This window comes from Agelaius tricolor, unplaced genomic scaffold (genome assembly GCF_023055355.1).
Source record: "Agelaius tricolor isolate 1412-34295 unplaced genomic scaffold, bAgeTri1.0.p SCAF_2, whole genome shotgun sequence".
In the NCBI taxonomy this organism is placed as follows: Eukaryota; Metazoa; Chordata; class Aves; order Passeriformes; family Icteridae; genus Agelaius; species Agelaius tricolor.
In genome coordinates this window covers 72,236,317-72,300,877 of record NW_027269262.1, presented here as the reverse complement: position 1 = coordinate 72,300,877, position 64,561 = coordinate 72,236,317, and the positions used below count along the sequence as shown (strand labels likewise).

The following is a 64,561-nucleotide window of genomic DNA, read 5'->3' as shown; positions in this document are numbered from 1 at the left end:
CTGAACAGCTCAAACAAGGGCACCAGTCTTAAAAACTGAAGGGGCACTGGAGGGCATTTGGGGGGGCAGGGGCTGCAGAATGGAATGTCTTTGGGTGGATTTCACCGTTTGTTTGACAGGTAAGGGCTGCCTAAGTCAGTTCCTCTTGCCTTAGTTTGGGAAACTGGGGGAGGAATTTCAGCAGCCCCCAGCAGCTGCAGCTGAAGAGCAGAGGTGGGGTCACCTGTCACAATGTCCTTGGCCAGGTGAGGCCGAGTGGCCTCTGCACAGAGGCTGCTGCAGCACCCCAGGTGTGGCACAGGAGCAGCTGCAGGCCAAAAGCAGCTCCTTGCTCACCATGGGACCTGCTGCAAAATGTGTTTTGTGTCCCATGTGTGTAATGGCCAGCAGAAGCCACAGAGCTGAATTACTGCTTTCCTCACTGCTGGGCTGGGAGCTCCTCTCCCTGGACAGTCCCTGTCTCCTGGTCTAATTATCCCCTATTTTTGTACACTCCCATATTTTAAATCATGTTTCTGCTCTGTGCTTGGCCTTTATTTATGCTGGTTTTTCTGTTTCCCTCTGCCCTCCATAATCTCTTCTGCAGCTTTGGCAGCTCTGCCAGGCAAAGGTAGGACTGTAGCTGCCACCTCAGCACTGCAGTCAATGGCCTCACTGGGCACAGCACCTAGAAACAACTGAGTGGGCAAAAGCGGGGAACAAGAGCACCCCAAATGTCTTACCTGGCTTTGTGGCAGGGAGACCCCCATCCCAGCATGGTGTTGTGCTCTTGGCTTGTCACTCACCCCCTCAGTGTCACCTTCCACCTCTGTAAAAACAACCAAACCCAACAGCAGGGCAAAGGCAGGAGAGCACTGGTTCTGCAGGTGATGGGAGCAGGGGAGTGAATGTGACCCTGCAGTGGCAGTAATGCAGCCAGTCACAAGCACAGAGGATGTGTGTCCCAGGCCTACACACACCCAGCTGCTCCTGGACAGATCCCTGCTTTTCACACAAGAGGTGACAGCAGGATCCTTTCTGTAGCCACTGAAAATGCAGTCAGTGGCCAGGGAATAGTACAGGAATGGGGTGGGTCACACTGTTGTTATTTTGCTCCTTTCAAAGTATTTTTGATGTTTTTTTGAGAAGCCAGCTCCAGGCTGGCAGGTGCTGCCAGGGCTGAGTGTCAGCATGGCAGGGTTGGACCACAGGGCCACCACTTCCCACTCTCCCTGCCCAGAGGTGCAGGTAGGTGGTGGTGAGAGCTCAGAACTGGCAAACCACACTCCTTGCCCTTATGTGGGATGTATTTCCACTCATCAGAACCTGCCCTGCTTTACATAATCCAGTTGCACAAATAAAGGGCTACTCCTGTGACTGCCAGGCCTTTCAGAAGACTTGTTTGTTACAGTAAACAACATAACATAGTTTTGAACAGCAGGGAACAAAGCTTCTTCCGTGCTGTAATCAAGATTTATGACCCAGGTCAGTGTAACTCTGCTCAGTGCCTGTGAGCTGCAGCTCCCCAAGGGACAAAGGGCAGGAGCTGGAGCAGGGGCTCAGCCTGGCTGGCTGAGGGGATGAATTATCACCAACCGAGTCCTTGTGCCTTCCTGGGCCCTCCCCGAGGGCATGTAACACACTGCAGTGCAGACAAAGCCACCAGCTGTGGCAGTGCCATTTCCTTACAAGCCTGTGCCACTTCCCGGCTGCTCCTTGCTAAATACCACCCGCACAAACACAGTCAGCAACATGGGAGTGGTTTTCCTCATAAACAAGAGGGATTATAAGGGGATAAAGTGCACAGAATGCCGTGCTTGAGAATGCAGCCTGTGAGCAAAGGGAAGCTCGAGCCCACACAACCCCACAGCAGCACAGCTCTGATGCCTAAACACAAGCACTCCAGTTGAGGCTGTTGGGAATTTGAATGTCCTTATTGTTGAGATGGAATCAACAATAAAGGCAGCTTTTGTAAAGCCAGCTCACCAGGATCTGGTGCAAGGAGAGCTGTACCTGGCAGCTGGCTGGGTCTGTCCCCCAAATGCTTCCTGCTGGTCCCTGTGTGCAGGCAGGTGCTGAGGCAGTCACACCTCAAAGCCACTCAGTTCCCTGGCCTGGCACAGAGCGAGGTGCCACAGCAGATTCATCCTCAGAGCCACCTGCCAGGACTGGGGCTGTGTTCAGCACAAACTTCAGTGTCAGCCCTAAGGCTGTGGATCCTACTCCTCCTTTTCCTCCAGACCAGCTTTGATTACCAAGTACCTCACAGCCACTTTTCTCTCTATCCTACCCTTTGAGACCAAAGGCAACAAAATCTTCGTCACCAGTCTGGGATTGTGCTTCTCACCACGACTGGGCCTGGGGGTTCTTCAGTCCTCACAGGAAAACCATTTTGCTCCCACAGCAAAACCAGATTATTCCATCTGGGAAGATCCATGTGTCACCTTTGGGACTGGCAGGAGCAGTCAAGGTGGTAACTGTGCTCCTCAGATCTTTGTCATTTCAGGAAGTGATTCTAAATAAATCTCAACATCATTCCAAAGTTTCTGTTCAAGACTGCCACAATTTCACCTGAATTAGAATATTCATGAGTTTTAAGCTCATTAATTCTAGTATTTTTCAACCTTCTGCTTGATTATCTTTAAAATGCATTATTATCCATCAGAGTGGTGGTATTACTAAGCAGGCAACTATTTAAAAATCGATCTGAATGACTGAAAGTGATGTAAGTCAGTCAAAAAATCTTTATGCAACAGTAAAAAGTAATTAGCTCATACATGCAAAACTTTGTGACACTGACTGAATGAAAGGATGGGTGTACAAGGCTGGATGCTTCACTACAACAAAGACATGCAAACAGCACGAGGAAAGCTTTTATGATGGTTTTTACCTAATATTCTAACTATCTCAAATAGTCTCAGATACAGCAGGTATTAAAATACATTTCCTCAAGATCCACAACCTGACATGAATTAGTCAAATTAGCCAGGAATCATGAAAAAAATTTCTGAAAAAAACCCACCATGTGGGTGTACTGAAATAAATTACAGGAAAGATCAAGTTTACATCTGATGTCCCATGAGGGACATCCCTGTAATTTATTTCAGTGCAAAAAAAGTTAGTGAATTTTACAGTAGATCTGTAAATAAGAGAAGCCTCTTCTACATTAGTGTATTAATAGAAGTGTATATTTTTCTTTTTTACAGACTCAAAATTCAGTGCTGCATTAAATTTACTGGTGCTGTTAAGACTGCCTCATGTATGAAGTATTACCTCTGAATTAAAAAATATTACAAAATTAATCAGCAAAATGGTTTGCTGCTAGAAACTTATCTCCAGAAAAAACTTAGCTGCATTTTAACATAACCTCTTCAAGTGATGTATAAAATTATCAGATGATTTCCGAGTGAGTGAAAATAATGCTATTATTTGATAAAATTTATTTACAAGAGTAAACCATATTTCCAATTACTTGAACAGCAAAACTGAGGTCCTGAGAAATTAAGAGGTAGGTTTAAACTTGCTGAAATAACTTTTCCATCTGACAGAAGTATAACTTGCATATGGGTTTGGGGTGAGGCAACTGAGCTTGGGCTTCTGCAATGCATCCCTCCATCGGTTTTAGTTTCTCACTTCCTTGGCCTCTCATGATGCAGGTGAGAAAATGAGCCAAAGGAACAGGCAGTTCAGCTCAGCAAAAAACACCAGGTGTTACCCAGAAACTCTGACCAGTCTGTGGTGTTCCAGAAAGAACTCTGTGCAGGCCATGTGAACTGAGAAGAGCATCACTTTAGATGGAGAAAACAGATTTTGAGTTCAGTCAGCCATTTGACTTGTGCCAAGATAGTGCAGTTTTGTTTAAAGAGCTCCTGCCAGAACTGCATCCCTCTCTCAAAACTATTTACTGTTCTGCCTGCCAAAGAAGCAGATCAGATTTCTTTTTATCTTAGAGAAGGCTGAAATCTTGTACAAAACGCAACTGACTTTACATCTTACCCTTCCAGGAATGAGAACATTCGACTTCCAAAGCACACCTAATCAAATAAAAGTATTTAAAGGCAGCACGAGATAGGAGCAGTCAGGAAAAAAGGCTCCCTGGGAACATACACATTTTCATATGTGTAAATGCTGATCAGCACATTAAACAACAGGCCACTAGAAGTCAGTATTTAGACATTTATTTCAGATATGCAGTTTACACGCATATTATTGAGCAAAACCGAATTGCAAATATACAAATACTGTAACAAGCATTACCAAATAACGTAACTGGCACTAGTGTTATAAGCTATTACTGAAACTGGTGAGGATAAGTCATGGAAGAGGACTGTAGCTCATGGCATTCTGTTCATCCAATCAAACCTCCAGTAGCACCATAATGGCAATACATGAAACACAAGACAGAACATTGTTAACTGTTATTCTGAGATTCACAACTTTTTTCATTTTAGTGAATTACTTAGCCAAAAATGTTAACAGTGCGGGCGCTTTGGCCAACTTCAACTTGTGTTCAGCTGTACATCCTCCATTTGCAAAAAAAAAAAGAAAAAAGCCAGCATATTTGGAACCCATCTTTGCATTTGGGCAGTCATTGCACTGCACTTAAGATTCTGGGACTGAAGACAAGCATGTCTTGCAAAGAGATGTCAAGTCCACTAAAGCCTGAGTGAGTCTTTGGTAGGCCAATACCTCATTATTATATCTATGACAGTCATTTATTCACTAGGATTTTCTTTTGTGATCCAAGGTGGCCAAAGAGGACATTCTGGAAAACATTACAGTAAAATCCTCAGGCGACCAGGCACTTCAAACCCAGTCTTTTCCAAAGGCACCAAGAATGGACGGGGCACCAATTTTCCCCCTAAGGAAAGGTGACTGCATCTGCTTTTCTACAATGCTTAGAAATCACTGGATTGTTATTTTACACTTTTTATACACTATATAGTAGCCTTACCTGCTGCATGATTGGTTGCATGAATAAATAGGTAACCCCACTGTTCTACACAGGTGATGTCTCCATTCCACCATATATTAAGTACCAATTTCTTATGTTTTGAAATTATGTAAAAGCCATAACCCTGCTCAAAGTGTACACACATACAAACACTTCTGACACAGGCCACATCCATCTGAAGATATGCAGTTCATTCTACATGCATTCTAAATACAGTGTGTCCAGTTATGAAACAAAATTGTCGTTCTGAATATTCACTGTTGAAGTATGTTTGTATAGGTCTCTGCAGGTCTTTGCTTCCCTTAAATTTAAGAGTTCACACAAGAATGGTTTTAAGTCACTAATGCTCAGCTAACACCCTTTATCCCAAACCCCATATTTTCCAAGTGAACAGTGCAGGACATATTATTCATCTCAGCATTTAACATATTAAGAATTTACCAATTTTTATCTAAATACACCAAGTATACGCTTTCAAGCAAAGTCGTGGCAAAAATACAAAACATGGACATATTTGTACTGCTGTAATGCACTTGGTTAAAGCCTTCATGTCTCTTCATATAGGTCGAAGATCCATAGGAAGTATTTTGCCTTATCAGATAAGTATATAGAAAATGCAGTTGTATCAAAACCTTGCTTCTGCTGGTCACCCGAAACTTATGGAAGTCACATGTGATTCAACCAGCTCTGACAGGGTTCTTTAGTGGCAAATAGATTTTTGCAGCACTTACAGATTTACATTTCAGTCTGAATAGCAGTGCTTAATTCCACAGCCTGTTGTGAATGGTTGTTGTTTGTTTCTTTCAGTGTTTCACCAACCCCTAAATCTACATCCGTCGAAGATCCGTTATTAATGCTTTCCTCAGCAATGTAACTCAGCTGTGGAACATCAGTGCTTGGGGCAGCTGGAACAGGCACAGGGATTCCACTGGGCTGTGGAGAGTTTTCCAAGCGATCGTTTTCCACCTCTGGGAGAACACTGACTGTGGTAAAGCGAGTGTGATAGTCGCTGGAGCCATGGCTACAGGAAGTTTTCATACTTTCCATATCTGAGCAGCTGAACTCAGAGAAATGGCTGGAGTGCGAATCTGCTACAGATGGAATACTATCGCTCAGAGAGGGAGAGTCAAATTCACTGGAGTTTGTGCTTTGCTGCTCCAACAGCTGAGCATCCATGTCCTCTCTCGTCTCATTAATCTTCATGCTACTCTTCTTTCTCAGCTTACCTTTGCACTTCTTCCCCGCCGTGCTGTCCTTGGACCACTTGGTGGCGCCGGCCTTGCCCTCGGGCGGGCCGCAGCAGCCGCGCCCGGCAGCGCCGCCGTCCTCCACGCTGCTGCTCCCGCTGTGGTGCCGGAACTTGGCTGGCTTGGATTCGATATCCACCTGCACTTCCAGGCTGTTACCTTCCCTAGAACAGGGGAGAATCCGTCAGTGTAAGAGGCCGTCGGAGGGTGGAACAAACTCTTGCTGCTTTCCCTCATACATCCCTCTCACTTTCACTCTGTATCTTGTAAGGGGAAATGTTTAACCAAATAAACAGCCCAAAGGAAAACACAAAGTCTGAACCACCAAATGCTTCACTGAGCTACAGCAATAGTGTTCCTCTTTGGAAATAACCCTGGCAAAATGCAGAAAACAGTCACACCTAGTTCCATTTGTAACAAAATCTACTGTTTCAAAGTGTATTCTCGAATGCAGAATAGCTGAGGCATGCTTAAAATATCCTTTAATAAGCAAGGCTTATAAATATTCTGTTTTCACCACATTTCCCTTACCTGTCCAAAGGGATGTAGGAGTTCAGAATGGATCCTGCCATTGCTTTGGTGCTGGCATTGTCACTAACTGTTCCCAAGCTAACTGTGCCAGATTCTCCACTCAGACTGTATCGTTCTTTCTGCACATCTGCTTGTACTTCCAGTCTTTGAAAGAGAAAGAGAAAGTTACATATACTACCACAACAGTTAAAGCACACTTTGTAGATGGCAGTGAGTAAATAAGTCAGTAATTATGAAATAAGAGTTCTTGAGTCACTCCAGTACAGATAGACTTATTTACCCTACTGACACACATTCTCCATTCCCACTGTCAAAATTACTATTTTTTTATTAAAACAAAGCAAACAAAAACACCTCAAAGCAAAAACAGAGTAATTTCCTAAAGGTGTTAACCGAAAGTTCTGGATTCTTTCCCTCCTGAGATTCACAAGGACAGCTTCCAGGTTCAGCTACAGCTCTTCTGCAGATAGTACACTGTACTCTAAAAATGGTGAAAACAATCAGAAGGGTACATAAATTCAAGACATTATAGTACCCATTAATCCCCTGCTGCAAATTACTGCTAATCAAAAAAGAGGCACAGAACTGTGTTCTGTACTCTGCTTTACATTGTATTGCTATCAACTACAACAGGAATAATAGAAACCTGAGCAATTTTAAGCTGGGCTCAGCAGATATGCCAGAAATCAAATTACAAGCTTTTTTCCAAATGTCTTGTTTATCTGTGCACTGACATTGAAATTGGGGTTTGGGTTTTTTTTGTGTGTGTTTGTGTTTGTTGTTGTTTTGTTTTTTTAACTCTCAGCTCTTTAAAGAAGAGGGTATGTATATCTCACTCAGCAGTCACAGCCTGGTACACCTGTCCTAGCGAGGGGAATTCTTGATACTATCCCACTCTCTTTATTCTATATACCTTGGAATGCCAAATTACTCAAAATGAGCAGTGCTGGCAGCTGATTTAAGGAGCATATTCCACATGCTAACAATCCTTTCTACACAGTCCCTTTCTCTTCAGGGTGCAGGAGAGCCAACTCCCAGAAAGGTCCAAATTCACAAAAGGCACTGAGCATGTGACAAGAAGCTGGCACCTTGGCAAGGCCAGGTGTTCATCTGCTTCCCCTCCTGCCTGATGTCCATTTGGAGTCCATACTCCACCCAGGTGTTCTGAAGGCACAGCTTGGTGCCTGCAGACCAAACAAGTCAGCAGTTCTGAATTTTGGGTGAGGTGCACCAGAGAACCCAGATGCATTAGAGATGAGCTGCCCCCCTCTGACTCCTGGCTACAGGCAGCTCCCCTGGGGAAGCAGGAGAACAAGATCTCAGGCCCCACTCAGCCTAAACAAAAGCAAAGTCTTGAGGATTGTGGTCAGACAGGATCTCTTGAAAAACAGTAAGTTTGTCAGGGATGAACTGTTTATCTCCCAGAGACACTTCTGTTAAATAGGAACTGATACTGAAAAGCAAAAACTGGGAAGCTAAGGAGGTGCAGTGGCTGTGGCTGCAGGTGGAGCAGGGCTGGCAGCAGGTCCCTCACCTGTTAAAGCAGCTCACCATGGCACTCTCCATGGCACAGAAAAACTGGGAAGCTAAGGAGGTGCAGTGGCTGTGGCTGCAGGTGGAGCAGGGCTGGCAGCAGGTCCCTCACCTGTTAAAGCAGCTCACCATGGCACTCTCCATGGCACACAAAAACTGGGAAGCCAAGGAGGTGCAGTGGCTGTGGCTGCAGGGGAGCAGGGCTGGCAGCAGCCCCTCACCTGTTAAAGCAGTTGACCATGGCACTCCCTGAGAGGCTGCCCGTGATGCTGGCCCCAGCCAGGGCCATGGTGCTGGCTGTCTCGCTCAGGTTGTCCCGGATGGCGCCGATCCTGTCCATGTGGCTGCCGCTGGCGCTCAGGCTGCCCGTCAGGCCCCCCACGCTGCCCTCCCCTATGCTGGGGTTGTGCCGCGCCTCCGCCACCGACGTCGTATCTGCAGAAACACACAAGGCTCCTCAGCTATGGAAGCAGCACTTAGCTGTTTCTGGAATGTGACCGTGAAAGCTGTTTCTGAAATTATGCTGAGAAGAAGGATTTATAAAACACATGGTCACAAAAAGAGAACTTTGTAAAATTAAAAAAAAAAAAATCCCCAAAACCAGAAATAATTTTAAAAGACACCTTTCTTGGCGCTGCTATAATGGCTATGCCTGACATCACATACTTAAGACAGCAAAACATTAACCATGGGTAGGATAGGAAACATGGATTAAAGGAATGCAGAGAGACCCCATCACACAGCATAGTGCCATGTAATCAAAAAATTGAAGCATCAGACCAGTCTTTAGTTGGCCCTATCAAAAAATAAAAAATCTAACCAGCTTCCACAAACCAGGATTCTGAAAGAGCAACATTAATGGTATGTTAAAACTCTTACCTATGGAGAAGACTTGAGTTTGGCTTTGATTAAAATGGGCAATAACTTTGTAATACAGCCCAGCACAAAATGACACAGAGAAGCAATTATCATCTGAGAGGTGCAATTTCAGCAATGAGCAGAAGCAGCCTCAAATGCAAGTAGCTACTCTAGTATCCAAGATAGAAAATACAAGTCACAAAGCCCACATATTTATAGAAAACACAACACTGAATTTTCTTACCTACAGCTGCATTTGTTCCACCAACATTTATATCATTTTCATCATCAAATTCTATCCTGACACCTTTTCCATTGCCAGCTGACACACCACAGCCTCCACTTCGGCAGAGAGAAATTGGAACAACTCCATACACATAAGCCAGCATAATAGGAACACCAATACCTACAGAGGGAAGTAGAGTATTTCATTAAATTGACTTTTATTTTGGAGCCTTTCATAAAGGCAACTTCATTTTCCAAGATAACTTAATAGTTGATTAATATTACACTTGAAAGAGATCAAGAGGGAGCAAAATTAAGAAATATTGGTAAATCACAAAGGTAAAATGACAGGAAAGTACTTTTAGCAGGCAGAATGTCCTCTGTCAGCCTTGGCAGGAAGAGAAACTTAATGATTGATGAATTAATACTTTCCATATGTCCATAACATAATTTACAAACAAAATTAAAGTCCTCTAAAGATTCAGAAAGGCTCCACTGAGGACTCTGCTGTTCCACCTGAGAGGCAGAAATAGCAGACTTCTATTTCAAATGTTGCTCAACTGAAAAAATTAGCACCTCTACTACTTTAATAATGGGCTTCAATTTACATCCACTTAAGGGAGACAAGGCTTTGCTATCAATTTAATAGACTTAACATTATTATTACTCTGGGATTTTTCAATGTAAGCTTTCCTTTAAAAGTAAACAATTCAATGGAGGACGGTGGCAGGAATTAAGGAGAACCAGCTGAAGGAACTGTAGACTAAAGCACAGACAGATACACATCCATCCCACCACTTCGAGTGGAAGATGGAAGCTAATCCTTTGGCATATGAATTAAATCATCCTATGGCTTTGCTGATGGAACTATATAGAAGGTACAAAAACCAGCAGATTGAAAAATGTCAAGTTGGCATATTCTGAAAATATCAGGAGGGAAGCAGACCTAATAGAAAGGCTACTCAGTCTAATCTAAATTAAGGGTTCCAAAGTCTCCTTCAATAGAAATTGCTCACATTCAAGGAGGCACTCCATATTCTTATGGTCATTCTTTTGAAAACCACACAATGCCTTGAGACTGGAGGCCATTTGTTAATGGCAATGGGGCAAGAGCAAAACTCCACAACATAAAACCCAAGTGCTTTCCTTGAAAAGCCACATTTCATCTCTGTTCAGGAATAAGAAACAGCTTAAGAGAAATGAAGTAAGGCAGACCTATAAATACAACTGTGAGACTCTGTGTCCCACCACCTGTTTAGCAGGGATCTGACACCACAGCCACACGAGAACAATGCAATGCAGACTGACAGCAGTTTCATGGCTGGCATATCCTCATTTGCACAGTGGTCCACCATTGGTAACAAGCAGTTTAAAGCCACAGATTCATGGCCAAATTGAATCATCACTGGCTAAAAGTGGCCTCATCTTCTGGACGTTACTCATTACTCTCTGAGCATTGCTTCTGGCACAAGGGGGAACACTGCAGACAAAATGTGTGTACAGGGGGCTGATCCAACTTGAAACTAAATGGTGTGTCCTAGTGTGAGTTAGCTATCCACAGCAGCTTACTGAGCAACTGTGAAGATACCTGTGCTGCAACAAAGAAGAAGGCAGCGCCAGGCAAGTCCCCTCCTTTCAAAAACAATCTGGGTTTACAGTGATCTTGAAATTACCTGGGAAGATGAGACAACTATTTTGTAAGGAACAGCAAGATTCTCCTTAAATGCTATACTCAACAATCACCATGATAAAAAGTGTGATGTAATTTGAACTGACTCCCAGAGCAAAACAAGTGGTTTGTCAACTACTGCAAAGTTAAGTGTAAGAGAATTTTTTTGTTTTTGTTCTGCATGGAGAAAATTTTGATATGAAGTTATTAAAATATGAATAGACACTGTGGCAACAGTTTTCTTCTTGGTCATTTAAAAAACCTTTAAATATTTCAGTCTTAAAAGCCTGAAGTGACAATGTAGAAACTTCAATTTTCAAGATAAAAATTAGTCTTAATTCTTCAGGAAATGCTACATTAAAATCAAGTTGACTCTGCCCCAATAAATGTATAACCTCTTCCTTGTCTTGGTTCCTTCACCTATAAAAGGAAACTGCAGCACTTAGTTGTGTTATTCATGAGTGTTTATAGAGCTCTGGTTGCAAGGTGCTACCAAGACACAAAATAGTAGTATTTGCTTACCTACAGTTACTGCAGCTACAACTGGAGAAACAATTACAGATAAGGTTACACCACCTGCTATAGCCAAGTTTCGCTTGTGCTTTGAAATGTCTTTGCCTTCGTATCGATTGTGAATCTTGAAAGAAGAAAAGAAAGGGGGTTTAGAGTATTATCAACATCAATAATACATTGCTGCAAGGATGGAAGAAGTGCAATCATCACTTCTATGCAACAATTTATTTCTTATCTCAAAGAAAATAAAATTTATACATATCCTAATTTTACTCTCCAAGTAAGAAGTCCTCCCACCCAGCAATTAAGCATTTATTCTCAGCCTCAAGTTTGAAGAGCTAAGTCATTGAAGAGCCTTGTTTAATCATTACTCCAGATTACATGGCTGGGAAAAGCAGATAAAATTCAGGATAAAGGAATTGCCACATATGATCAAATTGACACATCTTATTCCCAGTTGTCTTTTCCCTGAACAGTATGGAGTTGAAACTTTCACAGATTACTAGATCTATAGAAACAGGCTGACATAACAGAGCCACAAGAGAGCCTTCACCAAACACAGCCTGGAGGGAGGGGAAAGCAAGAATTCCTCTTCTCCAGTACCCCCTCATGACAAGCTGTTGAGACAAGAAATGTTTCTGCAAGCCTGGGTCTTAGCTGTGCTTCTGTTTACTGAGGAACCTGTGGCCCAAACCTCTTACTGATTATTCAAGTCTGCAATAACTCTGAAATGTGACTGCCTTAAACTCACCTGCCACAACCCCCACAAGAACCTGAGAGGCCTTTAAAGATCACTGAGCTACAGAGACTTCCCACATTTGTGTGTTTCATTTACTCTCCCTAGGAACATGGCTTCTCAGAGGTATGCACTACATCTAAGATATAATTACAAAGGAACAACAGGTATCTTAATGGCTGTCACAAAGCCAAGTTAATCCTCACTCCATCTAAGGAAGAACACAAAAGATGAGTACACAAGAAGACAATGACAAAAAACGAGTTGCATGCCATGCTTTCTAAATAGCATGTTGTTGAATGCTGTGCTTTCTAAAATATAATTTCAATTAGAGATTTGGTAAGGCTGTTTTCATTCTGGAATAAACAAAGTCTTTGTTCAGGCAAGGAAAGGGCAGAGAAGGCACTGTGCTTTGTGCAACGAGAATGCATTTACTTGCTCTGAGGTACAATACAGAGTGAGGGAGCACTTGAATATTGAACATGCCTATGGATGAAAAAGGAAAAACTGAACATGAACACTCTCACAGTGGGAGTATGTAAGAATTATAAACCCAGAAAGATTAGGTTTCTGATCAATTAGCAGGATCACCTAAGATGCTCAATTTCACTGTAACAGACAATTTTAACTCCCGAAACAAAAGGCATAATACAACAAACAGACATCCATAAAGGTTACTGGAGTCCTTAAACACAAATCAAAAAAGAAAGGAATGGAAATTGATTTAAAACATCAAGATAGAAGGTCACATTGGTAGAAACTACTATGAAAAAAGAAACTTCTGGATATTGACTAAATAATAAAGAATAACCAAACAAAAATACTAAGCCAGAAGAGAGATTTCAATAAACACAGAAACTTATCAGGTTTCAAGACTTATATCTATAAAACCAGAACACTAGCACTTCCTCAAGGAAACTCTATCAAAGCACAAGCATAAACTCTTCCAATGCAAAGGACAGACAGAAAGTTGAAAAAGAACAATGAAGCTTCCTTTACCAAAGCAGCAGCAGCATTAAGCAAAGAGAAAGTAGGTCAAATTACTATGAATGGGTATAGAAGAACAGCATGAGGGTGTTAGGCCAAAATCAGAAAGGTTAACCTAGGGGAGACAAAAAGCAAGGGATATCAAAGTCAAGAAGAAATTATTCTATGAGTACAGTGCTAGTAAGAGGAAGACCAAATTGGATCAATTTGCTGTTTAACAAAAATGAAAGACAGCCAGCAGATGAAACTGGAGACCTGTTCCTATTTTCTTTTCCCTTCAGTTGCCATTAAAGATCAACTGTGAGCCAGACAACTGGTGACAAAGAAGTAAAATCTGTATAAATACAGCAGATTGGAGTGTACTTACATGAGTTGATCTGAGAAATATCTCAGCAGGCCAAATTTCAGAGTCATTAATAGTAATTTTTGAAAATTATTATTAGTAGGTGTCTGGAAAAAAAAATCCAGGAAAACTGGAAATGGTTAAATGGCAATGATAATCTTAAAAAGGGTACAAACCAAGAAGCTGAGGAAGACTAATGAATGAACTTTCATTTCCTGAAAATTGAGTCCTTGTAAACATCAAAGCAAAGGTAGGAAACAAAAAGGTCACACTGAGGGTTTTTTTTTCAAGTAGAAATCATGCCAATTTAATTTTCTCCAGTAACAAGATAAGTCAGCCTTGAGGATGGGGAGAAACAGATGTCACACACTGACTAATTAAATTCTTACATTCTCGCATGACACTCAAGTAGTTATAATAGTCCAGATTGAAAAAAAAGGATGAGAGAAATCTACTAAGCTTCATGTTAAACTACAGAAAACATGTGAATAGTCATTTTTTGTAACTCCCCAAATTGAGACTCTTCACTCTGTACTTCTGAGAGATGTGCCTTGGATCCAAGGGTATTGAACATTTTCATTAATGTGGAAGATGGAAGGAGAGGAACGTGTGTGTTGAAATTCAGGCCAGTACAATCTGGCATGGTTACAAGAATGCCAGAATTCACTCCAGTCATGAGAAGCTGAAAAAATGGCCTGAAATGACCAGATGCAGCTGAAATGGTCTGAAACGACCAGATGCAGCTGAATGGCAATGAGTTCAAGACTACCTGTAGGAAGAAGCCAATTGCCTGAATTACCAGTGTGTGGGAAAGAGTTTGTGTTTTAGAGCACACAAAATGAAGACAGCATGTTGTTGAAGAGGAGGTAACTGGTAGTTACTGGCACAGAATCACCCCTTCATTTAACTCAGCAGTAGTAATGCTGCAGCTTCACTGCTGTATTCAAACTGGACAAAAAGGTGGCATGAACGACTACAAGGAAATCCAGAAGAGGAGAATCAGAAACCTAAACCAGTGTTTTCTTGACAGTTCATCAAGAAAAGCTGGAAGTGCTAGGTTTGTTAAGAATGGACCTGAAGTATCATTAAATATGTAACAGCATATTGCAAAACAAAAGGATTCTCTGCATCAGCTGAAGAATAGAGCAGTAGGAATCTAATGTAAATTCTCTTCCTATACCCATGTTAAAAACACCAAGCTTTTCTAAGAAAACCAAGCTTGAAGGGCCTGTGGGATCTCCATTGTCAGATGTTTCGAAGCGCAAATATTTGACAAGGGTCACAGAGAAATGACCACTAAGCACTGGGGTACCACAGAAATTCTCACCAGGCTGCCCTCACAGACTAATGCTCTGAGACTTTAGTACATGAAAGGTGCTCTGTGATAGGGCCCTATTCCAAAATATAATGAGAAAAGTTAATAGTGCAATTTGAAACAGGTAACTGCTGCCCTCTTCCTCTCCTCACTTACAAGGTTCCCGTGACTGTATGGGATTAAGCTGTAACAGAATAAAAAGGTCAAAACCCAACTCTAGCAGAAAGTAGGGTACTTGTTAGAAAGAAAAAGATTAGACAAATACAGTGGAAAAGCTGTACCCCTGAACATTTTGTCTAGCAGACACACTCCCCCTTCCCTCCCCAACAAATGCAGAATTATGAGTCTGTGCCAGTCACTGTGAGAATCCATGCTGATAAAAGCAGATAAACAAATCTTCCAAGCCATCATTTCAAAAAGCCTATTTCCTAAAGATCTAGATAACTTATTACTATATCTTAAATTACATATAAGAATTTGTTGATTACTTTATAGTAAAAGGTATTATATTTTTAAGAGGAAATATATCAACTGCCCTCTGATTAACATGATCATGTTTAGCTCCTTCCTAGAAGAAGTAAAATGAATGCAAGCTAGCTAGCACTGAAGACTGTTCCACATTGGTGGACTGGCCCAAGGCAACTAACAAGCTGCTGAGTATAAATGCTTAAATATGTGTATACAAAAACCTGAATAAGTATAATTTTATACTAAAATTCTGCTAACTAGCTGCTTTTCAGAAAAAAAAAAAAATCCTTTTTGTCTTCCTTGTGCGCTAAAAATTGTTTCATTTTAAGGGACAGAAGGGAAGCCACAGATTAAAACCAGAGCAATTCTGAAAAAGCATGCTGGAACTTTCATGGCAGGATGTAGAAATTGGAAATTGTTCAGTGTTTTGCTCTGCAAGTTTTAAGAGAACCTAGATTCTTAAAAACACTGCTTTTCGTTCCTCTACAACTGACACAAATATCCTTAAACACAGCAGGGGTTGGCTGCTTTGGTATTTTGGAGATTGTTTGGGGTTTTGTTTTCTCTTTTTCTTTTAGAGGCCAGTTAAGATACCCAACTGAACATAGTATCACCCAAGCCATACAACAGAAGGTAAAACCTGAAGCGTGTTGGGAGTTGAAGCACTTTTTACCTTACGTCCCACATAGACAGGAATTCCAATAATCATAGCAGGAATAGCAATGCCAGCTATCAGGGCAATTCCTACAGGAGCTCCAACAAGTGTCCCGAGCTGCCACAGGATTTTCTTCTTACGGCTCCATGGTTTCTTTCCCCAAAATGTGCAACCTGATGGGCTAATAGAGAGAAATAAGAATGCTGTAAAGAAGCAGTAAGTAAATCAAGGTAGCTATACACTACTGAACATTTCTCTAGTTACACAATTATTGTCCCTAGGTTCAAGTTACAGATGTAACACATCACCAGTTATTTAATCAGATTTTTTTTGCCTTGAGAACATATTTTGCAATGTTACAAGAAGCATATTGCTACACACCAATCTATGGTTCACAGTAACCTGTATAATCAGAACTTCTATATTGCCTAATACAAGGACAATATAAATGTATCAGGACATCAGTAAAAAGAGGGTGTGTTAATCCAAAATACTTGATTTGTACTAAGAACATGTTGCATGCATAAAATTTACAAAATATTTTAAAATAAAAATAATAAAACACTAATTTAAATACATATATTGAAAAGTGACTTAATGCTCTAATATGAACACTTCAACTGTGATTCTCTACTCCAAGAAGAAGAAAGTCAGACTTACAGCACTTGGGAATCTCCTTCTAAATACTTTAGAAAACAAATCACCAACCACATAGAATTTTTTTTTCTTAAATGTACCTTAAATAATGTAAATCTGAGATCTCTTTCATACATAGCCAACAGAATTCACAGCCACAGACGGCACAAGTCATGTGATTGCAGCTTCCATCATTCATTTTTATTATATAAGCAGCACAGCGTGGGCATGGCTTTATGTCATCAGCTGTTTAAAGACAAATATTAGAATCGTATCAGTTCTTTAGACAATCAAATATAATCACAATACAGACATACATTTGGGAAAACTGATTGAACTGTTATCTGAAAAACTGAAGTTTTTTATAAGGTTGCTTTACAAATCTTCATTTGGCCATGACTTGGTATCAAATCTGTTTTTACAAACCTTGGACTGAGCAAAACTAATGAAAACAAGGTGTAGTAGACCACATTCAAGTAATTGAATAGTTAATGCGTACTCTCTGTTCAAGGATTTTCTAAGCTTAATGAAATATATATTAGAGTCTGACATTAAATATGTATGCTAACACAGGACTGATAATAAGGTCTCTTTAAATATAATCCTCTTTTACCTTTCATGCTGTTATGAATCTTGTACTTTAATATTCAGTCTCCACTCTGTTAACATATCTTAAATCCATCTCCTCATTCACATTAATGTGCTTCTTTGGTACTGCCAACCTCCTCTTGAGTCCTTTTCACAGCCCTACTTTATACTTACTAACGCCCCCAAAAAATATAGTGGAGGAGAAGAAAACTCTGGAAAATCTCCATGTTCCCAAGTCAAATGTGGAAAAATGAGGTTAAGTGATCAGCTCTGTCAAACAAGGGGTCATTGAGCAACAGTGAAACACACACACACCCCCCACAGTTGTGATCTTCACTCCCGTTTAGCACCTGCACTCCAGGACAAGCTATTTATTCACAGCAGCAGAAATACCTTGCAGCTCCTAACACAGAATTCCAAGTTTACTGCCTCGGTGCTACTAGGTAAGACAAAGGGAAAGGAGAGCTCGTACTTGATAGAAAGAATACCTAAAGGGGTGCAGAACCAGCAGAAAAAAGTACCTCTACCAAGCTCAGTGCACAAGGAGTAAGCAGCTGAAAGGATTCATTAGCTACTCCCACATGAGAGCACATGCACAGCCTACAGGGCAGAAAGTACACAGAGCAAATTCTTCAGCACAGAAAAGGCAGAGCTACCGCTCTTCAGGCTGAGAGGAACTGAAAGGGTAAGGAAAGGAGCTGGTGTGCTAATTTATTTAGCTTATTTTCAGTTTTATTTGAAAGCTAAAGCAGGATGCTAATTTTTAGGGCAAGATGGGATGCATTGTTAAAATAAGCCAGTGCAAGCTACAAATTTAGAGACTCTTGAGTCAGGGGCTGGATTGGAGAAAAATAGCTCTAACTACAAGGTGCAAGTGGGACTCTTTATCCCAAATATCTATCTACCTTGCTTGTTCAGGCAGAGACAAAAGCTGCCAAATAAATCAGAGCTTGGTGTAATTCAGAGCCAATTCTTATCAACAGCAAACTGGAATTTTGATGTGCTAAACACTACTCTGAATAGTTTATCTGCTTTTTTTGGGAGTTATAAACAAGCTCAGCTTTAAGAGATGGAATTGTTTGCCTTCTGGTAGACAAGACAGATGAGCATTTCCTGGAAAACCAGAAATTAGTACTAACAAAGATATCAAACATCAAAGCTGGCATCAGAGTAATGGTCTTTTTGAAAACAGAAAATCAGTGGTTACAAGTTTTAATTTTAACAGCTGGGGAACTTCACCTACAGTAGAGAAAGCAAGTGTACAAAGTGATACAACTAAAAATTTCAATGTGCAAGACGTAGGATGCCTAGCAGCAAGTTTGATTTCCCATTTTTCAACTACAAAGAACTTAAAATAGTGACAAGCTTTTAAGACTTAAGTCAGATGTTCTGGTCACAGAGTACTTCAAAGCATAACACAACATTTTAATCCAAATTTAGAATTATTATTTTATGTTTCTGAAAGACAAAGCATCTAATATCTATCTACCATGTAACTATTCCATTCTTTCCTTATCTAGGGCTAATTGTGCAAATGTACAGAAAAGATGTTTTACAGACACAGCACCCCAGTGATAAATACCTGCTGCTCCAGATTCCTGGCTGTAACTGATGGATGAAGAACGAATAGTTCTCAGGCGCAGGCTCTGGGCTCTCTCCTGGCGAGCAGCATCGCAGGTCTGGTTGGGATGCCAGATCTGCTTGCAGTGGTAGCAGAACTCGGTCCCGCAGCCCTCCCGCCCGCACGTCAGCTTGGGGCAGCTGGCACATCCAAACGCGATCACTGCGTACCTTTAACAACGGGGCGAGAGAGAGTTCTGTTCATAAAACCAGCTCCAAGTATAGAACAAAGCTGACTACACAGCTGGCAGGGCAGCTGGAGCAGGTACAAAGGCAGTGGACATCAGAAGCTGACTACTTTCTTCAGGAGATGGCCAGCACCAGCTCCTAAACTCCTCTTTCCACAACTCTATTGCCATTGCATTGGATTAAGATTGTACAGAAATACTGTAATCATCACTGCAACACTCACTCATCCTTACTCCATGCAGTATTCAAATATACTGTATTTGAAGCTGAATGCAATACTGTAAGGTTTACAGTCACCAAGAAACACCACAGTTTAGAAGAGTGGGACAATAAACCCAAAAAAGGTGTTGAAGCAATTAGGAAAAGTTATAGTTTCAGAAGTGACCCAGTCACTCTGGGCATGTCTCAGACTGACCCTGTCCATTGCAATGTAACCTACAGCTGTAACGACATCTGGTTGGACACTGCAAGACATTTTAGGATTTTACTAATTGCCTTTTATCATGAATACTACTACTTACTTTAAATAGATGTTTGTTAACTCTTTGTATTTTAAAATGTCAAAACAATGAACCAAGTATTTTATAAATAGGATTTTGGTTTCTCAATAATTAAGGCATTTTTAAAAATACATTTCTAATGCAAAGGTAAAAATTGGTAAGAGTTTGGGCCTCAATGCCACTTTTACTCTGACAATACTACAGAGCAAAAAACCTCCAAGAATGTTGACACTTACAAAACTGTGTCACGCTGCTTTGTAATCAGACACTACATGAACAGTTCTATACAATGAGAGCTGAAGTGACAAAACTGTTCCTTCATTAGACCTGCATTTCAAAGTTCACGTGGTAAAAACACGTGTTCACATTAACAGTAAATACAAACATATGTATATATGTTTATTGATTCATATCCATTGTAGCTTTTTTCAATAGTTTTATGTCATAGCTTTCTTTTAAATATATAATACTAAGTCCACTGGTATGAACATTTAAAACAGATGTATGCTTTTATTCACATGAACAGGGTCCCTGAGTAGAACTTCAACAGATTTATAAATGCAACAAGACTTAAGTTTCTGTCTGTTCAAATTAAGGAAATTTTATTTTTAAAGACTGTTTATTTTTACCCCCTGTCCATTTTATAGCAGTTGCATAAGTTAACTCAAAATATATTCTTTATTAGTAATGATACTTTAAAAATATTCCCACTTATAAGCCTATCTTAAAATTCAGCTATTTTTATTGAAGTAGCTAGATCTGAAATGCGGCAAAGCTAATGCAAATCCTGTCCCTTCCACTATTGTTTTAAAACAGCATATTTGATGTTCCTCCCTAGGAAATCTTGCAAACAAATAGGGCTTTCAACATTTAACTTACAGATGATGCAGTTACAAATGAGATACATGCTTGTCTGTTTACAAATATTTCTTGCTTTCCAAGTAGAGATTTATTTCAATAATTGCTAGACTCTTCTATATTGCTGCCAAGTTAATCAGCTTCATTTTCCCCACTTTCTGCAAACTGAAGAGATAATTGCTTTGCATGTACACAAAGAGACTCTGATCCAAACACTCCTTCAACATACGGGGATACATTCAAAGTTTGCTAATCTTAGACCAAAAATATCTCAAGTCTAAGACATAGAATAAAGTATCAATTTATATCCTGCCACCTTCCTATCACTCATAAAGCATGGGCACATCCCTGAAAGCACTCCCTACCTGGGACTGATGAATTTGGCAAACCTTTAGAAAATAACTTTTTAGACCAGAGAAAAATCTCAGTTTGAACTGTACAGGATTACAGGTTTAATTTTAACATTTGCATTCTTTTCAAAGGAGATATGAAGGCCTAAAGTCCTTGTTTAGGGTGAGAGAAGGGACAACCAACCAAACTCAGAGTAATACCCAGTAAAACAAAAACCAGAGGCAGTGAGCCATTAATTGAAGGCTGCACAGTGAAAAGATGGAAGAAGAATCTGTACTTGTTTGCATGATCTGCTTTTTGCCTGATAAAGGTATGAACATTTAGGCATCACTGCTCTCTTCTAATGATGTCAGCAATACAATCTCAGAGCAAAACCATTAAATAGTTCAAACAGAAGAAAAGACAGAACTCATGTGGAATACTGATTCAGTGATGCCTGTTAAAATTACACTGGAGAACTGGTATGAAAAACAGACTATAAGGATATTGTTCTAGGAGAAGGCTCATGAGTTTTTGTACCAGTGCTCCTTCCTCAGGGAAGGATCACCTATGACAGTGTCTCCCATCAAGCCACTGCTGGTAGGTTAGAGCTGGTCCAGACTTCCACAGTGCTTCAGGTAACAACATGATCAGGATGCAGTTGAGCTTGCAACAGAAGCTGTGGGTGAAGCAGCCCAGGGTCAGAAAGTGTGTGGTGCCAGTGGTATGGACCATTCTGGCATGGGGCTGCTGCAGTGCAGGACACCCCTAAGCCCATCCAGGGAAGAGCTTCTCCTCCAAACTGATCTTCAGTTCTTCTATGGGAAGGATAAGAAGTTCTCCACTGGGACAGAAGTAAGAGCAATACATTTGGTACTGTAGATAACTGTGTTTCAAGATCTGTTTGGTTCATGTTTTGCTGACCCTAGGACTTGTTTTTACTCAAATAGATTTGAAACAGAGAGGAAAAAGAATTATTTAGTTCTTAACCATTAACTGTTGTTTCCTTAGAACCCAGGAGACCCATGATGTAAAAAAACTCCTATGTTTTAACAGACTGATCTAGTTTCCCTCAATTTTTTCATTTCAGGGATCAAACTTTTTATAATTATGTGCTCTTTATCTGGTCCAGATTTTTGACTTAGTGTGCTGCCCAAACCCTGAAACAGTACTACATGGGACATTTGATCAACACTAAGAAGAGCTGAAGCACTGTTTTGCACCATCCATTTTTTATCTATTTGTACAGTAATTTTTTTCCTACTAAAATGCTCAATTTCACACTAATTTCCTATTTATTACAGTACTGTTTCCAATCTTCAAGTCAACTTCAGGAAATTATGCTACCCTCTGAAGTTATTGCACCTCTCCTACTTTGGGATTAATTGCACATTTAGTAAATGCATTCCATCCATCTCCTTCATGAAATATTTGATCCATGCTAAAAGGTCATAACCCTAATGCATTCTGCCAGTACGACACTTCAAAAACTGTTCAGAAAAAGAAATAAACCCCAGCTTTAACTGCATATTGTACAAGTGGATTAGCTGCCAAAGCAATTAGAAACTGTGACTACTGTTGCACCACATAATTATTAAAGTAAATGTCTGCTGATCTGCAGTTTGTGTGCACTGAATGTCATGCATCATCCCTGAACAGCCTTTGTTAGCAAAGGCTCTTCTGTGGAAGTCTGAGTAGTGTTTGCTTCCCTAAACCTTACACCTGTACAGTTCCTTCATCTTTCTACTAAGCTCCACCACAACATCAAATCCCCATTATTACTTTCCACACCACTGCCACTTCTCCTTCCCACCTCCCTCTGTGTGCTTTCCCTCAGCTGGGCACATACAGACTTGTCAGACAGTGCTGTGGTGGCTGCCTGAAAGCCAAATTTAAATTTTTAACAGGAGGATTCATACACAGGTACTACTCTTGCTGGAGGCACTACTGATGGTCTGTCTGTTGTTCAAGTAGTATGTATGCCCTTTCCCCTAAAGTACTTAGATTAACTTCTTCTGAATTCTCAGTCCCTGCTGCCCAACAGATCTAAAGGTTCTGAAGGTTTCAAAACAATCAGAAGGATGGAAAAAAGACAAAACATGGTTGCAAGAGCCCTTGTTTGTTTATGATGACAACCAAAAACAGTGATCCTCCTGAGAAGTACCCAAGTAGCCAACTTTATTCCACTTTAAACTTCGTAATGAGAATTCAGTGAGGGGGCACTATCTATGCATTAAAAGCACAACTCATCTATCACTGTGAAGCATTTCCCTGCCACTTCAAGTATAAGGAAAAATCATGGTACCAAAAGCTCAACATAAGGTTGCCCATGCAGTACAAGTTTATTCCCTTCACACAGACATGGTAGAGTTTATCTGCCTGGAAATATACTGTATTTTTCACAGGACTCCCCTCCCAGAGTATGGAGCATGCAACAAGCAGTTCTGGAGCAATGACTTAAATACTTGCTGCACACTAATGCATTGCTGTGGTCCCACATGACTGCATGGAACTTTAACTTTGCTCTGAACACCCACTTTTTATTTTTATGATGGTATTATCCATAGCAATTATCATCACAGCTCTGACCACTTAAAGATTCTTAGAAGTCTGTTTTTTTTTTTTTAAACAGATAAGAAAATTGATGCATAAAAACCAAAACAGGTTAAACAAACCTGCCTTAGTCTACTTAATTAAATACTAAAAAAGTATCTGAAACACAAACATGGTATAATAGAAAATATTTTAACAGATCTTAAATGCTTCTCCTCAACTTGAATGATAACTGCTTATACCACAAAAACTCGGGGCAAAGCATGCTTCTGAATATCAAATAATACCTTCCAGTGGTTGTGTTATTTTTCAGTATCAAAATATTAAGAGTAAACTGTACTGGCTTTGTCCATATGACTTTGTTACAAGCTCATGCAGCCAAAAAATCTCTCAAGTTATTTTTCCTTCTGTCCTCAAACTATGCCACAGCAATGCCATCCCACTTTGGACCAGATACGAAACTATCACCTTTCCAGTCCCTGCTTTTGACTTGCGTTAGCAAATTCCATTTCTTTCAAAGTATGAAAGCAAAATTGTATTTTAAATAAGTCCTAAAAGTTAAGCACCGGGTTATTAATATTGGAGTATTTAATCTACCTAACAGTCAGTCCTATCTTGCTTGTTCTCTTGCAACATTCTTCCTCTTCCTCATTCTTCTTATTGCTCGTCTGTGAGCCGTTGAAACAGAGCTGTCAGCCTCTGAGTTTTTAGTGTGCACTGCACATCTGGATTGCAGTCATGCAATCTTTAAGCAGTATGATAACACAAACAATCTCTAAAAAGCAGCTTGCTGAAGAATGGCATTATGAGACACCAGCAGCACAAAAGCATGATGAGCTGCTGCTCACTAGTATTCAGCCTACTTAGAATTCAGCATGATTTCAGAACTGTTTAAAGTATTAAAGCAAAGTTAAAACATTATGTTCCCCAGATAATAAGCAGGAACAAGCTGATTATCTTACATCAGAATCCTGCTGACAGGCAACAAGTGCTGTCTCAATCAGCCACAAGATGGAAGATATCTGAAGCAGGAGAGGCCTTTTAATTCAAAGAAAAGCTTAAATCATTTTTCACAGTTAAAAAGCCAAATTGCCCACAGTGCTGTAACAAATTAAGTTAAATTACAGTCACCAATTTTTCAATTCTCTTCAGTTTGAGCTTTGTATCATTACCTTGGCAGTGCAACATCTAAATATCTTTTGCTTGCTGTAAATGAAGGCAGGCATCTACCAATAAAAGTTGCTTGACATTGCTGAAACTCCCTCTGTGCCAAAAAAAAAGGAAAACCTACTCGAGAAAGCATTTTATTTGGGAAGGTGGTTGTGGCTTGGAGAGGTTCTTATTGTTGTTTTCAATTTAATTTGTTTTGATTTCTTGTCTTTTGTCTTATTAAAGAGAATTCTACCTGCTACCTATTCATACAACAGTAACAACACCCTAAGTAAAGTGAGTGACTTTTCAAAAATCATAATGCAATGAAAATGATGTATTTATAACTGACTTTTTTGCAAATACAGGAAAAATACATACCCACAATCTGGAGCTGGGCACCACCTACAGTCAGGATCCGCAACCAGCCATCGCCTAAGCATAAACTCTTCATATTTCTCCATCAGGATGTCATCATTTAATATCAAACGAATATCATGAGGATTAAAGCGTTCTGAGCATTCTGGGCAGCTAATATTAACTCTGCTCTCAGAGATCTCTATGCGCAGATACTGACGCAAGCAATCCACACAGGATCTATGGTGACAAGTCATTATCTCCGGGAACCTGTCCTTGGAGTGCCGCAAAAGGCACAAGGGGCATTCCATGAAGTCTCCGCTTGGTTTGCTGCAAGAGGTTGTTCCGTTATCAGAAGAGGTACACGTGGAGAAAATAGAGTTCTTGTCTGTACACATTTCTGAATGAATACTTTCAATACTTGCAATTCCATCAACACCTCCATTTAAATCCCTAGACTTGCGTTTCGTGTCTTTTTTTCTCCGAAAAAGTGAGCCCAATGAAATTCTTCTTTTCTTTGGTGCCTTTTTAACTGATGGCAAGCTCACAGAGGAAGCAGAAGACTGGAGGTCCCGATCAGAGCCCATTTGCCGATGTAAACTCATGTCTAGGTCACTCATCAGGAAGGGGTTAAATTTCATATACAATCCTAATCATTTTTAAGGATCAAATAGAGGCAGAGGATACAGGCATATTATTATGTAATCCAGTTTGAGAGTCTTCATGCAGAAAATTCACATGTATCTGCTTCCAGCAAATCCTTCAGAAGAATTCCCTGTATTAGGAGGAGAGATGAAAAAAACAGGATTAGAATCACAACAATCACTAGTGGTTCTGAAAGGTCACAGCACTCCACTGACCTGTTATTCCTATTGCTACCTTCTTTTCCTCACCATCTGACCCAATACCTCTTCCTGTCAGCTTTTTCTAGCCTTTACATCCTTCTTATCTTAACAAGCCTGAAATTTCCTTCTGGTCAAGGACTATCTTTGTTACACTTAATCAGTGCAGAGAAAGGCATCTGCACTCCCCTGCTCCCCCAAGGGAAGCAGGGTGTGTGCATGTGTCTATGCATGTGTACAAATTACCAAAACCCAAGGTGACAATTAAGTAAATATGCAAGTTCTTCTATAAAGCTTAGCAACAGGCTTACAGCATTGGAAAATTTTCTGTTTTCTCTACCTTACATTTTCTGCACATGTGATGAGGTCAAGTACAAATCCAATACAGTTAATTAAAAGAAAGATTCCTCAGTGTTTTTTGAACCATTCAGACTGACAGCAGAAATTAAATCACTGTGGCTAAACAACTCAAGATATTCTCAAAATCTGAGGGTTCTCAGAGAAGTATGCATATTTATAGCATAAGGCATCTGAATATTTCAGGGAGCAGAGCTGCAGAGTGACAGCCAACACTGCTTGATTATATAGAAGCTGAAGGGCACGGCAAAGACTACAGTTAAGGTGACAACATTTGAATTTTTTATCAGATGTATTTCTGTAAGGAAAAAAAAAGCCCCCAAACCAGATTCCCATCACATACCAAGCTTCAGTTATTACCTATGTATAAGATGACAGCAAGAATTTCCTTCTGTTCTCTGCTGCCTAAATGACTGCACAGTGAGAAGAGAGAGAAAGAAGGAACTCTTCCTGTTTTCCTCTGACAGAGGAAAAAGCATCAGATCATCTCCAACCAAAACCACTAAGTTCTCCCCAAACATGCAACTATTCCCACTTCTTGGAAGCTTGACTGTACAATAGGAATTTTTTAAACTTTTGATGAACTGCATCTGTAACAGAAGAATGAGAAGACATTTGCACCAGTGTTGCAAATGTACATGCAAAGCTACTGCCCTGCAAAACTACTGCCATCCTTTCTTTCCTCAGTGTTTCCCAACCCCCCAGAAAGGTGTAAATGGGTTTCTATGACCTTACCAAAAGATAAAATCAGAAACTGGATACTAAAACTAAAGTCCAAAGGTAGGAACAAAGGAATGTAGAGATGAATGCCTGTGTTTATAAGAGCTAAGCAGTCTGCACAGCCCTTAGAGACGGGCACAAATCCAAACACGTGCTGCAGCCTCCGGAAGGGATCACTGAGCTGCTTGGGTCGAGACTAGGGAAGTTTCAGGGGACGGCTCAGCAGCAGCGGAAACAGGAATCCCTCTCCAAAGAGGAAACACAGAAATAGCCCCCAGGCTGTCCCTGGCAGCAGAGCCACTGCTGGGCCCTCTGCACACAGCCACGGGCAGCTGCTGGGTCTGCACCAGCAGGGAGCCAAGACAACCCACTCAGAGTCCACTACCAGCAGGTATGGCAGTACTCTGCATGGATACTACCTTCCCCAAGTGGGAACATCAAAGACAAGAGACAAAAGGGGAAAAAAACCCACCCCCCCCCCCCCCAAATACCCCTACCAAAAAATACGTACTTCTCCTGGTTTTGATAAAAAAAACTCTGAGCCCCTAGAGGTTTTTTACAAGTAAAAAGCCATCATATTCTATTTTTCAAATGCTGAATTATTACTGCTTTGTCTTTCTTCTTTTTTTCCTAATAGAGGAAAATCTTAGTGTGGACATATTAAAAAAAATCTTAGCTTACTTTCAGAGTCTAAAAGAGTATAAATACCTCAAGAACATAACATACTCTACCTTCCCTCCTAAGGGAACGTTTTTAGTCAAAAAAACCCATCTTGGATGCTTTACCTGCTCCTGTTCCCAAAACAAATTTAATAATTTTGCAGCCGCTGTTTCTCATTAAATGAACTAAAACATTCCCTGATCTAAAAAAATAAAAAAAATGTGAAACTGAAAAAAACTACTCCATAATTTTCACAGATGTCCTTCTCTTCAGGATCTTGGTATTCTGTTATATCATAGACAGACACAACTGATAGACCATGTCTGAAATATACTACAGATACAGACCATTGCTGACAATTAAATTTGTATGTTCAGAAGTGCAAGAATAACCTTAAAAGCATTTTTATAATTGGATAATTACTAACATTGGTATGTTCACACAGATACCACGAGGGCAGTGAAAAGTGCCAACCTCCTAAATCAGGAGAGTTCATGAACAAAATGAATAGCAAGCAAAGCATTAATTTCAGGCAAAAAGTCTGTTGCTGTTTGTCTTTTTGGAGGGGTTGTGGTTTTGTTTGTTTTTAAAAATAAAACAGAAAAAGGTAGGAAGTAAACACAGTAACACAGCCAAGTGTATGACTACAAGCTTTCCCCTCCTCCCTTTCTCTGGAGAGGAAAGAATGTGTTATTACAGCATTTCTGCCAGTTCCAACAGATGTACAAAATCAAGAAATATCAGTTCTGGTGGTGAACCAGTTGTACTTTTTTTCTTTTTAAATAAACAAAGATTCTCCCATGATGTTAAAAAAAGAGACCAGTACATCCCATAGTTCTCTCTGCATAATGGGAGCTGATAAGCAGTCTCTCTAAAAGAGCAGATTGCTCTTCTAAGGAAACTAGTTAAACTTTGACAGGACTTTTGAAAAGAAAAGTTGCCAGTTATTTCAGACAATCATCAATTATGCTCTTTAGATTTAAATGCATAGAACTAGTTTCAAAAGCCAAGCTCTTCCTTATATAGTAATTTTGGACTGACATTCTAGTGACGTTCAAAGATGACTTTGCTGAAGTGAAAAGATTCAGCAGATGATTTATTAGAGGAAAAAATGAAGACAAATGTTACAATGCTAATAATGATCAGAGCTGCACAAAACCATAAAAGCTTGACTAGCGCAATCTGGAGCACTGGCCAGTTCTCATGTTGCCCAACCCAACACAGCATCTGCATGTTTCTGCTGACAAAATAAGTAAAAAATACTTGATTTTGTACAGCCAGAGAACACAATGCCTGCATTATTCCAGCAACAACGAGTTCACATGAAGGGGATACGCTGTGTGCAAACTGAAGCTCTGAAATCCAACTACTTGAAATGAGCTGAGATACACAAACTATGGCAGTAATAAACAATCTGATTTTGAGGCAACAAACATTGCAAGTTTTGCATTACTCTCACTGACCAGTATGAACTCTGTCAACACACAGAAGAAACTAATATGGGCAACAGCAAATGGACAGAAAAAACAGAGAGTGCAAATCCTAAAACTTTAAAAACCACTGTTTTCATCATTTCCTCAAAAGCACTTACCGACTACAGAAAAACCGTATTTCTGGCTCCCCACCATGCCCAAAGCCCTACCATAAATCCAAATTCCAGCCGTGCTTTGCATTCTGCTTGTGCCACAGACTTACCACAAAACACCAGTTGCCACAGCACAAACACACCTTGTCATCGAAGATGCATAAAGGACATTTAAAGTTGCAACTACTTGAAGCTCAGTATTAAGCTGGTATCTGTTCCTTCTGCAACCCTGCCTAAACTATTTGCTAGGGAAACCTAATAAGCATCCAGCTAAATGCCTTCAATAGTTGTTTTGACCATGCTCCTTTAAGTAAATGCTGTTGGTGACCTTATAATGGAGGCAGAGGGAAAGGAATTGGGAATAACCTTGCCAAAGGAGAAGATTTCAACTGAACAGATGACTGGGGTGATAAGTATCTTCTCATATGGCTCTCCATGGCACAATCTTTGCTTTTCTCACCAATTTCAAAACACTTTGGAAATGCCCTAAGTGCAGCTGAGAATAACTCTGCTGATTTTGCAAGAAAAGAGTGACAAACGCCTACCTCCATAAGCCCAGCTGCTGGGGGAGATCAGTTCCCTCATGCTGCTAACTGTCCTCCAAACACACCAGAGGCACAAGCTCAGCATGCTGCCTACTCTTCCATTACATGTCCAATCTGGGGCAAAAAGTCTGCCATCAGGGCAAACAGCTTCACACGTTTGCAAAACAAAGGCAGGCTTAAACATCGGCATAGGAAAGGTGAGAACCCACCATAAATACAGATATAACTACATCCTCACTAAACACCTTAACTATTCCCTCATGTAATTGGTGCTTAAATAGTAAATCTAGACTTCTGTTCTGTTGTATTGCACTAAGCAGTTTATTTAGTTGTTGTTTAGCACTGGGTGATTGGAAATTTGTACTGACTATGTTGTGTCACATGGTCTTTCCCTCATGCACCCCTCTGCTATATCCCCTGGTGCTCTGGCCCCTGGTTACCCCTCCCCTCGCCCCTCCTCAGTGGTATCCCAATGGCCACGGTCCTCTTCCCCCACCCCCATCCCCTCGGGTATAAAACTCCACCGCAAAAATGCCACCCCCTCTTTTTCACCTGGAAGGTTTCGCCTGGAAGTGTCTCCTCCCAAGCCAATGAACAGGACACTCATCCCCACGTGGAGAAGAGCGCTTCTCATCTTTTACTTTGTCTATGTAAGACCGTGTGGGCCAGAGTCCAGAGCTAGCCGGACTGGACGCATACAACAGCCCGAGATACACGGATTCTTAAACACTGTTCCAAATAAACTCTCTTCATCTTAGGCATTTGCTCCTCCTACTCTGGTAGCATACTGAAAGCTACTTTTTGATTAAAACTGACTCCTAATGGCTTCCTTTCTGACATCTGCAATTCCCAACATCTGTACTCTCTAGCTGCTTTCTGAAATGCACTGATCCAGCTTAAAGAGAGATGTAAAACAAATAAACTAACCTTCAGAACTTGAATTTCAACCACCATCACAGAGAATTTATGCTTCCCTCTTCCAATAAGCATCTCCTACCAATCACACAGAATTCTAAAATTTCTAAGCTGTGATGTTGTTAACATAGAGACATCAGTAATCATCTAAAAGAGACATCAAAAAACAAGTTTTCCTTTTCATTTAATCCATGGTCTAAGAACTATAAACATAGTGAAATAAAATGTAAAACGAAAAGATGGAAGAGCTGAAGCTACTCAGTTAAATACCAACACACAGGATTTTGAAATGGCAAACAAGTACCTGATTTCAATGGCCATCCTTTAAATGTCAGCTCATTGCACAGCAGTGTTTGAAACTGGGGGAAAAATACAAACACTTTTGCCTGAAGATTTCTAAAAGAGTGTATCCCTACGCACTTTACACATGCCTCAGGTTCAAGTATACATCTGGCATTACTGAGTTAAGAGTGATGAACAGCCTGGAAAAGTTTAACATCTTAGACAAGGTTAAATTTTGACATCTCTGTGCTTCTGCAACACTCTGTCCCATGAAAAACATCTCACCATAGTCATGTCAATGCACATGGTGTCAGGGCATGTTAGGACTGTTACTTTTATTACAGATTATTTAGTACAAGCAGAACCAACATTGCAACTTGGAAGAAAACAGATGAAAATTATGTTGAAACAACAAAGGTTCTGGCAGAACCTTTATATGCACTAAGATGAAAAATAAATCCTTTAATGGTAACACAATGCAGCACATTGTATTAGGCAAATGCATATTGTGCAGGTGACATGCTTAACTGCAACAATTAGCAGAATAGCTTTATGACTCCTTCAGCATATATCCCTTCATATTCTAAGATCAAGAATACCAACATTTTCCATGTGGAGTTTCAAAGACTGTAAAGACACTTCAGCTTAATTTGTGTGGCATTTTTGATTGTCTTCTGACTTTGATTTCTAATAAAAGGTGAAAGAAAGGGTTGATAGTGTTTGGACTAAATCGAACAGTTAATTCTTCAAAAGAAAGTTAACAAATTTGTCTCAGAAGATTTCTCAAGCTTTTCACACAAACTCAAACATACAGATACTTATTAAACATTTACAGTGATTTGTTACAGTATGACATACAGGATGCAAAAAAAGTTGTCAAAGCCTCTTAAATAATTCATTTAAATCAAACTGAACTGTGTAAAACTACTTTAAATATATGCTCATGTAAATTTTACTTCATCATGACTTTTCTCCTTCAAAAAAGAGCACCAATATGGTAATGTATGTGTTATGGAAGTCTTACCTTTCAGATACTTTCACAGGAAGGTATCTTTTACTTTCTATCCTGCTTTGTTCTAAGAGCTATGTATGTGAATGCTTTTCTTATAGCATGAAGAACATTTATTACAAAAGTTACTGGAGTTGCTCCTAGTAGTAGTAAATCCTTTCCAGAGTGAAAATCACTTGATCATTTAGTTAATTACATCTCATTTCTTTATGCTTACAATGGACTGTTGATAGCTGCAGAGGCCATTATTCCAAAAACACAATTCCCAAATCCACAACTAACTCAAAAGTTTTTCAAAACCTTTAGAAATTTGCCATGCCAAGACTTAAACTTCACATATCATCTTTAAATGACAGAAAAACAGTGTCATAATATCACTTAACTTATGTAAACCCAAAAGATTGGGAGCAGAGTTCCCAGCAAGTACCATACCAAGCACTCACTAATTTGGAGCTCACAGCAGCTCAGTGAAGGTGCTGACACGATCTGGGACATGCCCATATCAGCATGGTAAGCAGAATAGGGTAGAGCCCTTACCCCTAATTTGAGAGGAAGTCAAACCCTCTGGAATAAGCCAGCTTGGCACATGTAGACCATTAGACAAGTGCCAAGTGAGGAACAAGGGGTGTTTCAGGAGCAACAGGAGTTGCTTTAACGTATGGAAGTTGCTACATTGCAGTCAGTTATTTTAGAGAAAGTCTTCTAATAATTAGTCTCACCTGACTTCTTATGGGGAGATTTAGGTTAGATGTTAGCAAGAAATTCTTTCCTCAGAGTATAGTGAGGCACTGGCACAGGTTGCCCAGAGAAGCTATGGATGCCCCACTCCTGGAAGTGTTCTAGGCCAGGTTGCCTGATCAGCCTCATCTAGTGGGCGGTATCCCTGCCCATGCAGGGCAGGGGGGCTGGAACTAGATTATCTTTAACGCCCCTTTCAGCCCACATAATTCCTCGATTTGATGTTATTAAAACCCCCTGATATTCATGGATACTATTATACAAAATTAAGAGAAAAGCATTTGTGAAGCAGAGATTAAATTATCCCTACTGCACTGTTACCATGTCTCAGTTTGTTCTGACTGCACTTTATTTTTCCTTAAGGTCCTGTGTCAATTATCTGGAAATTCTATTTTCACTTACAGGACAAAGCAATATTGTTTGTAAAACAATGACACAAACAGATTGACTATGAACTTGGGCTCAAGGACTGAGAGAGTCAGACTGACCAGGCATGAAAATCAAAAGATTGACAGTATTTAAAATACAGAGAAGCCTACAGAACTGTCAAAAGTGAACTGATATACAATGTTCTGTTTTAAAATTCACAATGGTATGTAGCACATGACAAACTAACCCTGACAGCTAGAAAAATCTTCAACAGCTTATTAAAAAAAAAAAGTTATGCTTCTTCCTTAGAAATTTATGAGCAATACATCCTGTATCATGTGTCCATGACAGCTGCTATTAGGAAAGGAAGTCTCACAAGCTGCTCAGCTCATTCTGAAAGTCTCTGAACAAATGATTGGCAAAACTTTTCCTCTTGCAGATAATGCCTGTAAAGAAGAGAGTACACCCAAAGTACTCAGTCTGGTGGCAAAAGGGAAAGAATTCCTTAAATTCTAAAAACATTAATTTTCCAAGTCAGCAGCATTAAATCTGGGTATGTTGTGTGCAGTGGTCAACCAAAGCTAAGAACTCAGTGGAGAGATGCTTTCTATTTGTGTATCTGCAGGCCTGTGTCTGTTGCCAGTAAGACTATTTGCAATTTTCCCTTATCTAACTCAGCAGAGCAATCTTAGTTCAACCACGCACGCGCTTGCGTGTCTAAAGCTTCTCCTGTGCACTCTGGTGCCTTCTGCAAACAAATGTACACCAAACTCTGCCAAGAGGAAACCAAAGGCTTGGAAACACTGAAGGGAGAAAAACACAACAAAACCAAGAAGGAAGCAAAACAAAAATCACCAAAACGTTTAACTACTTTAATCCTTTAATCATTAGAATCCTCACACTATGCTTTTCTTGCAAAAGTAACTGAATGTGTTCTCTCAGCGCAACGATGGGCATGTATGTTCACTTCTGCATATTGTGAAGAGATTTATATCTATATATAGATACATAAAAATAAGTATTGTTCTAAAATATTTTACTAGCTAGTGGTCTGAAAAGTGGAACACTAAGGGATTTAAAAACTGCACAAGCTGCGTCTACTATGTACCAAAAAAAGAGGTTTAATCTATCTGTATTAATACTTTCATTGCTGCAGTTGCTTTTTATTCTACACTATACATTGCAAAATAATTAAAGACATACACCAGTGAAATAACAAAAGACAGTTTTTGTTTCCTGCAGTGTCACCATCCCTGCAAGTGGAAAACATTGCAACACTCTCGAATGCTGAGATCATTCCTACAGAAAATGTTCCAAAATGAAAATAACCAATACCAACAGATTTCCAGAATAAGCAGATTTCATTTTAGGTCTGTAATTTTGCCTGGTCAAACAGTTATGGCTACATACTGAATTCTGACAAGCTTTTGTTTTCAAGCAGGCTTACAAGTTTGCCCCACTACAAAAACAAAGGAAATAAGGCATAGCAAGAAATGAGATGGGACAAATATTGCAGTAGAGGGATCTGGAACCATGAACAGGAGTACCGGAGAGAGCACACAAACAGAATTTGAACAGCATACCAGAGGCAGCAGCTTGAGGGGATATATAACAGGTTACAGATTGCAGTTCCTGGCTCCTAATGATTTTTAAATTCAGCAAGAGCCAGAGTTTCTGTCTTGCACTGAGGGAAGATATTATTGACTGTCTGACTGGCAGCATCTCCCAGCTCTGTTTTATCTCTGGCATAATCAACCTCTATTTTGGAGGCAAGGGAGATAAAGAAAAAATATAGAAAAACAATTCACAAATACCAATATCCCCCTCCCCCCCAATCTTGAAATAGCTTTGCCTCCAACTAAGAAATCCTAGGAGCTGTTAATGGATTACTTGATTAAACAGTTGGTACTATTTTACCATTCAAAACCCCCCCGTATATACAGATATACTTTGCATAAAACTTTTAAAGAAAACTAATTAAAAGGGATTTGGAATTGCTAAAAAGTTACTAAGAGTTTTGAATTCTTCCAGGTTAGGCTGTCCAGGTAAGAGATCAGGTTAGGCTGACTAACAAGACCTTACCACGGGGATAAGAACTTGGTCAGTGTCTGAAGTCACAGTGACAACTCACAGTAACTTACTTTGCCAGGATCTCAGCCCTTGAGAACTGAACAACTGCCCTGCTTTGGTCTTCTTTGATATCTCGTTACAGAGAATTAATACTTTTGGTAAATATAATTAAATAGAAAACTTTCAGAAAAGCTTGGATGACTGAGTGAATAATCCATGCCTGTCTATTCTAGCAGCAGCAAGTCAGGGATACAGACAGAAACTATGACAGAGTTTTCTGAACTCTGTTATGGCTAATGCCACAGCTTCTGAAACTGCCCTCAGGTCAGGTACAAAGTTGCACCAGCCTAACCAACAGCTCCTGTTCACTCAAGAGGTGAGATTAGGTCAAAACCTAGCAAAACACATTCAAATTCTCCTGCAGCCTGACCTATTAATTTATTCTGCCAAGTACGTTAACTGAAAAATCCTGCATGGATATACTTCAAATCACCATGTCAGTTTTTTGGAATAATAGTTCTAAATTAACTGCTGCAATATCAAATATAGCCCAAGATTAAACAAAACAAAAAAAAAAAAAAAAAAAAAGGGAAAGAAAGAACAACTGAGAGAAAAGAGACAAAAACAAAGACAGGGAAAGGTCTAGCCAGGGAAACAAAAATACTCCATCCTGCCAGAAACACTGCCTGTAGCTTCCAGACAGGAAACTCACTGCCTCCAGAAAAACCATTGGCGTCAGGAAATGGCAGAAGTACCATGAAACTTATCTCACAGCTGAACTTAATGTAAAATGAAGGAAGAACATTAGAAAAGGAAGGCAAAGACAACGGACTAGCCACAGATCTTTGCTTATGACTACACTAGGTGAAAATTTAAATCTTACTGATGTGTCTTTGGAAAAAAAAAATAATGGAAAAGATTATTCTAGTCCAGCTGAAAATAAATGAATAAAAACCACCAGGTTGAAAAGACAGAGCCCATTCAGCGCAGGAGAAGGGGAATGATCTAGCAGCATTTACAGGCAGACTCCACTAGCACTGTAAATAGTGTAAACACTACTTTGAAAGCACACAGCAAGAAAAAGCTGAATGCCAGTCATTTAAAGTACATCTGATGCTGTACCTATGCTGGAAATACGGTACATGCCAGTAGGAGGAGTTATTCTGCCAGCACAATTATCCCACCTACAACAACATCACACTATGCCAGAAGATATGCTCTGTCAGCACACAGCAGGATTTAGCCAGGTTGATGAGAGTTTTTCCAAACATTTTTCACTGACATCAACACAGACTGAGGAGTAAGCAGAGTTTCTCTATGCAAAACAACTGCTGCATAAAATGGGTAGAAAAGCCATCACAAAAACACCCACTTGTGGCTTTAAAGACTGAATCTTGTGAAACTTTCTTAGGCGTTATTACCTTAACGGTGTCCAAGCATGAATCAACACAGGGGAGTTTGTGAATCCCCTGCACACCACTGCATTAGCCAGAGGCCTCGTGTCAGGTGACACACTGGGTCACAAAGTGCTGACAAGATCCTGACAGTGCTGCCACATTCAGGATGGTCAGAAAGCTTCACACCAAATTTTAAAAAATAAATACTCAGAGTTTTCCTGCTACGTTTCACACATTTAGCAACAGAATACAAAGTCAAAAAAGACCTGCAGAAGACCTACAGTGATGTTCCTCTGCCAGCTGAGGATGCTAGAACAGTTTTTAGTGCTCAGTGACACAAACGAGCGTGTGCCAAGAGCTGCACTATTCCACTTGCTCTCTTACTTGTTAATTAGTGAATTACACCTCCACTGCCAGGCCTCACAGCACAGTAAGTATTTCTGAAATACAACTCCCTTGGCCTCATGCTTTTGAGGAGGGATTGCAAAGCCTTTTCCTTTCCACTCACCCCCTCACATTCTCACATTCAAACTCATGTACCTTTTCTGTGTTGAATGTTACTTTTTTCCTTCAAAAGCATCATCTTAAACAGCTCTTTCTACATAATTATAGAAACATCATTAGCTGGGCCCCTTCGTGCAACAGACTGTGAGAAATTACCTATTTTCAGCAGTTACAGGCAGAAAATACAAAGCAAGCATATTGCAATTCACAGAAAAGCTACCGTGCTTATTTTCTCCATTATTTAGAACAGCTAAACGCTTCCTAATTACAGCCTCCACACAAACCTGTTTTATTTCAGGTTCTGAGGTAAAACCATGCTTTGTGGTTTTTAAATAGTAACACTGGTAATATGCCTTCAACTGTACCCTTTTTAGTAGATCTCTAAAAAAACCCAACACCTTAAGTCAGATTTAAAAGCTTCCTAGACCACAGAAACATCAGATTTGGTAAACTGAATTACTACAGAAGATGCTGCCTCTAACCATGAGTACCTGTTAGCCTAAACCTGAGATCTGGCCCTCAAGTGTTGAGATTTCTTCCTTTAAAAAGCAGCGCAAACAATTTGCACACACAAAAGCTTGTTGTTTATTTTTAAATTCAGCTGCAACCCTACAGCATGACTCTGAATCCTGTCACAGTGGCATCCACTGCTCCATTCTGTTCTGATGGCCTTAAATATAGCTTTCCTGAGCTGTCTGCAGCCAGATAAATTTTAGATGAAACAAGTACCTTAAACTGAATATAACACAGAGGCTTTCATATTTATTTTCAGGTCATAGATATTTGTTTAGTCAGCAATAACAAAAGTCAAATCTCTGCTCATCTTAAATCTAAAATACCAGTTTCTCTGGTGGCTCTTAAATTCACAGTGTCTTTGAGTCCTTGTTTTCTTTCTACTTGCAAGTTAACCATTAAGAATTTCAAATTGTAGTAGCTGATTACTGATTTATTTTCTTTTTGCTTATCTAAACCTAGTGTTAACACGGGGGGGGGAAGGGGAAGGGAAATCCTTGAGCAATATATTTAGTTTGCCTCTAAAGAATATCTTCACTTGAAACACCAGCAAAGAACTCTTACTGGAATTGCAGTTCAAAGAGCTAAAAGCAATATCCTGCAGTAGTGTCAGGCACAAATATTTACAGAATATTCTGAAATGCCTGTAATAAACAAATGGCACAAACATAGTTTATCAAGTACATTTTCTACCCACAAAGGCCATAGAGGGAGTAGCAGGCCCCAAGGACGACTCCCAGTGCCACCCCCAAGCACTGTTTCCATTCCAGCACGCCTCGGTCCCAGAGCAGAGCCGCTGCAAGTGCGCACAGCAAAACCTCACCCCGGCTCTCCTGACGTCAGAGCTCCCTTGCCAGCAGACGCTTTAGAAATGGTTACGTTCATTCTCCCTCGTGCTGTGGAACTCAGAGCTCGCGCTCCTGCATCGGAACACGAATGCAAAAGAGCAGGAAGAGAGGGAGGACAAATTCAATTTTTCAACCCGAGATTAGAGCTGTATCTGGCACGGTCTGTCCATGTGACTGGCTCGCTATGCAGGCTTCAGGTAAATTCTCTCAGCCGAGCAGAGCCAGGAGGGGCACGAATCAGTGCAGCAGGAGCCGAAGGCCGCGGCGGCCGCAGAGCGAGAGCCGGCGGGGCAGAGGCGCGGCCCCGAAGGCAGCAGCAGCCCCCGGCCGGCGCACCTTGTCCCTTCGGGCCACCCCGCCTGGCCCAGACACAACGAGGGCAGACGGCAGTGCATCTGCCTTCTTCTCCACCTTCCAAAAACAAACCAGATGCCTCAAGTAAGAAATATTTGAATTATTCTAGAAGCAGAAAGCAGAGCCAAAGCTAACAGTTTGTACACTCTGCGGATTGCTGAAGACTAAGTGATTGCTGAAACTGCCTGCAGACACTGGTCTGTGGTGGTGGCAGAATACCTCACACTGGTTGCCTGGGGAGTGAAAAATAATACTAAAAAGATATTTTAAATAACTCAGAGGTCCCCCCTATTGTTTTGGTTTTTTGGGTTTGTTTTTTTTTTTTTTTTTTTTTTACAGTGATCAGGGCTCCCCTTTGCACCAATCCAACACCAGCAACATTCTGACTCTTCTCTCAGAAATGTAGCATTCACTCTCAGCAAGCTACACAAAACCACCAAGGCACACTCACAAGTGTGATGGATGGCTTATGTCACAGATCCTCACACTCGAGTCTGTAAGCAAAATGACCTTGCAACCATCTTCATGCCTTACTCTCAGCTACCTCATATATTTATAATAAAAGGCTCCTCACTTCAGTCGGAGCTTCTACCTGACCTCCAGCAGGTGTCAGATGAAACAGAAGAACCCTAACTGAGGACAGCATTCTGAAACACATTCATAACATGGATTTTATAAACTTGCATTGAACACTCAAAGATAATGACACTTAGCTTCCACAGCTCTTGACGTGAGTCTGTTTGTTAATGAAAATCATCTTGGGAAGCAAACTGAGCATCTGACAGAGACACCAGACAAACCAGAGAAGATGTTGACATTTAAACAAAAACCAAACACAAAGAGCTTTGAGTTTCATATTCACAAAGGGCCACATCTGTCTCTAGATGACCTGGTGACACTACTTAACATTACTGAGTTAACTGTAGCTTACTATCCAGTTCCAACTCAGTGCACTGTGATTTGGACAAACCTGTATTTGTATTTGCTATCTTACAGCAAGACTAGATCAGTACAAAATACCTGGCTATGATGCCAGCTGCTCTTTAGAAAATCTGGACATCAAATCTGGATATCACAGCTTTCTTCCCCTCAGCTGTAAGGATTACTACACAGGTGTAACTCCTAAGCTCTAGTCTGAACCCAGACCTTTCTTTTGGCCATTGAAACAAATTTAAAAATGTGGTATGTTTTCTCTGAAAGTATTTAGGATTTCAGAATAGAGTGTTACCACCAGCTCCATTCTTCAGGCAGCACAGAAGTGCCTACAGCAAATGTGAAACGCATCTGTGCAAGAGCTTTTTTTTTCCCCTGCAAGTCTGCTTTATAGTGCAGGGTGAAACTTCAACAGAGCAAATAAATATTCTTGATGACTGTTTTATATTCAGTCTGAAATGTACTTCTCTAGCCTTGTTACATTGCAGTATGTGTGTGGTTTCCTTGCTAAAGCTAGCATGAGACAAAAATGAATCATACACTGCACCAGTGCCAGAACAGAGAATAAAACAAGCACAATCACTGTTACTGAAGAACTAAAGTCCCCTACAAAAATGTTGGTTGCACATCTGTTTGCATTGTAGGATTAACTTTTTCAGTGTCTTTACCTAAGAAATAAGGCATATAGAATGTCAAAAGAGCTCTAGTGGTCTACAAGTGAGACATTTAAATCAGATCATTTTAACTTAGGTAAGTTGATAAAACAGGAGCTTTAATGATTTAATAGTTATTTAGAAGCTTCAAGTCTATAAGTGAACACAGTAGATAACAAATTCTATTTTGAAAAAAATGCAGTTTCTTTAACATTTCTGGTATACTGTCTATTTTCAGTAAGGGGAGCTTATTCTATTTTCTAAACAATTACTCAACATTGCATTAAAAAAAAAGCTGTAACAGAAAAGTTATTCAGAAATTAATTCTGAAGTTCTTTTAGCTGTTCTGTCATTCACTTCTTTCATGCTCACACCTTTTATGATTATGAACAAAAGTATTTGTAACAATTCACTTTCTGTCCTTATTTCTGCCCTTTCTGATTTGCAATCCTACTAATCCTCAAAAAATTCCAGGGACAGAAAATTATCAAATACTGTATGAAAGAACATAAATGATTCCTCACTCTCTTCAAGTTGTGTGTAGCTACAGAAGTACTCTGCTGCAGTTTTAGCCAGTATTATTAAAGATCCCTCCTCTGAAGAGCAATTCTGTTGTCACCTTGCAGTTATCACAATGGTACAACTGTGAGAGTCATGTGATGGAACTTAAGGAAGCTGAAAGGCCAAGGCATATTAAAAAGGATTCAAACATCAGTACAGTAGAGATTATGAATGATAAATGCAAATAAACTAGAAGAACAATCTGCCAGTTCAACTTACATGGCACAACACTGTGCCCAAAAAGGGACTGTTACAACTCACAAGACTTATGTTATTTACTTATACTAGCAAGCCTTAACCTAAAATTAAATATATGCTGAGTGCAGCCTTTTTAAATACCTTCTGGTCAGGCTGACTGTTCCTTTCTGGGAAGATAACAGCTACACTAAAACACACCATTTTGTTTAAATTTCGGTTTTGATATAACTGAGGTAGTTTGTATCTGCCCACACTTCCCCATTAGAGAAGTTCCAGCACCTTCAGCTGCATTTGCGGCTTTTCAATGAAAGAGCAAAGCACTACTAAAACTTCACAGGTTTCCCTGTCTTGGTCCCTCTCTCCTTACTCTCCAAATGTCCAGTAACATAGTTGTCTCTGAAGCCACAATCATACAAGACTGTTCAGCTGAGACAGAAGGGGAGAGAAGAAAAATGAGAACGAGAAAAGAAATATGAAATGTGTGGAGTGAAAGTCAACCCACCGTAGAAAGCAGAATTCTATACAATTGACATGTAGATGCAGTATTGTTTGTTCACTAATCTGACCTCACCTCAAATTACTGAAAGAAGGGAAAGAAGGGGAGGATGTAACACAAATTGTTCTCAAGACAGTAAGAGAAAACCCACAAGTGTCCAGAAACTGCCTTCTCCTTATCAGGTACTTATTGGTGTAGGGTAATTGTGTAAGTGTCATCTACTCCTTCCTTAAGTTTAGCCTGATAACAAAGAAGGAAATTAATATAGAAGTTTGGATCATGTCCATGTTTCAGTATTTCTGACAACTCTGGTTTCTACTTTGACTTTCTACCTTACTAAAAACACTTTTTCTAGTCCTTTCATGTTTGTTTACAGTATCAAGATCCACCAAAAAAACTGAGCTACCAAGTCTTTTTCTAGCAACAAGGACAACAAAACCTTTGTGTTAAACAACTCAGTTTTTCATATAGAACCATTTCCTAGAGTGTACTTAATTCTAGTACATGAAAATTCTACACACCCATGCCATACCTGGCAAAAACAAGTGAAAGCAATTGCCATCTCACCACTGCTAATGTGATTACAGAAGACAAAATCTTGCCCTCCTTCTGCCCCCCAGGAAGTCCTTTCCCCAATAAATAAGCTATCTGCTTATGACACACAAATTATCAAATTAGTATAACTAAGAGTAATATTGAAGAGTATTATCAAATACTCTTCAGGTAACAGAGGCACAGAAAGCTACACTAAGAACTATTAGGACATTTAATATTGCACACTTGAGTGCTCAAAAATTAAGGATTCCAGAAAGGAAGCTGTCCTTAAAAACTAAATTCAGCATCCCCCCAGCCAGCCAATTGACAGTGTAGCTGGTGCACTGTAAGGCAATGCAAATTTTGGTCCAGTTTCAGCACCTATGATGGCTGGCTGTGATATCTGATCCTTGTCACCGTTTCCAGGGACATCAGGACATCTCTTCCCCTGTGCACAACAAAGATCCAACTACCAGGACAGGCAGACACAAATTAAGTGGGGCCAACTGCTTCCCACTCCAGCAATGAGAAGTACAGCATCAGGTAGGTGAGATGCAGTAAGAGAAGCTGGAAGACCTCTGCTGGATGCCACTTAGTGCTCTAGCAGTCATTTCCAGGCCATGGGGAGATCTTAAAGGCTGTGTCCAGCTTCTGAACTTCCTGAAGAATCACATAGACATACTGATTTTTCTGGAGTGGTCCCATTCCAGCAACAGCTTTTTCTCATTTCCATACTAAATGAGGCTCCATATCTACATGTTGTATATTTTTTGCTTTATAACAACATTATACAACACTGAATTCACAAATACCACACAAATCCTTAAGATATTTTTACCAGACTGAAGGCTTCAAAATCATTAGCAAATCAATCTTCAAAGCAGTCCTGTGAAACCTTCATAGAAATTCTGCAATGAAAGATTATTTTCCAAATTTGCAAAATGAGAAACAAACACCAAAGCTAATGCTGTCACCTGAAATGAGATTCTGATATTGTGGGCTGCCAAAGTTCTAAGGCTGTTTTGCACCAATATAAGACTGTATAGGTCCAAAACTTAGACTGAGCATTGACAGCACTGACCTGCTGATCAACACCTGGCATATAGGAAAACACCTAAATATTCTATAAGGGCCTCACCCAACACTACAAACACTCTACAAGTGAGGTGCCACAGACTCCTTGTTCTGGCATTCCCTATCTTAAGCTTATATCCCAGCACACTCCAATAACATGGCTGTTGTCTAATGATTTAAATGCCAATAGTATTTTTTCTGTTGCCAGGGCATGAGAAGGTTCTCTTACACAAATTTTCTGCAATTTAATAATTTGCAGACACCAAGTGACAAGACTTAGGTAGCATTAACTAGAATTAGTTTGTCTTTGAAACTCCTATCCCCGTGACAGATTTGATTAACGCTGGCCAGTGGGTTTCTGAGGAGCACAACAAACCTGGAAGAATGGCTTCTCTCAAGGACACCACAGTCTGCTACAGCGTGTTTTGAACTAGGGCTTGTGGAATACATCTCAAAGGAAGAATGCTGTGAAATAAACCCATGCTCCTGCAACAGCAGACACAGACACAGGTGGTGGCTGAGACGGCTGTGCATGGCAAAGCTTCATTTAAACCTTTCCATCCCTCCTCCCCAGATGTTGGTCAATAATTAGCAGGGGTTAAGGACCTGTAAACAGTCTCTTCTTTCCTTTTATAATTTTCTTTGCAGGTGCTCTAGTTTGAGAGCAAAAATGTGAAGTAGGGACAGCTGTCATAAAAAGAGAGATTTGGTTTAAAACTAGCTGTTACAGTCTACATCACCCTCAGTTCCTTCATGCAACCTTTTCTTCCTACTCTTCCTCATTTATCCTTTTTCCTTCTACCTCTTCTTGTTGCCTCTATCCATCATGTTTTCCTATACATCCTTTGAACTGAAGGTAGACAGCTCACACTTTGTCTCAAGCCTCTCATCCTGACAGAATCAAGAGCAGAAGGAAGCATTCTCCCTTCTCACTTGAGTCTCTCATCATTGACTTGATGCCCAGCAGCTGTGATACAAAATGTAAGTACCTCACCACTTGCTACAATGGCTGAAAAAGTGTGGCTGTATGTGAAACGTTCAGAATTTTGATGCCACAACAATCAGTCTTTCAAGAAAATGCTCAGAACCACTTTCTAAAAATTTGCTATTCCTTGCAAATTTTCACAGAAATAAAATAAAGATGGAACAAGGAACTAAGAAAATAAAAGCAGAAGAAAATTTAAAAAACCCACCCCAACCTCTGATCCAAAATACAGACATTATAACATTCTCAGAGCAGTTGCACTATATTTTTAAACATTAGGAAACCTTTCCTCTGGATTCTCAAATATTCTCACAATATTTGGTGGGGTTTTTTTTTGCTTAAGACCAAATACATTTTGAGTGAAATATAACAAAAAACCTGAATGCCTGGTTTCATAATGTGAAGTATTAATCTTACTTATAAAAGATAGTGTCAGTTCTAAGTATTGCATGCACAGTTGTATACACAATACTTGGAGCTGCTAACAAACTCCTAAAAAGAGGAATTCTTTGATGTTTACTTGATGTAGCAGCCCCAGTCCAAATGAATACCTACAAAGAATATTTCCCTTCTATCATACACTTATCACATGTGTAAGTGCTTTTTTTCATATCTAGTATAAATTCTAAAAACAAAGCATGAAGAGAAAGGAGGCATCACTCATTTTACAGACAGATGTTTGAAGCAGCCAGATAATGTGACTTGCCAAACTCTCAGAGACAATGCCCAGAAAAGCTGACAATGGGCAGAGGAGAACACGTCTTAACTCACAGGCAGACTGGGATGGCAGCAAGGATCAGCCTCCTCTGTCTGAGCTGCTAAGCACTAAGCCACAGTAACTCCACAACTTGCTCTCCTTTGCTTGTACTCTAATATAGGTAGCACACCAGGCCACTCACCACCATGGGCTGTCCTCAAAAACATTTAAAAATCCCACCACCATTTGGAACAGAAACAAAGCATGTTTTTTGTTCCTTCATATGTAACTCCATTATCTGTCCCAAATATTCCCAGACTGTGTCAGTACAAACAACTATTTCTCTCTTTTATCTCCTGCTCTATTTACAATACCCACCACAGGACTGACATCACTGGAGAAGGACCCTTTACATTTTCCTCTGCTTGGCAAAATATACAGTCTGTAATGGCAGCCTGGAGGTATTTAATGCCATTCAACAGTACACTTTTCTCATCCTTGAAAGGAAAGACATATGGAACTAGAAGGAAAGACAAACACTTGATAAAAAACAGACAAAAACAATTTCAAAGAATGTAATGTATTGACTCTGTAAATTATAACAGGAAAGTGCTGATACCTTTAGAAGGAAAGGTTATGACAAAATGATTTGAAATGCTTGAAGGCCTTGGTTTGTTTCTCCAAAGTGAAGCAATCTTCCCTAACAGAGAAACAAATATGTAAAAGGCCAAACCAGCTATATTATCACTAAAACTAATTCAGAAATATAAGTCCTGAAAGGATTTCAATAATATACTACTGTAATCCCCAATTTTATTTTTAAAAAAGCTATTTAAGCAATAACTTAATTCGATTATGTTTTGTAAAAGAAACTGCAAACTTCCAACTGTCTACTAATTCATAAATTTGCAAATTACAGAATGAACTATATCATGCTAAAAAAAACCCTGTTGAAAGTGCTAAGGTACTTGATTGAAAGCGAGTGGATGTAGCTTTTGTCTAAGACATAGTCTTTCAATAGGAAAAGGCCAATCTATATTTTACTCAAATATAAATCATACAAGATACTACAATTTTATTACATTTCAAGATATCAGTAGCCATGAGAAAACACATGCTGTTATTTAAATAAATCAGCATTCCTGACTACCCTCCAAGTTCACCAGATCATAACAAGTCACTCTCAATTTTATGAGTTCAGGATCCTGTCTGCAGCCTATGTAAGACTCCACTGTGCAAATGACAGGTGCAACAAATTTTCTATTGGTCCCAGGCCCTAAACGTGAACTTTTAACTTGTCAGAGTGGTTTCAGACTCATAAAGTACATTTATCTTCCTGCCAGTATGTTCTAGTACTTCTATACTGCCATCCATAGAAATACCAAATCTCTTCTCTCAGCACTGTGAATACCCAAGAAAGTCTATGGCAATGAGCCCAACAGCCTAATGAAACACAAAAAACCCAAAAAACTGCTCCTTCAAAAATCAGTATTTAATTTGCCACCAAGCCAACTGAATATATTCTTGTTCTCACACTATAGTATGAGGACAGAAGTTCTAACTTATCCTCATCTTTCTAATATCAGAACTGAATTTCCACCCAAAAAGATGTGAAGCCTTGGAACAGCAGTGCTACCCAGGGAAGTAAGAGCATGACCAGAGCTTGACAGAGGGGAGTACTGCATAAATCTCTGCATCATTTACAGCCACACACATCCACCTGTAATACAGTCAATTACATATTTTCTAGATTTACAGTTGGAGAATACTTGTTTCTCCTTTTGTCAATGGTCAGCAGAAAAACAGGAAATTAATCAGGCTGAAATAACAAATCTTGAGAAGAAATACCATTGATTTTTTTTGATCTTACACAAGATTCATTCTTTTTTAAAGTGACAGAACTTCAACAGACAAATTGATCTAAAAATCATAGTTTTAACAGATAGTAGAGTAACTATGGATTGTTCAGAAAAGGAAAACAGATTTGGGTCTTCTTTTTCTTAATATTATGTCATATCACAGGTGTGTTTCTGATGCATCATGATCCATATCCAAGTTCACTGACTGATGGAACACCAGCCAAGATAAGAAAGTTGGGAGGGCAGCCAAACAAGCATCAGTGCCAAATTACAGTGAACCCTTCATTTTCTTTCCAGCTTTGCCACACAAGAGGCTTTATTTCCAACAACTCTGGGCCTCCATTTTACAGACACGTTGTTGATAATGCATTTACATTTCACTAGGACTTCCTTCAATGAACTGTGAGAAGTAACATACAATGACACCAACAAGCTCTGAAATCACTTTCCCATGCAAATGCAAAATCCTGTCATCTTTGAACACCATTTCTTCTGGTCTGTCCATCTGCTATTTAAGAGGAGTGAAAAATAAGTAGGTTAAAAAAAAAATAGAGAAGCCAGCTATTCAAGAGAAATCCTTTCTACAAAAAGTTAAAATGGCAGTCAATACCCAGATTATTTTGATTCAGGATGTCACATGGCATTTTAAGACAGCTGTCTAATTGCATATAGAAAAGAACAACAGAACCAGACTATAACCCCAACTAGAGACCACAATAATCACTTGCATTTCAACTTTGCACCAAAATATTCTCTCTGCCCCCCAGTCCCTCAATCAAAACTAATTTATGGGGGAAGGAAATTAATAAAATTGAATCCTGAACAGGCACAGTTTTTGTCTTAATAATAAATTTTATGGCAAACTGATGGCACATTTTTTCTCATTTTGAAGCATTATTAAAGGTGGGATAGAATCACCCTGGAGCAGGCTGGATGTCTTTCAGCTGACACTGATTTAATCCCAAGCTACCACGTTTTCACCAGCCATCCAGAGGAGTCAGAAAGGAACTTGTCTCTCCAAACCAACATATAATTTATGTCCTTAACCATTCTGGGCTGAGGAAGCACCTTGGATTCAGACTGGTTTAATTTTAAAAGTGGAGGGGAAATTTGAACTCCTGTGAATCGTAGTATCAGCTACCAAAAGAAAAGGAATATAGGAGCACTCTGATCCTCTGCATATCAGTAAACTTTCTTAGTTTTTCCTCTACAGAACAGGGTGAAATAACTCTCTCTAATTTCCATATTCCCTTCTCATTATGTATAACCTCTATAATAGTCCACACATTTTTTCAAATTAATTATTTTTTTTAAGAAATCTAATGTTGTAACACCAATCCAATTATTCAAAAGAATTATTTTTATTCCAAATCTTATTTTTCCTCATTATTTTAAATGCCTCAGAAATATAATAATTAGCTATAGAATAGTCTGCAATCACAACTAGCAAGAAGGAGAATTTTTTAACTGATGCCTTGGATTTCAGATGTTCTAGTAACTCAAAGTCTGCCTTTTAAAAAAGAGTATTAACTCACAACTTTTGCTGAGGAACAAGCTAGTTATAAGTATTAAACTACACAGATAACCTTGAAGTTAAAATTTTATGGCCATATAAATGTTTATTAGTATCTCAGTTTTCCAGGAAATGTGTTGGTTTTTATTTTTAATCTTTCCCAAAATACCAAATACATGATGAAAAGCAATATATTATATATACTATGTTATAATGTAACTGATTAACCAATAAACAAACTTGAGAAGAAAAGCTTCCTTAGAAAAGAATTAAAGTAGCTTTGTTCTAATGAATCAAAGTACAATCTCATCTAGCTGTGACAGAGATTTCTTGTGCCAAATAATTTCACAATTTTGATACAAATATTTAGTATTATGCCCTGAATAAAGGTAAGAGGAAGTCATTAAGTTAATAAAACATAGTCCTTGTACTTGTATGTAGTTCATACCTGCTCTGGCTTGTCAACAAGAATAAAATATTTCACCAGTCGTGGACTTGATAAATATTTCTCCAAAGCTACCAAAAAGCTGCTGTGAAATAGAGCTGAAATAGTAAAAATCTTGGAAATTACATTATTTCCAAGAGATTGCTGAAAGCACTTCATTGAAGAGCATAATATAAAAGGAGAAAACTTTAATAAAAAAGTTTTGGTAACAGACCAAAGCAAACAAAAAGCATCACCTCTTTTTAAAATGCTAACCACACACTTATACAGACACAGCAAGAATATTAAACACATGGCATCCCAGGAGAATGTGGGGAAGCAATCCTCACAGGTCAGATCTGCAGAAGAAATGAACTGGCAGTGAAACCTCAACATGACAGAATTTCAGCAGCATTCAATACTGTAGCTGTATAAGAAAAACAAAAACAAAAGGGCATCCAACAATTCTGCATATTTGTATGCATTTGAAAATCAAGTATCTACATCCTAATTAAGCAACGTTTGCCAGTAAAAACTATTCTATTTTAATTATATTCCTTAAGTAATGTCCTGGTTAAGCAAAGCATGAGATAGATGCCATCTAGTCTGGTTTTGGGATACTCTAGGTAAGGAGTCACTGAAGAAGAAAAGACACTGCCCTGCAGTACCACTACAAAAAATATCTCTCTCTCTTTCAACCAGAGAGCTCATCTCCATGGACAACTTTTCTTTTTACACCACTACAATAAAGATATGAAAAATTAAAATAAGTCAGTAAACCTTTTCCAACACAAATTCACAGAATCAGTTATGTTGGAAAATACATCCAAAACCATTGAGTCCTACTGTTAACCTAACACTATTAAGTGCACCACTAAACCAGGTCCCTAATATAATCTGAGGTGTCTGACAGTAATAGTTTTTTTGCTATGAAAGACTCAAGATGAAACTCCCTTCAGATTTATACATACAAATAAAAAATTTAAGATGGGAAGGTATGTTTGGTTTTTATTTATTTAAGAAAGGAAAGTTGTTTCACTTTTGAAAGAAGTACTTTGAAGTCAAGAGCCTCACTGTTTACTTGAAACCATTTATTTCCTCCTGCAGTTCCAAAGAAAAATGTTACACAAATACATTAGAGGAAGCAGGTGTATAATTTCATTGAAAAGCTATTTAAACTTCTGAAAAACAAACTTTGTCAGTGCAGGAGATCTTTCAAGCATTTCCTTATGTTACCTGCTAGAACTTATAATTTAATATTTATCTTGCTACTTTATTAAAAGAAAGCAACCACAAGGTATTATTTCACAGTACTAGCAAGCCATGCATGCTCTGTGGCCCTAAGCATAAAATAAATGATCACAGTGACAAGAAAACAGTAATGTCACTTCAAGCTGTAAATATATGAAGAAAATCCTCAGCATCACCAAAATAACGTGGTAAAATACATAGGGACATGATAGTTCAAACAAACTAACAACACAAAATCCCCCTTTAAGGGATTGCATAATTCCATGAGATACTACATCACTTGTTTTCAATGTGCCCTCAGTTTCAGTTCAAACATACTTCTTGTTTTATAAATCAGTTATCACTGAAGTTACAGTAACATCTGGACTTGCTTAAGACTAATTAAGCTAAATATACCTTTAAGAAATGTATTTCAGCATGAAAAAATACATTTACAAAATTATATTAATGTGCAATTAGGCAGCTTGCAGGTTTTTTGTATTTTAACATAAATTCCTCCAACAATGCACAAAGCAACTCAGTGTGACAGAGACACGGATCGACATGAATGTAGGTAGATATGGATGCATTTTAAAATATTAAAATATTTAAATACTAAAGAGAATACAACTTTTCCAATGTACAGAGCAAGAGGCTCTGGTATAGAGGAACTTTATGCTCAGTAAGCTTCACTACATATTTTCAGATCCTACAGAAGCAGCCCCCACTGAATTAGCTTCAGAGGGTTAAATTAGTACAAGCAATGGCCCATGCTATCTCTTGTTGCAGGTTAACCCACCCTGAAGCACAAATTCAGAACAGGGCCACCTTTCACTCTTCAGAGTAAGCTCAGGCATTTCGTTTAAACTGCCTGTACCAAGGGTTTAAGCTAAATCTTTGGATCTGAATAGGAGCAGGGACACTCATTGCATTATATGAATGGCTGTAGGTTAGTAAATTCCAAGAGAAAGTCATTAATAAGGAGAAGGTGGTAACAAGTATTAACATTTTAAATCAGTGTGGTTATTTGCTAAATTAACCATGTCCCGCTAGCCAAGTTTCCAAACTAGCTTATACACTAACTCCAGAAGGCAATCATTTACCAGAACTCACTCTAGAGCAGCACACAACAGAGTACAGCAGTCCTACAAAAAGCAGCAGCAGGCTTGTAAAGCAAGGATGGATACAGCACCTCATGGTTAAACAGCAGATGTTATGGGGGAGGAGAATGCAAGCACACAGCCAGCTTAAGTCCAATTGGAAAAATATAACCATGCTATTGAAAACAGAAAATAAAGTAGTAAGTTAAAGGCACTGTGACTCACCTCATTTTTAGAGTTTAGCAAGTAATTTACTTCAAAAGAAGTAGTTTCTTATTAAAAGAAAGGCTAGTTATTATTATGACTGCCTGACACTTCCCGCTCTAACATCCTATTTTCCAACCTGCTTAGAATCTTCTCAAGCAAACTGGGCTGGAAGTTATACACTAGAATGTTCTTTAGAACTCTTATTTCAACCAAAGTATTTAAGACAATAACAAAAAAACCACCACAGCCCAAAAAACCACAACAATCTAATGGAGAAAATTATCCTAGAAGAGAAAATAAATCAAAAACTTGCAGTATTTTCTCTGGAAATGTTCAACACTAGCACACTTTGAAGCTGGAATTTGAATTCTGGCCTGTATAACTTGGATGTACATTTTATCACCCTTCCAGCAATGTGAATATATCCATGCTTGCAAGTTATTGGGAATATGAGAAAAAGATACCCAGTCTTCAGCAAAGAGCATGTATTTTATCTGCTAATATCTCTACTAAACTTGATCCAGCCTGGAACTGAATAGAATCTTCCTTTCACTTCCAGGTGAAAAATATGCCTTGATCAAAGTACCAGAAAATAAAGGTAGGAAGCTGATTTATCCTTTCCAACATCCAACTAATAAGTGGCAGCAACATAGAAGAAACTTCAACCAAATGTGGAGAGGGTGGGATTTCAACCTAAACTGTGTTGCAATTTTAGCAATAGTCAAAGTGGTGGCTGCCAGAAAGGCAGAAACCTGCACCGAAACTGGATGCTTGAACAGCAACTCCATCAGAGCATGCTAAAGAGAAAAATATAAGAACAAAAAAGGGGACTGCAGAGTGAGGAAGCCATCAGATGTTGTTTGGGAAAGCAATCTGTGAACTTTAGCACAAGTAATAAGAGATTATGTATGAGAGACAGAACGGACTGGCTGATCACAAACACCGGAGGAAAACAAGCCAACAAAGGCAAGAAAGATTCTACAGAGTAGTTGAACAGGAAACAGAAAGGGAAAGCCTCTCCAAATCACAGGAGAGAAAAAGGAAAGACATCAGATTAGGTATTGAAAAGGATATGATTTTAGATCAACTAAGGTATCAGCCTAAAAAAATCTTAACTGGCTAAATATGAACAGGATTTGCATAAAACACTATTAATGATGCAGAAAGTAAAAGTTACATTGCCAGTGACAAAAAAAAACAGCAGAAGCAGCTTGTACTTTCAAAGTAAGCCTTCCTCTATTGCCCATCCTCTACAGTCCAAAGACAGAGATAAAACACTCTACACAAGCACATGGATCATACTGTCTTGGGTCAATCCCAATAAAGCATGACACAGTATCATTAAATACCACTAGCTCAAACAGCAGCAGTCTGCCTAGTGAGTAGCTTCCAAACCTCCTGATATGACTTCAGTTATTATTTTTAATGGATAGAAAACAACACACAAACTACATTAGAAATAATTCTCTTTACTTCATGAAGCTGCATTTGGAAATGATTGCTGAAGTACATTATGACAGTTTAACTGCATGGCTTTTATCCCTTCCCTCCCAGTGTGCCTGGTGCCTGGTACACACTTATCAGGTCACTGGTCAGGATTTTGTTTAGTCTTATTCATTGTGCCCCCCCCCCCCCCCCCCCCAAATAAATAAATAAACAAGCAAATAACTACTGCATAATGCTACATTGAAAGCAGAAATTGATTTCCCCTAAGCCATTGCAGAGCACCAATATGTTAGATTCATATTGCTGAAATAGTCAAAACCATTCTCACTCCACTGAAGAAGCATGGTTATTATCCCTGTTAATAGATGCAATATTAGAACGTGATTAAGGATTAATTTATTTACCACCTCAGATGCCTGACCTGAGATAGCCTAAATGAAACTAAGTTCTTGGGCATGTTACACAGTAAATATGATCAAAGATACCTGCAGTATCAATAGTGTACACACATCCCTACCCCACCAAACACGGCCAAGATTCAGATGTCTATTTCAGACAAGATAAAAATCTTTTTTTGCTCTATTTGCATTATATCTCTTATTCAATGGAAATAATTGCCCTAGAAACTAGGTTTATTTCTGCCCAAAGTAGATGGATGCCCCAGTAGAGACAGCAACTGTATTCTGAAAAATGCTTCTGCAGGGGGAAAAAACCCAAAAAACCACAGCTGTGTAATTAAGAACAGTAACTTAATAAAGGTAGGCACAAATGAAAATCCAGCTATGGTTGCTTCTTCAGCTTTAATTCTGGCCTTTCTTAACATTTGAGACTTTTACCTGAAACCTTAAAATTACAATTAATTGCATACAGTGGTAGAATCTGTTTCACTCTCCATTTGCATGTGCAATCCTTCACATTTCAAAGCCTGGCCAAACCAGTCATGTAATTGCTGCAGAAGGCATACCTTGCCCTTTCTAGTATTTCTAGTGCACTCATTATCATGGTTTCTGAGAAACACTTAAATTACCAGCATCCTAGAGCTATTTTCCCTGTCTCTACAATAGACAGAGTTCTTCCATTCTATACACAATGAAAACCCGAGCCATTCTTCACCTACAAAATGCACTGTTTTGCAGAATGAAAATTAGATAAGTTAAAGTTACTCCAAGTAGGTACTGACTTCAATAAAACATACTCAAAGCTATACTCCAGTCAATTGTTTTTATGACTTGACAGTTGTGATAATGAAGTTAAATCTAATAAACCCCCTTTTTTTGAAGGAAAATCAGATCACCAAAACAAGACTTCATCACCCAATACTCCAAAGTCACCCATATCCAAGTACTAATCTACAGTAACACTGTACAAAGCACCCTATTTCAGGGATGAACTTTAAAGGTGAATAGCTCTAACTTCAAAAGGACTGCATTTTACAGAGTTTCACTACCCACACTGCATTTTTACAGATAAAAGCATCAATCTACCCAAGGCTTCCCCTGAAGTGTTCCATTTCTCTTCAGTGTATTGCCAATTGGAAGCTCCTTCCTTTTGGGATTCTAATTTATTCTCTCACTGAATGATTTTTAGCACAATAAAACTATTCATCTGCATACTTAGAGGTGCATTTTCACCATTTCATAAGAAATACCAACCAGATCAAATATTCTTTATTACCAATATTTTTTTTATTTTTATCCACCAGAGAGAAACAAAAGCAAATTTACAGACAGTTTAAGAAACTCCATCCCACAAATGCAGCATATTGTGGCTTTTACATTAATTGTGCATATGTAATTTTCCATAAAGTGGCTTTAAAAAGCATATAGTGCAAAGATCCCCACAGCTTGTGAAAGATAATTTAGGTTGCAACTGTTACTTCCAAATTATTTGTTACCCTTAAAACAGAAAGGCAATATTGTATGACGTTTGAGATAAGAAAAAGGATATGACTGTATAGCCCTAAAAAAACCCCCAGCAATATTTCACACCTCAGAAACAAAACAGAAAAAAGGAACAATGAAAACAAAACCATGTCACTGTCTTAGTGTTTTACTCAATCAGCAGTTCTTGGTCTAGATCCAGCCAAGATATTATGCTGATTAGGACAGGGTGTAGGAGGTAGGAAGAAACTGTTTTCACTGCTTACTGTTTTAAAGAAAAAGCTGTGGCATTGCTGGGCAGGACTAAACAGGATGCTTCCATTTCTTAACCAATTCCCCACTAAAAACACCTCCTGCAAAGTTTAAACTTATCTTTTGCTGTTGAATTAATCTGGCACATCATATACCTTATCTACTAACTAAATTAAACACTGAAAACAGGGAAGTTTGTTCTTCCTTTCCCAGACATGCAGGCAGCATGTGATCCTAATAATCTAAATTCTTGCAAAGCAGGATATTTCTCTTTGTTTATCCTTGTTCTCTTTTCATGAGTTAGTTAATCCATTACCTAATTTATCTTGGAATCATCTTTAATTGTTAATAATGGAAAGACTCAGGAGTCCTGTGCTGAGTTTACAAGCTCTCTTCTATTCTTGCCCTGGCTGAATTTCTGCCTGGTGTCAGGTCACAGAAGGCGAAGTCTACTTTTCTTCAGCTATACTGAAGAAACCACCACAAAGTCCAAACAAAGCATACTGGCACATAAAGGGAAGAAAGTGCAATTGCAAATAGGAATAGGAAGGTAAAGAAAGAGAGGAGATTCAAAAAAACCCAAACTAGTCACTTCATGAGGAAAATACTTTTGGTCATTAGGTACTAAAACCTCTCAATCAAAAAGCAGATGGCTTAAAACCATGGTGGTGTGAAATGAAGAGCAGTGTGCACAACAGCCTTTTAGGTTTCCTCTCTATGTTGTCCCACAGATAAAACTTACACTGACTGTAAAATCTTACACTTCAGTAAAGCAACAGCCTGGCTTCACAGACTATAAGCACTATCATTCCCTTCACTTAAAAAGGAGCTGGAAGCTTGATACCTCCATCTCTGACCCTGAGTAAAAGGGTTCCTGGTCTCCCAAGACGTTTTTAGCAGTATCATATAAAGGAAAGTTTAACTTCTTTTGAAAAAAGCAGAATCAAACAAAAAGTAAGTATCAGATACAGCTTCACAAGTAAAATGAAAGTGAAAAGGTAGCTGCTTGTCTCAGTAAACTGAAGCAAGGTCTTCAACGCAGGGGAAAAAAGGTAATTTAAAATGCTTTATTCCGTTTTTATTTGACGTAATAGTATAGTAGAACACCAAATCAGAGCACCTCCATTAGGACACACAGTGGAGAACACTTTGATTAAAGTCATTTTCCCAGTACACAATCTAAAAATAAGTAACCTTGAACACGCTCCACCTTCCAGATACATTTCTTTGCATTGATCAATGTATTAGATTGCTTATCAAACATGAAAGGCAGACTCAGAGTAAGATAGTTCCCAATCACTAACCAGAAGAAAATGTTATCAGGCTTCAACTTTGCCAGTAGAATGATGTCACCACAATCACCATTTATTCCCATCCAAACGTTCTTCCACTATCAGAAGTCTGAGGGACACCTGGAAGTTCCCTACAAAATCATCTTGATATGAAGGAGAAAATCCAAACAGTATGTTGCAACAACCACTCTCTGTCAGCACTGTCACTTATTATACACGGTTCCTGTATGGATGTTAATTAATACTCAATAAAAATAGGGAAAGTCCTATTAGATCTTGATACAAGAAAGAGCTGCAACACTGAATAGGGCCTTGGCACATGACCCCAATTTGCAGGTCATAAAAAGCTGAAAGCATTCATCAACTATCTAATTTACACAAAAAAAGCCTTCTATTTCTTAAAAAAAAGTATAAATGTTTCTTCCTGAGATTGAGGTCTGAATGGCAATACTGCAGAAGATCTGCCAAAACATCCCTCCCCTTGTCCAGTTTCACAGAAATATACAGTGAGTTCTGAGCACCATGTACTTTTAGCAAAGGAAACAGATGAATGACGCATTTAGACACAGCAACACCAATACTCTTTTCCTCTGGAATGCAACTGTTATGGTGCTATGAAAGACTCTTATTTGTCTAAGAGCAGTTAACAAGGTTATTTTGTATAAATACTTAAAAATAAAAACAAGGCACAGCAGCACTAGTGCTGTGGTGCCATCATATCCAGAAGACTAGCAGGCAGCACTGCCAAAGCCCCATGCCTCAACCAAAACCCTCAGTCCCATCTGAACCTCCACTGTTCAGAAGATCCCTAAGGTGCAAGACCACTTTGCACTCCCTAAAAAACATTTCTTGAAAATATGTGTAAATTTGTCTCACCAGAAGTCGTACACAATGCACCTAAACACTTCAGCTGGAATGGTCTGACATATTAAGCATTTTAGGATAAAAATAAAACTTCGTTACTTGATGTGGCTCACAGAGTTTGTTTTTATGTGAAAAATCTGATCATTAACCAAGAAACTTAAAAGTGGTAATTTTATTTATTAAGGATATGCAGAATCAGTGAAACACAATGAGAACAAACAACATGATTCTTACTGCATACCATTTCCCCAGAGTTAGTTCTTTTGCTGAAGCAGTTCTTCATCCACTAAATGGAACAACAGAAGGGGACAGCTAGGCGCTCCAATTTAGAGTAAACTCTAATGTGCCTTATGGGAGCAACTAAAGGACCTATGGAAAAATGTTTGTTTAACAGTAATTTGTCTCGACTATAAATGGAAGCAGAACAGAACTGACATAGTCCCACAATGACAGTTTGTGCTGAACAATAACAGGATACTTGCATTAACAGAGTTGTGCTCTATTTAGGAAGCAAAAACAAGTGACTATACCAAACTCAATTGGTACAAACATTTATTTCTGCAAGGTGCCCTTTAAATGTCTTGCTGAAGACATCATATGGGGATATGCTGGCCTCTAAAGAGAGGAAGTTTTAATGCCTGAGGAAACACCTGTATATATGAAACTTTAAGCTCATTTCACTAGGTCATTTTGCTAAGTTGCTTTATGTTAAAATAACTCTGATCAGCTTTTCAGACTGGTGCAGTATGTCTAGATGCAAAGTGAATCTCTGGAAACTCACCCTTCAAAAAAGCCCAAAACCCCACAACAACTGTTCTCATTTTGTGCCTGGCTACATGTCCAACAGGAGGCTACCAGCTGCCCAGCAGGTGACTGCCTTCAATCTACAGTTTAAAAGTGGAAAAATCTACAGTAATCCTTCCATTACAAAAAAAAGTAACCTAAAATGTAAGTACTTCTACTTTTTGTTGTTCCATGGATAAGCCCCAAGGTATGGTTAATTCTTCTAAGAAGTATGCTACAACATCAATGAAGGTAAAGCAAAACAGACACACAACCCCTTCTCACTTGCCATAATGGTGGAAGACCTAAGGGTCGTATGACAAATGACATCTCACAGCTCACCTGTGGGGCTTTTCTACAAATTCTACTTTGAAAACTCAAAGACCATTCTAAAGCTGGCATAAGACATGCTCACAACAGGAAGAAAAGTTCTTGTAGAGCCCTGTAATATTCTAGTCCCACACAGCATTTACAGCTATTTCTAAATACCCATTGCTTTGAATCAGTACTTGCATTAAGAGGAGAAAAAACAAGCAACTCATGACAGAGAAGGACCAGCAACCAAAACCAAGGTAAAACACAGTTATGAAGTGCTTGAGAACCACCAGAAATGTACATGGAACAGTCAAGATCACTGAAGAAAAGACTAAGGCACCTTATGACTCAGATGAGTGAAATCTCTTCCACAGTCTCTTTCCATCAACTAAAAAATAAACTTACAAAAAGATCTGCAATAATGAGGTGAACGTAAGTTTACACAAGTTTGGAAGAAATCTGTCAATACATAAATATCAGCAACAGACTAGACACCTATTTATTATTACAATGCACCAAGAAATAAAATAAATTTTTTAAGTGCCTGAAGAAATCTGCTGAAGTAATCCCTCAAGTGAATATTTAAGGGGGAAGAGTGTAATTCTACTTGAAAGTTTCTTTCTGGGTTAAAATAGAGCACAACAGTATCTCAAGTGTAATCTATATACAACACACAAAGGTATATGGTTTTCCTTAAAGATTATTTCATTGATGATTCAAAATACAAACTACTCGAAATTAACTAAAAATAAAACAAGAATAAAACTTCCACTTCAGAGACTCATAAAGAAAAGGAAGTCTCCTCTTGCAAAAAATAGGAACATAAAAAAAAACCCTAAACAACTGTTTTAAGAGGTACTGATACAGCCTCTTCCATATTCTTCCTACTTGGGAAAAAATGGTACATTGCAACACTAATAAAAACAATCAGTTCTCTAAGATTGAATGTAACTTTTTACCTTCTTGGTAGAAGTCTATCTCCAGGTGCAATTCACATGCTTTTAGCAGTAAGATCCAACACCAGTCCCAGGGTCTTGAAGCTGTATTAGGTACACCAATTCATTCAGCTACACATCTTCCATCAGCTAACACAGAAGGCACAATGGAAACAGAGCTAAGACAAACACAAGACAAAAATCTGAAATCAGCTTCTACATGGATAAGCCAGTGTTAAAATTAATACTTTTATTAATCATTCAAAGAGCTTTCACCGACCCTCAGAAAGAATTGGACTGACTCACATCTCAGCTACAAACCAGAAATCACACTAGGAGTAGAACCCAAAACATGTATCCATCAGTTCATTTAATTCAGGTATTTAAATTTATTCTGCTAGTACATGATGTTTAGGCACAATTCAGAAAACAAATCACAAAGCTAATATGGATGTCTGACCATGGGCCAGAGTAAACTGACCCCATAATGGAGACATGAGCTTGGCTAAAGGCCATCAGAGGACAGTGGTCCAGAGCACTATAGTTGTATTTCAGAGCTCAAAGATCTTTCTTAGTGCTTCCAAACCAGGATTCAGAAGTCCTATGAAAAGATTCAGGCATCCTACACTGTCATCCTGGAAGGAAGGGGACTGGTATTTGTGTTGGATCTTTGTAAGGAATACTTTAATAAGACTAAGCAAAAATCAACAGGCTGAGTGAACAGAGAGAAAACCCTACCTACCATACTAGTTAGGAAGAATCACCTACTCACCAAACAAATTCAGTCTGAATTTTTTCTCATAGTAGCTCCCCTGTTTCTCATAGGGAAATAGTAGCTAAATGCTGTTAATTAAGAATATGGGAGAAAGAAAATGTATAACATATATTTTCCACCACAAAAGACTCTACCTAACTGCCATAAGAATTCAAGGGCTTGTGTTCTTTCACAGGTTGATAATATTTACATAAACCAAGTTTTCCTAATGCATTTAATAATGTTAACTGGGAATCTCCTAGCTAAGGGAGTTTTAATGATTCATTTACTAATGGAGAGACCAGAATTTGGACACACTACGAAGGTAAACAAATACATCTGTCAAGCATCTTCTTTCCTCCTGAGCCTCAGCTAGTACAATTAATCAAAATCTGATGATTGCTCTGCATAAGGAGGAATGTGTCATTTGTCTGACAGATTTAAGTTGAAGGGGAGAGAAGAAAAACACACTTAAACATTTCAGCTCCTTCTTTTAGAAATTAGGATCTTATGTCCACAAAATCAAAAATAGCTGACAACATAAACATAACAGCTTGAATTCAGCATTTTATAAATGCTGAATTGTATAAAATGCAGTTGAAACTGGCATACTTCAAGAAATATGTACACAGAAGAGTTATACATATGTAAGCCTTTTACTGAACTCGTTTTTAAGATTAGCATTATTATCATTGTGCAAAAGCAAAACTTTCATTTTCTGGACAAACAGGCTGAGTTCACATGCAATTAAAAATAAAAAAGTGCTTTCTCAGCTTTCTGAAAGCTTGAAGTACAAGCATTTAAATGTTTACAGTTAAATAAGTATCAGATTTTGTAAACTGTTAAGTAATGTTACACAGCCATCATTTCTAAGCATTCAAGTGAATTCTGTTAGGTGGGCAATTCAGAATTTTACTTCAGTCTGACCTGGATATTAAACCAGAAACTTTCTTTTCCGTCGAATTTAAAAAGACACATTTAATCAGACAGTGAAATATGGTTCTCTGACTAACAAAAATATTAGTTAGTAAAAAAACACTGAGGGGGAAAATTAATTTTCAAAATTAATTTATGTTTAGCTTTGTCTCCAGAATTAAGCCCTGCAAGATGTGTTTCCCCAAACTGTGCTTAATAAAATAATGCTATCCTTGATGACAGTTGAGATAGAGCTCTAATCAGTACCAATGCCAACTACAGTATTTCAACAGAAACAAGATTTGTTGTGCTCCTCATGGAAAAACACAGACATATATCCAATAAGCAACCACAAGGGCATGAAAGCTTCAAATTTTGATTTCTCTGCTCAGCACTAACAGCATTCTACTACTGTCCCTTTGGTATATCCCCATAACTCCATTCCACTCCTACCCCTCTGGCAAAGCCCCATTTCTTTCTGTCAAGAGGCAGTACTGGAGCAGAACGAGAAAGGCAGAAGGAGCCTTCCCTTTGCCAGCCATCACCTCTTCAGCTCACTTACATGCACGCTGGCTTTCACACAGTTTGTTACCAATTCTTCCCTATCTTTCAAAGGTGCGCCTGCAGTAGCTGCTGTGTGCGTCTAGCAAACTGCTAGGTGGAAAACTCCCAGCTTTGCAGAAGGACCTATGCAAGGAAAACACCCGGCAGGACGCGGGCTATTCCCACTGCTTGCCCCCCACCGCCTTCACAGCCGAGATGCACTATCCCTGCAAACTGCTCCGACCCACCGCATCCGGGCTGGCCAACACACCACGGAGGGGTCAACGAGAAGCTCTCCGGGGGGAGGTGCGAACGCTGCCCCCGGGGCGCTGGAGGCCCGGGGGTTGCTCGCGTTCCCCTCCCCGTGCCAGGTCTCCAGGTGCCCCGCAAGTTCAAGAGCCGGAGTTCCCAGGCCCCCGGCCCGCTGCCGGGCGGCGGGAGCGCGGCGCCGGCCGAGGGGCCCCGCGGCCCACCCAGGCTGGCGGAGGGCGGCAGCTCCTCCCCGCACACCGCGTCGGGGCCGAGCGGGACCCACCCGGGGCTCCCCGAGCCCTGAGGCCGGCCGTGCCCCCCTCCTCCGCCACGAGCCGCTCGCTCCGCCCGGGGGGAGACAATGGCCACGATGACTTCACCCTCCAGCAATGTGAGCAGCAGCGGGGGACGCCGCCGACTTCCCCCCGGCCCCCAGGACGCTCTCGGGCCCTCTTTCCCCCGGGCTCGGGCTCCCGCCCAGAGGCGGCTCCGGCTCGGAGGTTCCGCTCCACCCCTCACCCGCCGCCACGCTCAGGGCGGCGGCCGCCGGCGGAGGCCCGAGCTGGGGGACGCCGCCACCGCCGGGCCCCTCGGCGCCCCCCGCCCCACCGCGGACCCACCCCCGATACCTGTGAGTCGGCGGGAGGAAGCGGCGCTGCTCCGCCTGCCCGAGCCCGGCGCCGCGCAGGAAGCGCCTCCGTGTGTGTATGTGTCTATGTGTGTGTGTGTGTGTGTGTGAGTGCGAGTGAGGAACGGAGGGGGCGGCACCGCCCGGCCGGGGCGGGGCGGGGCGACGCGGGGCCGGGGCCGGGGCCGGGGCCGGGGCCGGGGCTGCCCGGCAGGGAGGCGGCGCCCGGACCGTCGGTTTCCGCGACGCGCTGAGCTCAACGCGCACGGCGGTGCCGCCCCTCGCCCGCCCCCGCCAGGGCGGCCCCGGCGGGCGGGAGCGTTGCGGACCCCACGGTGGGGCCGGGGCGCGTCCCGCGGTCCCCGCTCGCTGCCGCCCCCCGCGCGGTGCGGGGGATGCTCAGAGCCGGCCGGGTGGGTGCGGTGTCTCTGCCCCCGTGGCGGGGGACGCCGCAGCGCTGCCAGCCACAGTAGCAGCACAAGGTACAGCGTTATATGCATATACAGTTCCGTGGGCTTCACACCTATGGAAATGGAAAAGTGCGAGGCGAAGAATGAATTATCGGGGCGTTTCAATAGGTCGGGCTGCTGAGCGCTGATTCACTTGCCAAAATGACAAAACCTTGTTTCTGTGCTGCAAGATACAGATTTACCTTCTTTTCGCCCCCCCTTGCCATTTGGAACAGAAGCCGCCTCAGAATTTGCCCACAAGCCCCCATCCCTTCCTTCAGGCATGGCCGTGTCCTGCATTTAGCTGCGGTCAGCCCCGGGCGTCCAGCAGCCCCGGCCCTGGGCTGCCTCCGGCCGACCTGTATCGCTCACCCGTCCCTGAGGTCTGGTTCTCCTCTCCTTTTGCTACCGACCTCCATCCGGTCTTCCACGGGATTCCCTCCCTCTGCAACCCTATCGTAGCTGCCGCCCTCTCCCACAGCCGGCTTGCTGCTCCTGACCTCCACTCCTGGCCCAACGCCGAATCTCCTCGGGCATGTTTCAGAATTCTCTGCCTACATTATTTTTACATTAGATTTAAATCGTGTGCTTTTTTTTCCCCCTAGTTGATAATTCACACTGCCGTTTCAGAATTCTGTGGAACTGGAGCTGATCCTGTGCTTATGACTAGTGGTTCTTCCATTAAGCTGGTATGAAACCTGAAAACTTACTCTGGAAAAAAATATTAATCACCCAGCCTGCATTTAGCATGTGCAGAGATAGTAAAATGAATAAAATGTACCATGCTTTTCCTGTGGGATTTGCAGTGTACCATCAGTTAAAGGCTTGCACGTATACTTACCTTTATTTATGTGCATAGTTCCGTTTAAGTCAATAGGACTACTTCCAGTACATCAAATTAAAAGTAAATACAAGTGATTCCACGGTGAGATACTTAATCTGAAATGACAGAATAGGCAGTTAGAACAAACAGGGAGGGGAAGTGGAAAATAAGGGTAACACCAATGAGATTATACTGGAATTTTGGCATGTTGTGTACAAACCACAGTAGTTCCCTCTTGGCTTGTAAAAGCCAGTGGCTAGGTGAGTTGTTCAGGCTCCAGTACTGCAAACACGTACATGTCACTTAGGGTGTGTAAGTGGTGCCATTGTGTTCACCTGGATAAGATGTACAGAAGTTTATTACATACAACAACTTGCAGAGTAAAATCTTGGACACTTTGTTATGTATGGGATTTGATACAGAAAAAGGGAATTAGAGAAAGGGAATTAGCTCATAAAATGAGAAAAAGACAAGAATGGCGGTGTGTGAGGGAAAGAAAATGAAGAGAGAAACAAAAAGATTAGCAGATAGAATAGCATTGTAGGTTAGTGAACAAATTTTGGAATAGCAAACCATTTTACCAGCTCAAATGTGCAGCTACCAATAAAACAAAAACCAGCCAGCAAAGCAATTCAGTAATATATTACTTTCTAAATGTCCAGAGGGATTCAGCAAGTCAGTACAAATGTTCTGAAATATCTTGCCTAATGCTGGAGAATAGGAGGGGAACAGAACCCTGGTGTTTTAAAATTCTGCACTGGGACATGGAGCAGTCACTGTGGTGGTGAGATGGTTTCTCCTTGAAGCTGATGAGGGACAAAGCAAACCTCCAGCCAGCCACCCTGCTGAGAGCTTGGCAGTAGAGAGCCTGCAGCCAAGTAGGTGCTTTTCATCAGAAGTATTCAAAGTAGTCAATTAACGAAATACACTAAGCATGGGGAAGAAAGAAACTCTTTTCTGCACAAGCTGTACACCAACACTGGCAGTTGTTTATTTTGGTATGTAAGGAAGATACATTTGTTTGCTTGCTTGCTAGCTTATTATTATAGAACAGGATGACAAAGAGGTATTAAGGAAAAGTAGGGGCTGTTCAAACTCTTGAGCAGAGAGGAAATACTTTATGCACACTGCATTTGGTGAGGCATACAAGGTTTAAGAATGCTAACTAGCCTGTCTTTCCAAAACACTTTCTGAAGAACATCTAGGATTTAACCTTTGTGTGTATTTAATTCAGTTGCTGGCAGAAAAGTACAAAGTATTATATTGCAATACAAAAGTACTGCCCTCCCAGCAAAGCATCTGGTGTGTTCTGAGGAGGCATAAGCACACACAACATGCTGTCAAACATGGAAGGGTAAAAATCATATCAACATGAAGAGAGGTGAGCAGAGAGGGCTGAAGAAGGAAAGTGCTTTTCTTCTTGGTGGTAAGGAATGGAGAAATGGGCATGAGATAGACAACTGTG

At 40.0% G+C, this 64,561-nt stretch overlaps 1 protein-coding gene across 1 annotated transcript; it reads right to left on the bottom strand.

Annotated features, from left to right (window-relative positions):
- Positions 1 to 4,141: 4,141 nt before the first annotated feature.
- RNF19A (ring finger protein 19A, RBR E3 ubiquitin protein ligase) lies at positions 4,142 to 62,118 on the bottom strand. Its single transcript, XM_071421490.1, has 11 exons — positions 61,826 to 62,118; positions 58,757 to 58,911; positions 24,818 to 25,568; positions 18,820 to 19,028; positions 16,751 to 16,895; positions 16,032 to 16,194; positions 11,519 to 11,633; positions 9,347 to 9,508; positions 8,466 to 8,679; positions 6,712 to 6,855; positions 4,142 to 6,344 (listed from the first exon to the last, which is right to left on the bottom strand). Exons 3-11 carry the CDS (start codon positions 25,432 to 25,434, stop codon positions 5,669 to 5,671), a joined length of 2,445 nt encoding a protein of 814 aa, XP_071277591.1. The 5' UTR covers positions 25,435 to 25,568; positions 58,757 to 58,911; positions 61,826 to 62,118; the 3' UTR covers positions 4,142 to 5,668.
- Between the last annotated feature and the right edge of the window lie 2,443 nt (positions 62,119 to 64,561).

What these genes read in the sequence shown, in the direction of transcription:
- RNF19A (XM_071421490.1), bottom strand. Translation starts at nt 25,434, where the DNA reads ATGAAATTTAACCCCTTCCTGATGAGTGACCTAGACATGAGTTTACAT. An exon ending in TCAGATTTACATTATTTAAG is followed by an intron (nt 16,195 to 16,750) that starts GTACATTTAAGA and finishes TCTCTCTATTAG; the next exon opens with CCCATCAGGTTGCACATTTT. An exon ending in TGTAGCTGCAGTAACTGTAG is followed by an intron (nt 9,509 to 11,518) that starts GTAAGCAAATAC and finishes TTCCCTCTGTAG; the next exon opens with GTATTGGTGTTCCTATTATG.